At 43.3% G+C, this 65,310-nt stretch overlaps 1 protein-coding gene across 1 annotated transcript; it reads right to left on the bottom strand.

Moving 5' to 3' along the window:
• Positions 1-18,084: 18,084 nt before the first annotated feature.
• On the bottom strand, positions 18,085-64,867 carry GRK7 (G protein-coupled receptor kinase 7). The gene is made up of 4 exons (XM_033150368.1): positions 63,756-64,867; positions 62,655-63,092; positions 28,223-28,494; positions 18,085-19,406 (listed from the first exon to the last, which is right to left on the bottom strand). The coding sequence occupies exons 1-4, from the start codon at positions 64,356-64,358 to the stop codon at positions 19,085-19,087; spliced, it is 1,635 nt and encodes a 544-aa protein (XP_033006259.1). The 5' UTR covers positions 64,359-64,867; the 3' UTR covers positions 18,085-19,084.
• Between the last annotated feature and the right edge of the window lie 443 nt (positions 64,868-65,310).

The following is a 65,310-nucleotide window of genomic DNA, read 5'->3' as shown; positions in this document are numbered from 1 at the left end:
CTGCTGGAGGGACGGGGCGGCGGAAAGGAAAGGGCTTGGGCGCGCGGGAGGCGGGCGGGTGCGCGAGCGGGGCGGGGGGAGGACGGCTGGTCAGGACGCGCCCGCGCGCTCATAGCGGCCCACGAGTACCCGCCTCCTGCATGACAGGGATGCGGAGTCTCAAGCACGCCATCCTCCCGTTTAATATTCTTTCCCCATGCCTCGCGCAAGGGTCTTCCCGCCGAAAGAGCAGCCTCATGCGGTCAACGGGAGATCCAGGGGACAAGAGACAAATGTTCAATTTTTCACACTTTGAGGGACAACTCCCGTCCCGTGACCATATATGGCATGAAATGTTGCAATACGCATGTTGGAAGAAGTATGGTTTAAGATGCGCACTTCATCTGTGCCTCCAAGCTCTTGATGTTGCGAAATGTTGTAGCCTAGAAAACGGTAGGTAAAGAAACGCATGGGCTTCCTCCCAGCTCCTTCATGCAGAACTGTACAGGATGTTTGCCTGAGGTCTGAATTACATGTTGGCAACTAGAGCTGTAGACGGAGGCCCTGGGCGTTTAACACCCACAGTACATGCAAATATATATTCAAGACTTTTAAACTCTTCCTGGTGTGAAGATCTGAAATTCTGCCTCTTAAGCAAAACCGATAGAAGATGAAAGTGAACAATCCTAAAATGAAATATAAAATTAAAAAATCCTTCCAGTAGCACCTTCGAGACCAACTAAGTTTGTTCTTGGTATGAGCTTTCGTGTGCATGCATGCACACGAAAGCTCATACCAAGAACAAACTTAGTTGGTCTCGAAGGTGCTACTGGAAGGATTTTTTAATTTTTTTATTTTATATTTTGTTTTGACTATGGAAGACCAACACGGCTACCTACCTGTAACTGAATCCTAAAATGGAAACGGTGGTGTACTATCCAACCTGGGGCGGACTTTGGTAATATGGCCCTCAATATTTCTTATTTTCACAATAATTCAGACCCACTGAAGAGGCAATTGTATCAGTTGTTGGCAAATAACTAGTTTGCAGTTCTGAAAGAACTGAAAAATAAACGTGTTATATCAATGAACCAGTATTCCCATCCAAATATTAAACTGACACTAAACTGAAAAGTCTATATTTTCCTGTTCTCTTTCACTTTAATTTCTTTCCTCCTAGACCCTTAACTGCCTTGCCTCTTGACCTCTCACTCATTATAAGTGTCTATTACAGGTGGGTAGCCGTGTTGGTCTGCCATAGTCGAAACAAAATAGAAAATTCTTTCCAGTAGCATCTTAGAGACCAACTGAGTTTGTTCTTGGTATGAGCTTTCGTGTGCATGCACACTTCTTCAGATACCATTCTTCAGATATCATTCTAAGTGTGTCTTCCTTCTTCAGGTTCTAATCCCTGCCTTGGAATGTTCCTGTCGATCACGAGCAACTCCTCATCAATGACATAAGGAAAGTATTGCTGGCTCAGGCCAGAGGTCCATGTAGCCTGGCTTCCTGTTCTCACTGTGGCTAACTGGATGCCTATGGGAACTCCATAAACAGGACTTGAGTGCAATTCAGAACATACAGTACTGCCTCAGACAATGGAGACAGAACATAGCCATCATGGCTAGCAGCCATTAATTTGTTTATACCTTTCTTAAAGCCACCCAAGTTGATGGGCATCACTACATCTTGTGTGAGAGAATTCTATGGCTTATCTATGTGCTATGTGAAGAAGTACGTCATTATTTTCTGTCCTGAATCTTCCAACATTCAGCTTCACTGCCTAGCCCCCAAACCTAGTCTTACAAGTGAGGGACTTTCTTCAATCTTATATAAGCTATATTAAGTCCACGGCTTACTCAAAATGTTGTGACCTTTCCTCATAGTAGAGTTGCTTCATCCTCTTTTTCACTTTGATTGCCCCTTTTCTGTACACTTTCCAGCAATAAAAGGGCTTGTGGGTATTGCACACCCCTCCCCACTTCTTGCAGTCAACCCCATTGATTTTCCACCAGCTTCCTGAAGGCTCTCTTACCAGAACTTTTTGTTCCTTGGCTGTGTATTTGACTTCAGCACCTTTCTCTCGCAAACGATTTATGAATAACAGTGCAGGTGGAGATTGTGTATGATCACTTGCTATTTGTCATAGCTGGGTGGGTAGCAGTAGTCCTACATGAAGAAGTTGTTTTAGGTTTACTTCCAATTATAAGCAGGATACAAACTGGGACTTTCACAGCAGAACAAATAAATTTCCCAATGTTACCTATGGGGCACTCATTGGTTCTAGGTGTTAACAGAATAAAAGAGGAGGACCAGGCTTGCAAGCAAAGTGTCTCTGTGGGAAAGGCCATGAGGAAATACAAGAACCTCTGGAGGACCACAGGTTCCTCATCCCTAGGATGCAGAGATTATAGCAGGCTTCCTCAAACTCAGCCCTCCAGATGTTTTTGGCCTACAACTCCCATGATCCCTAGCTAGCAGGACCAGTGGTCAGGGATGATGGGAATTGTAGTCTCAAAACATCTGGAGGCCCGAGTTTGAGGAAGCCTGGATTATAGTCTTGCACTGGTTTAGAAAGGGTGAGGGGCAAGCATTCTGCAGACTCAAACATACTGTCAATATAGATAGCAAGCTTCCATTAATTCACCACTGTCCATAGGACAGTCTCCTCCAAATCACATGCCTCACTGTAGCCATGTTTAATGGGGGGAGAGGCACCTCAGAGGGGTTTGGCAGACCTCTTTCTGCGGTGCCTCTCCCCCTCCATTAAACTTTGCCACGGCTGCATTTAAAGGAGCGTGAACATGCTTCAGAAAGTGCTTTGCCAACCTCCCTCCATTAAACAGCTCACCTGGGCAACTTGCACCTCTTGCTTATTTGCCTGCCTGCCGTTTTGTCATCATGCTGGAGTTGGCATGGCCACACAAACCATTGGCCACATAAACTGAAGCATGATGGCAGCCTTAGATTTTTGTGAATATAGGAAAATTGATAACTCTACCTCCTTCTGTGAAGCCTTCCCAGTATGCCCATATTACACAGAGAACTGTGTGTGTCACAAGACCCAGAGTGCTGCTGTGACTGAGTTTGGATCGGCAAGAGAATGAAGATTAAAGTGGAAGTGCTGAATGGTGGGAACCTGAGCTAGAGGAAGGAAAAGCTCCCTCTTCTGCCCCAACCTCTGCCTCTTTGGAAGGAGGGCTTTCCTGCAAAGCAGAGAGCCCCAGTGGAGACTGGGGAGGGACAAGAGGCAGCAGTGACTGAATAGGAATGTGAACCAGGTACTTTCTTTGCAGATTGGACTGAACCCACTCACCCTAACAGCACACATTTGTAATCCTGACATCCCCGCTAGTTTGAGTAAGTTTGGCAAGTGATTTCGCTAGATAGTAGGTTGGGAAGTGAGTGAGTGCCATTCCTCATCTTTAAAAGCTTGGCAGGCAGGGCATGGAGAGTTGACACCATTGTCATCTATTTATGAACTTCTTGCCTTGTTCCTGAACTTCTGAATCATGTCCCCTGAGCTCTTATGTCTGCTGCCAAGTCTGTTCCATTACTTGCCTAAATAAATGTCTCTTTCTTGCTCCCAAGTATGAGCCTTTGGCTGTGTGTATTGGGTAGAAGCAAGACAACGTGGGCAAATTACGGTTAAGGTTTTTGCATGCTAATAGGTAACAGTGTTAATTGTTATATGTCATCTCTGCATGCAGACACTCAGAGCTGTTTTCTTCCGACAACTCGTTTTGCTGTCACTGGTACATGACACAGAGCAAAATGGTGTCTTCCGTTGCAGATGCAGGTCTTGCTGTCATGATGCAACTGTCCAACTTTCATTGGCTATAGGAACATAGCACATGTTAAAGTTGTAGCCTTTGGAGGACTGATGGAGCTTCCTGGACAGCCTCATGTAATACTGCCACCAAGCAAAGGATCATTAAAACTACTATGTGTATGCCCTCTTGCCATGCAGATTTATATGTGCATGCAATTATCTACAAGGTTTTGTCAGCACTGTAGAGAAGATTGCAGATTGAGCCTGGTCTAGATGGCAATCTGATACAAGCAAGAGATTCCTATACTAGCAGCCTTCATTTGAAAGTCTCATGATAAGGAGCCACTCTGAGAAAATGTTATGTTTGAAAGAGACAGAGAGAGAAAGGGAAATATCAGGGGGGAAATGCACCACAATTAAATTGGTTCTAGTACAACTGTAACAAAATAAATCTTAATTGTATGAGTGGCAATTATTAAAAATAATACAGGAGCTGAAATCCTGCTGAGAAAGAAGACCTTTGTTTATAGAGTTGGAGAGGACACATATGACATTTTCAAACTAAAGGTGCCTGAAAGCATGTACTCAGATCTATATTTATGTCCCTAAATAGCCTGATGACTTACCTTAAAATAATAGCTGTCTTACTGAAATGTCTATACTGTACTGTTCTGGGAATTAAAAATATTAATAGCTTCTTCCCTCTTTCTTTCTTCACAGTCCTCTAAACACACAAATACACACACACCCTAATTATTTTCCATGGCTTTTAGACTACTTCGTACCAGAGTCTCAGGGCTTTGCCTCAGGTCAACATCAAAATTTTAGCTGAGACCAAGAAACCACATTTTTCTATACTCATATATGAAAACACAAACATTGAATACAAGATCAAGAAAAATTATGGCCTAATATAATTATATCAAATCCCCAAAATGGAGTTAAATCAAACTTAGCATTTATCTTTGCTCCAACATTAAAAAACTGTAAAAGTAGCAAATAGCATTTTTTTAAAAAAAAAAACATGATGCAAAACAATTATTGTGTTGGTCAACTGATAGAATTGCGTTTTACTGCAGCTAAAGACAGAGACTGGCTGCAATTCTGTACCCACTGTCCCACGAATAAGCCCTATGGAGGACTTTTTTTGCAGACATGTTTAGGATCACACTGTTAACATACTAGTGGAGAAAAAGGATTCAGAGACACACAGATCCTATGCTGTGCAAGAGGACACTCACTGCCAGAGGTTAAAGAACAAGTTAAAAATAGAAGCAGAATTCTCCCTCCCTCATCTCTTGGCAAGCAGCTCTTCCTGCAAAATCCCATCCCTCTTTTCTGAGAAAGGATGGGCGTTTTTCACAAGTAGCACGGGTGGCACTTTTTATTCTAGAAGGTATCGCTGCTGGATCTTGCTATCACACATTAAAACACGTGTGTGTGCGTGTTTAATGCATTAACTTTTTAGCCTATGTAGCTTTATATATTTCAGATGCAGGGAATGCAAAAATTAATTTGAGCATCATCACCCATCAACATGGCTTTAAGCATCTTTGCTCGTTTAACTGTATCCATTGCACACTTATATGAATGGTCCTTTGCAGAGCCTTGCAGCCCTCTGATCCCCTTTCCTGCTCCTTCTCTTCTCTCTTCACATTCTCCAAACATGCATACCAAGTAAAGCATAGGAGCTGCACACACCATGTACCTTTAAAGCACATTTGAAGCACATTTCCCCCCCTCAAATAATTCTGGGCCCTGTAGGTTGCTGGGAATTATACTTCTGAGAGGGATAAACTACAGCTCTCAGAATTCATTGAACGGAAAATGTGCTTCAGATTTTCTTTAAAGGTGTAGGGTGTTTGCAGCTTCAGCAAAACACAGGTGTTGCAACAAGAATGTGTTATCACATTCCAATGGCTTCTTACTGTAAGGCAGAAGTTTAAACAGACAGAGGGTGTATGTTAATGTTGTGGTTTTTAAAATTCTATGTGAGCCACCCAGAGGTCACATGTTATTAGGGGGCCATAGAAATATAGAAAAATAAAACACTGTTGAAATGAGGTTAGAGGTGGACTCAAGTATTTTGCTGGTTAGTCATTGGGACATGGGTGGCGCTGTGGTCTAAACCACCGAGCCTAGGGCTTGCCGAACAGAAGGTTGGCGGTTCGAATCCTTGCGACGGGGTGAGCTCCCATTGCTCGGTCTCTGCTCCTGCCAACCTAGCAGTTCGAAAGCACATCAAAGTGCAAGTAGATAAATAGGTACTGCTCCAGCTGGAAGGTAAACGGCGTTTCCGTGCGCTGCTCTGGTTCGCCAGAAGCAGCTTAGTCATGCTGGCCACATGACCTGGAAGCTGTCTGCGGACAAACGCCGGCTCCCTTGGCCAGTAAAGCGAGATGAGCGCCGCAACCCCAGAGTCGTCCGCGACTGGACTTAACGGTCAGGGGTCCTTTTACCTTTACATTGTAATTATGCTGCCACAGGCTGATCCTAATCTATTTTCAAATGCTGTTTTCCAATCACCATTGACATTTTGAATCATTTAATCCTAATAAAGGACTGTTTTACTCTTCCTGTGTAGTAATAGCATGCAACACACATTTAGATTGCCATGTGTGGATAATACACTTTTATGAAATTCACATAGATGGAACTGGAAAGGGAAGCAGAAAAATGTAAAGCAACATGGGCACAAACCAGAAGGATTAGCTCTATAATAAGTGTGGCGAAAGTGAAAAATTGTGAAAAATTGCTTTCTGCTTCGCTGTAAGAAACAGCAGACACATGCTTCTGCAAACTATCAAAAATGATAAAAGGCTTCCCGCTATAAAGCAAGGATGAAAATGTCTGTGTCACTGTGAAAGCAAAGTGATTGCAATGGTCTGGCTGGCTGCCACTGAATCAGATGAGTAGTGCACAGCAAAATGGAATCATTGTATAAATTCCCATAAATACTCCCTACCCACTCAGGCAAGATTCTTTTCTGGCATCAGGACAATGGCGAGAGAGCCCTGTAACTGAGAGGGGGGGGGGGGAATGGCTTTGATAGTAAGTCAAATGTGGCAACTATTCTGCTCTAAACCTCTTGCCCCGTCTGTGTTTGCAATTATAGGATGTTGCAGGTCAATGGAAGGCCCGAACTCTGCAGGGCTGTTGTTAAGACAATTAATTCTGTCAAGTAGTTTGCAAGTTTAAATGGTTATATAAACAAACAACAAAGAGCAGGAGGAGAAGACAGTAGATATATTTCTGAAATTATGTAGCCTATTTAGCCCTCCCCATCATTTGGACTGTTTTGAATATAAGTAATAAATGAGGTGCCATATTCGAAAGCCAGTGTGGTACTTGACAAGAAACTGATAAAATTCAGTCTGAAACATGTATAATGCAAACTTTTGCTGTGCTGCTGTGTTTTTGCAGCACGATCGAGTGGCACTCTAAACGAATGCTCGTGAGTCAGAGGGGACCTATAAATAGACCCTGCGTGCATGCAAGCACCCCTAACAAGGGTTTAATTGGTGAAAGGTAGCTTTTATGTAGTAGAGTCAGAAGGAAGATTGCTGTACTGTACTGAATACCGGTAAGCCACTGGCATAAGTTGTCCTCTCTCAGATTTATTCATTTAACTGTGAGATGTGTGTCGTTCGCTGGTTTGAAAGGTCTTGCTCTTCGGATCCTTAAACCTAAACACTGCAAGCCCGCGCCTGTGAAAACTGTTTAACCATATATATTTAATTAATTTTTTAAAATGTGTAATAATGGAATTAAACACTGCAGTGTGGACATTGAATGCTTGAGTTTTTCCAAGTCAGCTCACTGCAGCTCAGCTGCCCCAGATGCTGCTCATCGAGAGAATATTTGCTTATGCTGAAAAATTTAGCTGATCTGTGCATGCTGCAGGGGCATCAGAGGTTCCAACAGATGATGCCTTTTCATAAATCTAGACAAGGGATGGGAAAAGGCAAAAGATGAGTAGGAGGAGAGGTGGCATATGGAAACATAGGAAGTTGCCTTTAGGCAGAACATAGGTTCATCCAGCTCAGTATTACCTACACTCATGGGCAGCAACTTTCCAGTGTTTTAGGCAGGGGTCTTTTCCAGCCCTACCTATAGATGCTGGATATTGAACCTGGGGCCATCTGCATGCAAGGCAGGCGCTCTAGTGCTAGGCTACAGCCCTTCCCCAATACAACAAGACATTATCTGCAGGGGTGGAGGAAGCCTCTTGGCCGCCTGGGGCAGCAAACGCCACGCGGAGGCAACCCCCTGGGGGCGGGGTGTCCTGATGCGTGCGTCCTGATGTTAAGACACACATCGGACGGACTGAGCATGCTTGGAAATGCCGCACATGCACAGTCCATCCAGGCCGGTGCTGCTGCTCCTGCGGCGGCCAAGTGAGCCGCTGAGGAAGCGGCAGGTCGTGGGGCTGCCCCGTCCATGCTGCTCTTGTTATATAAATTAAGCTGCTCTTGTTGCTCTTGTTGCTTTTATCCAACCCTGTATTGGTTTCCTTATATTGTCAAAGGAACGTCATTTTGCAGCCTCAGGGTAATTGCTGAAAGGTCCTGTTTTGTACACACAAGCACCAGCGGTGCCAATCTACCTAATAAACATGCTAGGGCAAGTCAGAAAAGGAGATGCACATATGGAATCATAACTTAACAAGCACCTTCAAACTCAAAGTACTCAAAGAGAATGCATATTTGACCTCCCAAACTAAAAAAATCTTCATAAACAATACTGTACTGGTGTTTTGCAAATTGGTTCCCGGTAACAGTTTGCCCTGTGGTAACTCTAATGGCTGCTTTGCTGCCACAGACTTATTCAATCTTCATCTTTTATTAATTTGCTAAATGGTTTGTTCAGAATACAGGCTAAGAAGCAAGAACATTTGGAGTATGCAAAAAGCCCTTTACACTGTAGCCAAACAAGCATAATGGGATTGTGCAATGCCCAGTTTGAGACTGGGACAGACTGGTCAGATTTTGCTAGCTGTTGCGTTTGTTCATCAGTTAGGAATATTGTCCTTATTCCTTTCAAAAACGGTAAGAGGGTGTTTGCAGCCAAATTGACAAATCCAGTCTCACCTAACCTTTCCTTGGTACAACCGTACGAGTATGGGGAAAAAGCAGTGGGAAATGTTATAAAACTTGTCAGCAGTTAATCAGGGTGATGTCATTTACTTATAAATCTAAAATGGGTAGAAAAAGAGCTCTGTGGGAATTCCTCTGTTGAAATAATCCCTTCCTAATGGGGAAGGGTACAATCCTAAACTGGAGTACGTTTTATTCCACAGAGGCCAGATTTACCGTATTTATTTTAAAACTTGTTTTAGATTTCCACCCCACTCAATGTTCTTGAAGACATTTTGAGACAATTACGCCATTTTTTATGAGTTTGCCTGACTGTGCCCGACTCCTGAGTGTGGCACAAAAGGAAGTAATGTATGGATGAGTCCCTCGTTAACTTAAGCTTTTCATTTACTTTACAGAAACAGGAAATGCAAAAGGATGATTTGAGCATCATTTGTGAAAGAAAGAGAAGTTCTGGTTTGATTGGGGGAAATTGTATGGGGAAAATAATATCCCTCCCATATTATTAACTGTCCTGTGGTGACAACCACCACCTAAATTTTATTTTCATAGACTGTTCCCCATTAGTCAATGGCTTATCCAGGTAATTATAGTTTTATGATAATGCACATTTTGGCTGTGATCCTGCAAATACACTCATGCATGAAGCCAATTATGAGAGATTTACAGGGCCCTGTCAGTGATAAAGCGATATTCCCACAACATTCTTCAGTAGACCAAGGCATGAAATGCCTCTCTATTTTTTAACTGAAAACGAATAGCAATATTCATTATACTCTGTTACATAACCTAAGTACATCTAAACGTTTTTTTCTGGGTTAAGTAAAGAAAAATAGGAATTATCTGAATGCTTTTTACAGTCACAATAATATTTCCTTTCTACTATTGTTAAATTTGTCGTTGTTCCTTTCAAATAATGGGATACTTACTATTTTTAACCTTACAGGAAGATCTTGAGACTAACAGATAATTAGAAACCATTTATGCCAAACCATGAATGGATTTTCTGACATCCCAAGGCACAATAAACTTTGAAGGTTTCCAAAGTGTTACTTGATATATAGCTATACTGGGCCATGATAGTTGCCTTTGTGAGTTATAGGTTTAATATTGCGTGTCAAGACCCCAAGGCCTCCCCCCTATGTTGAATAATACACCAGGACTGTATTTTAGGTTAAATGGGCAAATTTAGGCCACAACTTTACTGGTTACACAATGTGAGTGGTACTGGCTTAGGCACTGGAATTGAACTGACTATATCTGACTCCTGCCCGCCATGCAGCAAGTCTGTTAAGGGTCAACCACCAATAGGGGGAGCCCTGCTGATGCACATCAACTAGAGCTTTCCTAGGGTCCCTGATGGGTTCGTGGCATGGCCCTAGCCCTACCCGGGCTTTGGACAACATCCCTTTAACAGAATACCCTTTTACATGGAGGGGTAGGTGATGGCCACACATCCCCTCCCCCAAGGAGATCCCTCGGCTGCGCAGCAGCTTAAATCAGCCAAGCCAGGCCCCCCGGCCACCTGGATTGGCTGGCCGGAGTCCATGACGCAGCCGAGGGATCTCCAATGATGCGGGGGCTAAGCTCAGCCCCCACTGCGTGTGAGAGGCCACACGGTCTGTCCACAACCCCACCCCACAGGGAAGTGGACTGGACATTTCTATGCATGCTTGTTCCTTGAACTCAGCAGTATTTCCTTCTCAGTCAACATGTATGGGCTTAGGCTGCATGTGGAACTGTTTGGTCTGATTCACACATGCAAGTACAGAACTTGATCTCTCTTGGGGTTACTCCGTACTTGTTTGAGACTCAGATGAATGTGTGAACACTCTCATTGAAAAATACTGAACTTTGGGTGATATTAAAGTTATACCCATGATAGTTAATTTTGGGTTCTCAGTAAGTACTTGTGCTACAGGTAGAAGGTAAAGGTAAAAGACTCATTGGTGGTTAAGTCCAGTCAAAGGCAAATATGGGTTGCAGCGCTCATCTCGCTTCAGGCTGAGGGAGTCAGCATTTGTCCACAACTGAGTCATGTGGTCAGCATGACTAAACCGCTTCTGGCACAACAGGACACCGTGTCAGAAGCCAGAGTGCACAGAAACACCATTTGCCTTCCCGCCACAGCGGTACCCATTTATCTACTTGCACTGGTGTGCTTTCGGACTGCTAGGTTGGCAGAAGCTGAAACAGAGCAACGGGAGCCACACCCCTCCAGTTCTACATATTGAAGCTCACCAGTCTTGCAGTTAAAACTTACTTCAACATCGGTGATGTGACAGCATCCTTCACTGTATCCGTGGAGAACATGAAAGCTTAGTGATGCCAGCCAATTCAATCCAATCCATGCAACACACAGCTCTGTCCTCAGTATCTCACCCATAGGAGTGAATTCCTAGGGGCCGAGGTTCCTTTGCCCCCCTCCACAATAAAATATTTGGGGGGTCTGCACCCCCAAGTTGATGAGCATTGCCATTCAAATGGTGTGTGTGCACCGTGTCATGTGACTGATTATGTCAGGTGGGGCTTACCTGCCCCGCCTCCAATATTTTATTCAAGTTGGCACCCCTAATCTCACCTTACACTCTGCACCTGAGGCCTGCTTGCTGCCTGTCCAAACAAGCAAGTGGTTGTAGGGTAGCCAAATGCAAAATAGTATGCAGCTCTGTTACCTTTTCACCATTGTGCAAAGGGGGGAATTTCAGCAGGCACAGCTTTTCATGTAAATGTCTTCTCACATTTGGGATTATTCCAAACTGACAGTATACCCTCCAACATTTCTCCAATGAAAATAGGGACATCCTATTCCATGCCCTCCAACATTTCTCCAATGAAAATAGTGACATCCTAAGGAAAAGCAGTGCATTCTGGGATCAGATCAGAAACCAGGATAGCTCCTCTAAATCTGGGAATGTCCCTGGAATATAAGGACACTTGGAGGGTCTGTGACAGTCCCCTATCACCAGCCTCATGAGAACTACTCTTTCCTTCCTTTTATGAGTCAGGTTCCTTGCTTGCCATGAGTGGGTTGTCTTCTTTTCTCCAAGCAAAAGCTGCCAGTTTTGCCTTCTGTTGTGACCCAACGTCTGTTTGGAGTGGTGATAAACGTACCAATCCTACGGTCCATGAGCCATTATGAGCTGAAGAGAAACATGGCCACCATCGGTCATGTGAATCAGCCTTCATCAGTCATAGTTGCCTAAGCTGGTTTGATGGAGCAGGAACATTCTTGTTTGTTTTGCCAGCACGGTCTCCTTCTAAAACTCGTGCAACACTTAATTGCGTTTCATTGCCCTATGGAGGGAGAAGAAAGCAAATAATATATAAGTTCAGACCTGCTTCCCTACATACAACACTTGTTTTGATAGGTGCTGATTTGGATTTCGTTTTGGAAGATAGCATATTACAGGGCTTAAGACATCACAGTGAATCAAAAGTCCCAGTTATTAACATTACTCATCAGGGTGTGTGTGTGTGTGTCCCCCATCTTCATATATTGTTGCAACATATAGGTGAAGGGGAACAGGGAAATGAGGCACGACAACTTGCTAATTGGGTGGTTCTTTGTAAACCCCATCTTTTTCTGACCACATGCTTCTTCAGAATCTCAGACATACACCTCTCTATATTGGTCAAGGTAGCACATTACGTAGCGCGGACACCCTTCTGTTCTAGGTTGCGTGTTATTATTTGACTATTATATATTTTAAAATATCCTAAAGCAATTTTACTGCAGAGCGTTTTGTCGCAGACTCGGTTTGGGACATAGCAGGATTTGACAGTGGCCGTGGATAAAGTGCTTAGCTGCATTGTTGCTCCACGCAAATGGTCTTCTCTCTATCGCATGGGAGCACACAGTGTGAGGCGGCGCATTCATATGTAGAATAAATATGCCAGCTGTTTCGGGTTGCCAATTGCTAGTGTGCTAACTTGTGTACATGGTAGGGTGTGTGTGGAATGTTTATAAGAGCCATAGGTCAGGGGGAAGGGCTGGTGCTCAGTGGTACAGCACAAAGTTTGCGTACAAAATGTCTCAGGTTCAGTCCCTAGCATTTCCAGGTAGAACTGGAAATGACTCCTCTCTGAAACCCCGGAGACCCACTGCGACAATACTGAGCTTAATAGATCAGTGCTCTGATTCAGTATAAACAGCTTCCTAGACTTGCTTGTTGTCCTTAGGCTGCAATCCTATGCACACTTGCCTGGAAGTAAGCTCCATTGAATGCGGAACTTACTTCTGAGTATATATGCGCAGAGGTTTCCTCTTCAAGTACTTTGTTTCTTGTTTTTCATTGCCAGCATCTTGATGATCCGATGCTCTCCTCTATCCTATCCACCCACTTTCTACAATTAGTTACCTCTCAGGTGTTCAAATTCTCCTTTCGCATTTTGTGCTGTTGTTGTTATCATCATAGAATCACAGAATGGTAGAGTTGGAAGGGACCATGAGGGTCATCTAGTCCAACTCTTTGCAAGGCAGGCATTTCAAGTAAAGCATCCCTGTCAGGTAGCTAAACAACCTCTGCTGTAAAAGAAAAGAAAAGAAATATCTAATGAAGGAGAGTCCACCACTTACTTTGGGAGTCTGTTCCACTGTCAAACAGCTCTTACTTGCTGTTCTTCCTGATGCTGAGTTGGAATCTCCTTTCTTGTAACTTGAATCCATTGGTTTGAGTCCTACCCTCCAGAGAGGGAGAAAATTAGCTCGTTCCATTGATAGCCCTCTGGTCCATGAATTTGCCTAATCCTCTTTTTAAACCGCCTAATATGGTGGCCATCATTGCCTGCTGTGGGAGGGGGTTCCACAGTTTCACTCTGCATTGTGTGAAGAAGGACCTTCCATCATTGGTCTTGTTGTTGTTGTTTATTACCCGTACCAGGGCAGGTTGCAGTTTAAAATTCAGTATTTTTTAAAAGTGTTTATTACAGCCACAGGAATAGTCTGCGGTGTAGCCATTATGTGCATTTACTGGATAATATGACTGATGTTAAAAATTTAAAAGCCATGAGAGTTCCCACTTTTAAAGGAATCAGCATTTATCAAAGCAATTTAGTGCTGGACTACTGAGCACACAAGCTGTGTAACTAAAAAAACAAAACAAAAGAAGAAGAAAACAGAAATAAGAGCAATGAAAGAAAACTCCTGTATTGCTTAACATTATTGCTTAATCTGGTTTAACTAGGCTTACCACACACATGGTGTGTGTAAATTCAAGAGCTGGCAAGCAAGAACTCCAACCATGCCGTTGATTTCGCTCGTTCCAGGGAATCCAGGTCAGGTGACACATTTAGTACATCCATCTAGTGTGTTTTTACACAGCTCAAGCAGGGGGCGGGGGGCGGACAATGGAACCATCCATTTCGGTCCTTGCTGTTTTAAACAACTAGCCTACTATTGTTAACTGGGTTACAAGTTATGACAAGTAACCAGAGTCATCCCTCTGTTATTCTTTGCAAAAACACCAATCCATTGCAGTAGCCTTAATCCAGCCTGCAGTGTGTGAGCAAAATATACACCGGATCGGGCAGATCTTGACATTGTGTTCACAGTGTTAAGAAATTAGGTCACAGGGGTTAAAATATAGGAGTTTTATGAGGAAGAGGAAGGACGAGGGTGTGATGAATGTAAAACATTTTGTTCTTGGCATAACATATAAAGCACAAACAATGCAGCATTACGTAAGGTGCTAAAATAATCTTCGTTTCTTTTACTGCAGCATTAGGGGTAGTTCACTGAATCAGAAAATATAATCTACAAAAGCAGGATCATTCTAGGCAGGTTGAGTAAACACAGCAGAATAAAGTCCCTAAGTACAATGGTTGGTACCCAACTAAGGCATAGTCAGCATAAGTTCAGTGAGTTCAATGGGTTTACTCTGAATATGTCTTACATAAGTTTCTCAAACCAGTGGGAAAGGGAGGAAAGAGGAAACATGGAACATCAATGATTTTTCACATCCTATTGGTAACAGCATGCCTTATTTGTAATTGGCCTATAAACAGCAAAGGAGCAAGGTTTCCCAAACCAGTTGCAACCTTATTGGGGCTTGCCTCCTAGAAAGTTGGACAGGGATCTCTTGCTATTAAAGGCAGCAGTTTTCAAGCTGGAAATGAAGCATTACATAGAAAAGGAATGTGCAAACCAGAGGGAGAAGAACTGAGTGTCTAAGCTGGCCAGAGGGCAAACTCCACATGTACTGGCTGGGAAACATTTCACTGAGAGACCAGAGGCCATTGATGACTGGGAGTGGCCGCCGAGACCATATAACACCAGTTCCGAAAGACCTACATTGGCTCCCAGTACGTTTCCGAGCACAATTCAAAGTGTTGGTGCTGACCTTTAAAGCCCTAAATGGCCTTGGCCCAGTATACCTGAAGGAGCGTCTCCACACCCATCGTTCAGCCTGGACACTGAGGTCGAGCTCTGAGGGCTTTCTGGCGGTTCCCTCACTGAGAGATGTGAGGTTACAGGGAACCTGGTAGAGGGCCTTCTCGGTAGTGGCACCTGCCCTGTGGAACGCCCTCCCATCAGATGTCAAGGAAATAAACAACTACCCGAGTTTTAGAAGACACCTGAAGGCAGCCCTGTTTAGGGAAGTTTTTAATGTTTGATGTTTTATAGTGTTTTTTAATATTCCGTTGGGAGCCGCCCAGAGTGGCTGGGGAAACCCAGCCAGATGGGCGGAGTATAAATAATAAATTGTTGTTGTTGTTGAAGTGATGAGAGGAGCAACAAGGAACACTATTGTGGTGTAATGTTCTGCACCCCCTCCGCTGAAGTCTTTAGGTGCAAATATGTGTAAAAGAAACCATGTTTCTTAAAGACATGACAGTCTTTGCCGCATCCTGATTCCCAATGGAAACACAATCCCGGAGCCCCCTGGAATCTTCCTAGATTCGGGGTGATGCACAACCTTTGTTAACACTACTGTTTCATCACTTGACAAATCCATAAGGTATCATCAGAGAGTTTCCTTTGAAGCTGGTGGCTTCCCTCCACTCCAACCCCAGGTCTTGCATAGTTGTTGTTGGCCTTAAAAATAAACATAGTTGAACAAAACACTAAGAAATTCCTCCACCCAGGAGTCAGTTATTAAACATTTGGCAAGACTGCTGCCTTAGTTTACCTCATGGTAACCATGTTATTTTGCTACAGAGCAGCCTTCCCCAATCTGGTGCCTTCCCGCAGCTGAAGAGTTTTAAATTAACTCCTGTTTTGATACCCGTAGGGATTCTTTACTGTCAGTTGATGCTTTAGGTGTAAAGAGATGGCACTAATTTCACAAACATTGGGAAGGGAATATTTCAAGGAATAATTCCCATTTACTTCTCATAGTCTCTCACCTTTTGCCATTTGTGAAAATTAATTGTGCAAGAAGAAAATTAAGCAATTTAATTTTATTTCATGAAAGGAATAATGGTGGGCTAATGTGAATTAATTATATCCCCTGTTATCATTCAGAGTTTCACTACGGATATGCAAATCCCTGCAATTTTGTTATCCAAAAACTAAAAATTGAAATAGTTCAAAAGTATTACAAGGAAAATTGTTTCGCTGGAATTTGTACTTTTGTAACGGCATTGTTCTGATGCGAGAAAGAAACTTTAAATGAAGACAATCTTCGTTAATTTATGTTGCCCAGTTTAGTTCATCAGAATCTACTAAAATGAAGACCGCATTAGAAAAAAAAAGAACATTGGTTTAATTCTAATTTGAATGTTCATCTTCTTCCAGAGGATATTTGCTTATGCCTGTATGCTGGAAAGAGAGCTGTTTAGAATATTTAATTTACTTGAGTCCTGCTGGTTTGACATGAATCTGCATACTGTCTAACTCAGACATCCAATTGTCAGTCCATAAAAAATAATAATTGTGGATTACCACAGAAGCTGCTTGCTTTAAAGGGCACTGGTTAGATGAACTTGTTTTCTTAGATGCAGCTACTCATAAACATGCTCAGTTGGGATTTCATCACCACAATAATCCTCAAAGAGTGATTTCATTTGTTCACTAACTTTGATGCAGCAGGGGAGACTCAGGACTTTCAGCTCCATTTTTATATGTAAATAACTCTTTCTGTATGCATTAAATAAGAAGCTTAACCAATAATTTTAGTTCACCAGAATTAGTTTAGAATCCTGATCTTAAATCTGATTTCCTACAACAGCAATTAATGTTTCAGACGTACTGTCTGCTTCTCCAGGAACACAGTCAAATGATGCATTTTTGCTGTTTAGTCCATCCACAAACCTAACCTGCAAGGATTTCCAGTAACTGGGTGGGCTCTCCCACTGCTTTCCACATTTCACCAAACTCCATTTTCAGCTCTGGCCTCCCCTGTATCTTCTAAGTTAGTATTTTATTTTATTTTTAAATTGGATCTGGAACCTGAATCGCTTTTCCAAGCCCAGAATAAGCCCTGACACTTCTGCAAAAGACAAGCATAGCTGCTCACACACAGGGACAGCGCTTGAGGTGAAATGGCCAGTGCCACCCTGCCACTGCCTCCACCAGGGAAGCAGTGCCAGCATTGGTGCAAATTTCCAGCAAGATCTTGCTGAAATCTCATGAGATTCCGTGTGCTCCGTGGGATCTCACTTGAGGCAACAGCTTCACCCTGCCTCATGGGAGATGGTTCTGAGATTAATTTAAGATTACAACTGAACCGAAAATAGAACATTGCAGTATACAGGGCAAAACACAGAATTTGTCACATCTTAATAAGCAGGTCTCTTGTGGTTTTAGCTTAGGCCTGAATTCTGATTCTGTACCCTTCTAATTCTAGCAGCCACAAATGGGAGGATGTCTGAAATAAGTCTGGGCTAATTTTTAAATTTTTAAAAATGTTTTCCCTTCAGTTAAAGGAATGTACAGAAACAAAAGATCTTTTTGGCTCAGGCTTCTGTCTGTTTTCCTTGAATCACTCCATCTGTAGTAGGGCTTTTTTCTCAAGTATCAATATTATTGAGGATAAGATGTGCAGATTGCAAAACAAAAAAGCTGAAACGGTAGGGAATAAACAGAGGAGACACAGCTCTTTGTAAATTAACTCAGTTTTATACAAAACTTTGGAGCACAACAATATCTAATTACTGGATGAAATTCAGAATGCGATCAGAATTGGAGTCGCACTGCTGGGTGGCAACCACATAGATAAACTGACTGGGAGGCAGGCTTAGGTTCAAGATTGTAAATGGCATAATTTTTTTAAAAAAAATTTTTTACCTGTGAGTAATTTGGTGCCATCTGTTTTGAGATTTTCTCCAATCATAAACCTCCCCAAGTGTTCAATTGCATGTTCGGTTTTAAATTTATCCATTTCTGCAGGGCCACAGAAATAATTTCACCTGAGAATTCAGGGTGGGACCATAACTTGCATAAATGAACTTCTGCTGTTGAAGAACGCCCCCCCAATAAGTAGACATTTTTATCTAAGATTTGCCAGCCTAAGTTAACCAGCCTCAGAACACCCTCACACACAAAAAAGAAATGTCAAAGTGAGAGATTTACAAAGCTTTGTAAAAGAACCAGAAGTAGTACACATTTAAACTAGACACGTTATATACATTAGTTTCCAACATTAAAAGCACTTGTAAAAACAATTAACCATTTCTTTTAATCCCATTGCTTGCTGAATAAACATTCCTATTGCATTTATATTGTTCTCTCTTTAAAGACCAGTTACAAACTGGTGTGATTCATTTTGTAGTTTAATTTAAACTACAGCTTTCATCAGAGTGAAAAGATACTATCAGGAAATCTGATAGGAAGTTGCAATCAGTAGCAAAAATATGTTGACTATTGTTTTAATACTTAATAAATGGAGAAGCATAGCCTATATACATTTTTATTGAGTTTCCTACTTAACTGCAATCAGTTTAGACACACTGTGTCACTCCAGTGAGAAGTCTTTTTCGTAAATAACTTAGATGTATCACTACTGAAACCTAACAAAGCAGAAGCAGTCTCAAGGGAGGAAAATATATATCCAAATGATTTTGTGTATTTTGTGTATTTTATCCAGAAATCACCATGAGTTGTTGAGTCATCATGCTATCTTAAAATAATCCTCATTCTTCATTGAAAATTTCCAATTAAATACCAAAATGGAAGAGAACAGTTTATTCAGCTTGCCTTTATGACGACAATGAGTTCTTGCTACACACCTTAGAGTCTTTGAAATAATGGAAGGTTCAATGGTGCATTCCCACCCTTATATTTCTGGTGCAATATTTATAACAACAAACAAACTCCAGATTTCGAGTCAGCAACTAATCTGTGGGGATTGTTCAGGTCTTCAAACAGTCCTGTTTCAATGACTTCTTCTTGCCAAGGTATTGGGATAGCACCTGTTGCAAATTTCTTGAAGAATTTCTTGTCTTTGTCATCAAACTCTATCCCCCGGACTTCAGAGAAGTCGGCAATGTCTGCAACATCTTTGGCATAGACAACGCTGGGATCTGGCACAAAGGGGGGATCTATAAGGCCTGCCTCCAGCCTGTGGAAGTTTATTGATTTGAAGAAAGCATGCTTCCTGGGATCATCATCATCACTCCTGAAATAAGACAAGAGAATTTCAAGGTTAAACTCAAACATGCACAGATCTTAGGTATATTCAACTGCAAAATCAGAGAGAAGTGATCAAAAATAAATTAGTTTGATGTATTCTTAGCTCAAGGTACAAAAGGGTTTTCTATTTCACGGACCAAGTTTTAATTAGGCGGAAAAGCAAATTTGAAGAATATCTACATGTACTTGGAAGTAGGTCCCTTCAAACCATCATGCTTTGGAAACGTAAGCATCAACATCAGTCTTAACACTAGACTTTAGATATGCTGCACTATTTAAACTAGACAAAAAATTCATCTAATAACAATTAATAAAGATTCTGGTAAGCAGCCCTTGGAACATGTTCATGTATTATAGAGATTTTTACCTAATTCTTCAGACACTTTCATGTGTGGCTTACAATAATAAAGGAATCAGAAGGTAATTTAAAATGTGTTAAATATGCCCTAAAAGCATCAGAATCGAAAAGCAGCTCTAACGCAAACTCGTTGAGTACCCAAATGGTGTGTATGTTTGTGCATTTAAATGGAATTTCTTCTGTCCTCTACCTTTTCTCCAAGAAGCATAGAAGGACAGTCTGCACAGGATGCCCAGGTGGTCCCTTTGAGAAGACCTCAACAGTCTTAAATACAAAAATGCATTGGACATTGTTCGGCCATTTTCTGATTACTGAAAATGTCTAATTAAACTTTGCTAAAAAGCAGGACTGTCCATCACCTGGAGAGCTTAGTCAATGACAAATGGATATTACACTATAGTGTTTAAAGCCTTTTTGTGATTACGGAACTGCAAGGCTACAATTATTATTGTATCATAATAATATAAAGCAATAAGAATGTACGAGAAGAATATACAGTTCTTAGTGAGAGCTGGACCATAAAGAAGACTGATCGCCGAAGAGTTGATGCTTTTGAATTATAGTGCTGGAGGAGACTCTGGAGAGTCCCATGGACTGCAAAAATATCAAACTTATCCATCCTTAAAGAAATCAGCCTTGAGTGCTCACTGGAAGGGCAGATCCTGAAGTTGAGGCTCCAGTACTTTGGCCACCTCATGAGAAGAGAAGACCTCCTGGGAAAGACCCTGATGTTGGGAAAGATGGAGGGCACAAGGAGAAGGGGACAACAGAGGATGAGATGGTTGGACAGTGTTCTCGAAGCGACTGGCATGAGTTTGGCCAAACTGCGGGAGGCAGTGGAGGATAGGGGTGCCTGGTGTGCTCTGGTCCATGGGGTCATGAAGAGTTGGCCATGACTGAACGACTGAATGACTGAACAACATCATCAACAACAAATTACTCTTTCCCCCCTGAATTATTATTCGTAATAATAGAATTTTGTAAACCACTTTCAGTTCCGTTCCGTTCTTACGATCAAGCAGTATATAAATTGTATTAGAATTGTTTGGGGGGGGGGGGGAACTGAGAATCATGATCTAACATTTCCCTCATCTGTCCAGCTCCAATTTTTGAAATCTGAGCCCAGAAAACTGATGTTTCCACTTTTGCCCTTCAGGGCTGCCTCATTAAAACGTTGTTAACGTGAGTTGCTAGAGTTGTCATTCTTCAGGATTCAGCTGCTTCCCAGGGTTTCTACACATCACATTTCTGAGTGTGGAGTGGAAGCATTGTTTATCTGGTATGCAAGCATATACCTGCATGCATGTTAATGCTAAGGCACCATTAGGTGCATAGCATGCCATATTCCACACAAGAGATACCATTCTTGTTGTTTTTAGTCGATAGCTGATATGCTGCATTGACAATGCAGCATATAACAGAGCAGGGCTTTCAGCAATGCAAAGATGCAGCGGGGTCTTGGGTGGTGATTTTCAGTTAGAAAACTGGGGTGCTATAAACATGCCTCCGTTTTATTCTGTGAAATATTGGTGGGCATGCATAGAATCTCAGAGATGTGTGACCCACAGGCAAGGAATAAAATGTGGTACCTGAAAAATGACTACTGCCAGCTTAGGAGGAACACATCAGGCTCCACCCCACTCCAGCTCCTACTTGCAGCTGAGTTGAATGCCTGCAGGCTGTGGTAGGGAATAACATTTAAACAAATTCAAGAGCTATCACCCCCTGCTTACAAAGTGGCATTTTAGCACCACCTCCAGGCTGAAATACATGCATGTACAGTACAAAAGTAAACGGAGGCCATAGGGACCTTATAGGAGTAAAGAGTAGGGGATCCATAGATTTTCCAGGATTGGGTATCTGATGGATCTCCCTTTCCCCCTTCCAGATAAAGACTGCTTGAGAATTTGCAGACAGATTTACCTAAACAGGGCTCATTCTCTATATATCACTTGCTCTTTCATGAGATCCAGCTCTGTATCTTTTTGTTTCTTAGTAAATAAACACAACACAACTCCAATTTGTCCTGAACAGAAGCCATTGAATTTGATGTGATAATTTGATGTTATAATTTACCAAATTCATAAACAGACTTATTTATACCTTTACGTTTCTGAGCACAATTCAAAGTGTTGGTGCTGACCTTTAAAGCCTTAAACGGCCTCGGTCCAGTATACCTGAAGGAGCGTCTCCACCCCCATTGTTCTGCCCGGACACTGAAGTCCAGCTCTGAGGGCCTTCTGGCGGCTCCCTCACTGCAAGAAGTGAAGTTACAGGGAACCAGGCAGAGGGCCTTATTGGTAGTGGCACCCACCCTGTGGAACACCCTCCCACCAGATGTCAAAGGAAAAAACAACTACCAGACTTTTAGGAGACATCTGAAGGCAGCCCTGTTTAGGGAAGCTTTTAATATTGTATTTTGGTGTTGTGTTGGAAGCCGCCCAGAGTGGCTGGGGAGGCCCAGCCAGATGGGTGGGGTATAAATAAATTATTATTATTATTATTATTATTATTATTATTATTATTATTATTATTTTCAGGAAACCTGCACACTGGCAAACAATTTAAAAGAATTCTCAAAATATTCCTGTCACTTGTTGCTTTACAGGATGGGACAAGTATCTGGTCCTAGCCTTTGAGGCCATTGCTTGAAAATTTATTGCTGGTTTTAATTTTAGTTGCTTATTATTACGTTGCTTTTATTGTTCTTTAGTCGTTGCATTGTGCTACTTTGTCATACTCTTGTATGGTATATGGCTCTGTAAATTAATTTTGAAGAGCGCTATATAAACATTGCAAGGCAAATAAATTTGTGGATGAGCGATTTCCTGTGATCATCATTTATCTTTCCCATCTGGGAGACGGACTTGCCTGAAGGGTTTTGTGTTTATTTTTGTTCGCACATGGCAAAGAGTACAAAATATAATTATACAAATCTCCTAGGAGATGAAATAGTTAATCTCTTCTGACCCTAGCTCTTTTGATGCTGGCTCTTGATCACAAACAACAGAACATTTTTAAATGGTCAGGTGTGCTTATTAAAGCTGCCTATGAGAAGCTTTAACTTACGCAACAGGTATTTAAATAGATAACCCAAGGTCTCAGTGACCTTAGAATCTTTAGCTAATCTTTGCAATAAGGATGAGCTGTTCTGCAACAATATCTCCAGTTTAATGGGCATAGAAGGCTTTCTGCTACTTCCAGTATACAGTGGGAAGCTTCTCTCTCCCACCCCATCTTAGTATTTCAAATTACTTCACGTATTATGACAACATCTTTGGTCCTTTCGAACCCTGTAAGATCATGGATTTCGATATACTGTATGTGTTTCCGCTACTGGCACTAACAACAATGCATAAAACAAGATTAGAGGTCTATGCCTTGAATTTCTATCTTTCCCCCCCTTACTTTCGTTCCAGTGCTTCTCTGTGAATTATCTTATTATATTGCTTTTGCTTTTGAGAGACTTAGGATAACAAATATATTGCTGGATGGTGGGTAGGGGACTGGTGGGGGGGGCAGGGAATGGAATCCTCTTCGTACTCATGCAGAAAATACCACCACTAGCAAGGAATGCTAAAGCAGCATATTTCGGAATATCAACAGCAGCGTGAAAAACATCTGCACAAATAACGGTTACGAGGCGGTTCTCCGATTCCCTCGGAGGTTAATACAACATTTAGCAAGCTGCAGCAGGATCATACAGGATCAGGAACACGGATGTGGTAAAAAAGAAAAGATTCCTTTGCCCTTCTGCAGACTTCACGAGTAACTGGAAGAACATTACCACATGTAAAAAGTAGGGTGGGGTTGAATGACAGGTTATAAAACACAGGCAGAAATGTGCAGACTATGAAACTTGTTTTCTTAAGGTAAGTTGTTCCTTTTGCTTTGGGACATCCTTCCTTGGAGGGTGTGTTTGGCCTCCTGATGGCTATGCCGAACCTCCACTGTCGCTGAATACTGCTTGCTGGAAACTGCAGGAGGGGAGAGAGCTGTTGTGATCAGGTCCCACTTGCAGGTTTCCCCACAGGCATAAAGTTGGCCACTGTTAGAACAGGTTGCCGGACTAGATGGGCCACTGGTATGATTCAGGAGGTTCTTTCTTAGGTTGTTTTTGACATCTTTAGGTTGATAAAAAAAAATTAAACACTATGACACCTGCTTGTGGTCTCTGGCTGGCCACAGTGAGAACAGGATGCTGAACTTGATGGGCCCTTGGCCTGATCCAGCAGGACTCTCCTTATGTTCATAATGACAAAGAACACCTTTTCCTGTAAGGCTATATATGAGTTTGTTATTCCAGTACCCTGGTTTTGTGCAAAACTCTTATGGTTTTTATGGTCTCATTACTGTTCATGGCTGTCCTTGACATAATTTGCTGCAGTTCATATTTATTTCGTCTGATGGTCTGTGTTTTCTATTCTTAACCCTTTCTCTCCTGCTTATAGGGGCCTTTTGTCCAAAAAGGAGCACAAAACCTTATTTTACCTCACTTTTGTTCTGTTTGACCTTGCCTCTGGGTTTCATTCAGATAGCATGGTTCATTGTCAACAGAGAATTAGTCATGAATCAAAGAATTGTAAAGTTGGAAGGGGCCCCAACATTAGATTATGATAAGTCTTACATGTCTCTTCTTCAAGCAGGATTTTTCAAAGAAGAAGAAGAAGAAGAAGAAGAAGAAGAAGAAGAAGAAGAAGAAGAGGAGTTTGGATTTGATATCCTGCTTTTCACTACCCGAAGGAGTCTCAAAGTGGCTAATATTCTCCTTTCCCTTCCTCCCCCACAACAAACACTCTGTGAGGTGAGTGGGGCTGAGAGACTTCAAAGAAGTGTGACTAGCCCAAGGTCACCCAGCAGCTGCATGGAGTGGAGACACGAACCCGGTTCCCCAGATTACGAGTCTACCGCTCTTAACCACTACACCACACTATATATTTATATAACGCTGCAACAACTGGATGGCACCACTTTGGTTGTCCCTGGACAAGGGACCTATGATTAGGTCGACAATTGGCTGAAGTGACTTAAGCATTTAGAACGTGTGCTTGTATATATCCTGACGTCTACTGTATGCAGCCCCAAAATAACAAAAACTTGAAAGCTTGCTTTTTCTTTAAGTGACAGAACTGGAGCGAGGGAAGTTGCCTAACACTTTTTACATCTTGAATTGTGTCACACAGAACTAGAAACAGTTGAATTTACTCATACTGTGAAGGGAAGAATCACATCCTCCGGACACATTAGAATTCCCCACTGAAACAGTACAGGGTCATCCAAACGAGACGATACCTCAGCGCACAAGGTTGTACGCTTTGGCCTTCTGACAAAAGGAAATGATTCTATGAGTTCAAGAGTTCCATGAGTTCAAGAAGCCATGCATCCGTTGCTCCAAGACCTTTGGAAAAACCAAATCACTTAAAAAAAAACACCATGCCACCCCCTCCCACTTCAAGTTGTATATTCCTATGTGATATTCTGCAGGATTCTGCCTGCGCTCTTAAACTCTCCTGCAGAAACAACATAGTAATACATATTATTTGTAATATTGTATATGTTTGCCCTTGAGCAAATAGCCAGTTTTAGGCTCACTGAAAATCCTGACTGCTGACTAGAACAACACATAGATCAGGGGCTGTAAATGTAGCACATGCTCCCCTCTTCACTAAAATGAGAACAAGGATTTGGGGAGGGTGAAGCATTTGCCGTAGCCAGTAGAATAGGATGTGGTGTGTTCATGGTTGTGAAGTGTGTGTTGCACCCATTCTAGTCTTTCCAGGTTGTCATTGTGTCCATGGGCCCCAAAACAGTGCGGACATCTGATGTAGATCCACATTAATTAAAATTTATCCCACTGATGTTTTCAACTCTAAACTCTTTCCCTTCCTTCAAATCTTCCATGAAACCCACCTTTCTATGTGGTGTTTGGTTTACCCTCTTAATACTTATTCCCAGCTATAACCAAGGTTTAAGTACATACGACTTTGGCCAAATTCTTCCTTCCATTCTCTTAGCTATCCCACTTTCACTCTCTCTCTCTCTCTCTCTCTCTCTCTCTCTCTCTCTCTCCCCCCCCCCACCAGATTGGAAACAGAACTGCATGTGCTGCTAACGCAACTCTGAAAAGTGGCACATACACAAATGGCACATTGGAATACTTTAGTTTCTCAAGGCACATTGTGGGGTGAATTAAGGATTGTGCATTATATTTTACAGAGAGGAGCCTATCAGCCCAAGCACAATCCTTGCTGTTGTGCCCTTAGCTGGGGAATCACTTGGAAAGGAAGTGCTATTGTGTTTTTAAATGTGTCACTGTGCTATGGTCTGCTTTGATGTATTGTTCTAAATGTTGTTAGCAACTTTTCTGATATTTCTTTTGCACAGCTGTGGAAATATGAACCTTTCTCCAAAAAGGGGTAAAGGTATAGGTTTTGGGGGACCCCCTTAAACATTAACAAATGGTAGGATTTTGCTTAAGGTAAAAAGGTAAAGGACACCTGGACTGTTAAGTCCAGTCGAATTCGACTATGGGGTGCAGCGCTCATCTCGCTTTCAGGCTAAGGGAGCCGGCGTTTGTCCACAGAAATCTTTCCGAGTCATGTGGCCAGCAGGACTGAACCAATGGGACAATGGAGCAATGGGACACTGTGACAGAAGACAGAGCGCATGGAAACGTCATTTACCTTCCCGCCGCAGCAGTACCTATTTATGTACTTGCACTGGTATGCTTTTGAACTGCTAGATGGACAGAAGCTGGGATAGAGCAACGGGAACTCACCCCATTGCAGGGATTCGATCTGCCAACCTTCTGATCAGCAAGCCCAAGAGGCTCAGTAAACCCTAAACGTTAATAAATGGTAGCATTTTGATTATTTGGGATACGAAGGGGAAATACAAGTGCAGAGGAATTTCTGGGCTAACCTACGCAAGAAGACCTGGCCCAGCTAAGGTCATTAAGAAACAAATACAGGGACATTGGGGGGCATTGACAATGCAAGAGAACTTCCCTGCCATGAGGTGTGAACAGAGACAGGAGATTTGGAAAGGTGCCAAGGTAACTGGGTGTGATGTCACAAGAAGAGTTCGGCAGCTGAAAAAATGGGCAGAGCAATCTTGGCTGGCTGGTTGAAGGCAGGCTGGGAGAGGTGTCTTGAACTCCAATGCTGCCCTGCTGTGGGGAACAAGACCCTCTTGAGATGACCATGCTGTAGGAACTGGACTTCCTCCATCTAAATCCAGGTGTAAATATGTGAACAAATCATATTTCTTAAAGGCACAACAGCCTCTGCCACATCTTCAATTCTACAAAGGAGTACAGACACTGGTTGAGGGCCAAGCCCCCTGGAATCCTGTGCACGGCTCAGCACGGACTGGGGTGGCCTGTAATAATATTATTGATGAGGGCAGATTAAGGATTGTGCACTGTATTTTACATAGGCTGTATTTTACAACCAAAGTACAGCCCTTATTGTTGTGTCATTATTGGACATCACCTGCGCAGAAGCAGCAGTATACGTGTTTTGCTATATCACGGCAGACTGAATTGGTACATGACTTTCATGCAGTAATCACAGTGGACAATATGATCCTTCAAGACACATGCATGTGTACAGGGTACATTCTTCAGTTGTTGCTTTAGTAGATCTAACTCCTCCTGCTATTGTTTTTGTTTTACCTGCCCAAGATCCACTGGGATAGGCACAAGGGAACAAAGGAAAAAGACAGAATCAGGAAACTGTATTTCAATGCACTGGCCATGAATTGGAATTTCATTAAAAAAGCAAAGCAGCTCTAAGAACGCATTCCATACTATGCCTTCGGAGGAAAACAATTATGGAAAGTATTTTTTTTCTCCTTGTTCTTTCAAAGTCACCTGGCCACACCCACACCATAGATTTAAAGCGCATTTAGCAGTCATGGTTTCCCACAAAGAATTCTCGGGACCTTAGTTTACTCCTCACAGAGCTATAATTCCCCAGCACCCTTAATAAATTACAGTGTGCCTTAAATGTGCTTGAAATGTATGTGACTACAACCATCAGAGAAGAACTTCAGACTTGAGATAATATCCCTGCCCAGTTAAAGCTGAGTGTTTTCCTTTCAGTCCACTTATGGTTACTAAATTCCAGGTGTTGTTAAACTCCAATAGGATAGCCACCCTTAAGTTAACGAAACATTTAAAGCATTTTGATACATGAAGTCAGTTTTCCTGTGTCTGCTCTGCTGTAAGAGAACACAAAACTTACAAAGGGTAAAATGTACATCCAATTTATGATAGCTCCCTTCTGCTTTCTGGCCAACATTAACAATGAGACACATTTGGAGCTTTCCAGCGTAAACAGTCTTAGAAAACTCTATAGAACCTATGAACCTCATTTCCCTAAAACGAATTGATGGCATTACTCCTTAACTTCTTTTTTCAATCACGGTAAATAGAATCCTACCTGCTTCCCAAACGATCAGCTGGTTTCTTTGCCAAGAACGCTTTACAGATATCTTTTGTTGGCTCATCAAAGTTAGCGTGCTCAAACTTCACCTCATCTTCTATAGTTCTTCTTTTAACTTCACTTTTATCGACTTTCTCTTTGAAATCCTTGAATGGAGTTCGACCAGCAACCATCTCATAAATACTACATCCCATAGCAAACCAGTCCACTGAGTAGGTGTAATTCTCTTCATTTAGGATTTCAGGAGCCATGTATCCATTAGTTCCAGCCTGTGACAATAAAAAGACAGCTCTGGTAATCCTAAAAAAAGCAAGGTTTTTGAGGGGGGTGGAGATTCTTTTGATTAATCATGTACAATTGCATTTTCAGCTGCAATTACTAGTAATGAAAACAATCATCTCTTGACACAGATGTATATCATAGTTACAGCCAATTTATTTGCATGCCATGTTTTCCACAAATGCATCTATTCTGAAAGCAATTCACATAAAAAGCCTAAATTACAGGAATGCAATAATGATACATAATGAAAAGTATAATAATTGCAATAGAACACAGAAAAAAGGCAACAATTAACAGTTCATTTAACACACATCCAAATAAGGGAGCATAAAGCTCACCAATGGGTTAAGTAAAAATACACAATATATTCACACTCAAAAGTAGTCTTCAAATATATAAAGGGCTGCCACATAGAGGATGGAGCGAGCTTGTTTTCTGCTGCTCTGGAGGGTAAGGTTAAAAAAAAAAAAGGTAAAGGACCCCTTGACAGTTAAGTCCAATCAAAGGCGACTATGGGGTGTGGCACTCATCTTGATACAGGCTGAGGGAGCTGGTATTTGTCCACAGACAGCTTTCCTGGTCATGTGGCCAGCATGACTGAACCGCTTCTGGCCAAAGCCATTTCCCATTCCCTGGGAGATGACATTGCGGGTTGGGAGCAAGCCCTCCCCCATGCGCATGGGGCAGTATAGCCCCTGCACCATTGGGGAGTCCTCGGCAGCATCATTCCTTGGCTGTCCAATCTAGACGGTCCGGGGGTGTGGCACGGGCTATTAAAACTGGCCACGGCCGAGGACTCACCACTTTTCTTCCTGTTTGCTCAGTTCTCCCTCCCTCCCTAAGGTTAGGCTCTTTATCTCTTGACCTTGCTATGGACCACGGTTGTTTGCCTGTTTTTCAACAGGGGCCTGGTAGGAATTTTTCCTACTTGGCAAATTGGCACCAGCTATTTGGTTTTTCGCCTGACCTCGTAGCAAATCGTCACAACTTTGTAAGGTTTGACGGTTAGGCATTGGAGTATTAGGCTGAAGGTGAGGGGAGGTAGTGGCCATCACCTACCCCTCCTAATTCAAGGGTATTCCGTTAAAGGAATCCGAGGGGCGTGGTCTCTGTCTGATGCCCCAGACAGGGGGTTAGGGCCATAGCACAACCCCTAGCGGTGACCCTGGGGAAGTTCCTAGTTGATGTGCATCAGCAGGGCTCCCCCTACTGGTGGTTAACCCTTCCAAGACTTCCTGCAGACGGTCAGGAGTCAGATATAGTCGTGTGGTTTCCGATGCCTAAGCCATTACCACTCACATTCTGTAACCAATAAAGTTGTGGCCTTTCTTGCCCATTAACTTTAAATACTGTTTCATGTGTCTTTATTCCAACTTCCTGGGAGGGTTTGGTACCTTGCCACGCAACAGGACACCATGTTGGAAGCTAGAGCATGTGGAAATGCCAATTGCCTTCCTGCCACAGCGGTAGCTATTTATCTACTTGCACTGGTGTGCTTTCGAACTGCTAGGTTGGCGGAAGCAGGGACAGAGCAACAAGAGCTCACTCCGTCGTGTGGATTCAAACTGTCAACCTTCTGATCAGCAAGCCCAAGAGGCTCAGTGGTTTTTAGACCACAACACCACCCGCATCCCAGAGGGTAGGACCCAAACCAATGACTTCAAGTTACAAAAAAAAGAGATTCCAACTGACTAAACCGAGAAGCACTTTCTGACAGTAAGAGCTGTTTGACAATAGAACAGACTCCTTTGGAAGGTTGTGGGCTCTCCTTCTTTGGAGGTTTTTAACCAGAGGTTGGGTAGCCATCTCTCATGCATGGTCTAGTTGACATTCCTGCAATGCAGGGGGTTGGACTAGATGATCTGCGGGGTCCCTTCCAACTCTACAATTCTGTTATTTGGAGAAGTGAAGCTACAGGGAATCAGGCAGAGGGCCTTCTTGGTAGTGGCACCCACTCTATGGAATGCCCTCCCATCAGATGTCAAAGAAATAAACAACTATCTGACTTTTAGAAGACATCTGAAGGCAGCCTTGTTTAGGGAAGTTTTTAATGTTTGATATTTTATTGCTTTTTTATTCTGTTGGGAGCCGCCCAGAGTGGGTGGGGTATAAATATATTATTATTATTATTATTATTATTATTACCCCAAAGCTGGTGATATATGTAGCAGAGCAATGTCCCCTTTTTAATTGGCAAATTAATTTGAAAAAATAGGGCTTGTATTGTTGTATGTTCTAAATTATTTTACTTTTTAAAAAAATCAATTCCCGTTTTTGGATAGCTTTTACTTTTTTAAAAACATTATTAGTGAATCTGCAAAAACTTGGGAGATACTGCAGAAATTTGTTCAATTAAAATGCACCTATAAGACATTTCCCAAACAGTTATGAAGCTCAATGGCAGACCTTTCAAGGCATTAATAGCCTATCCTACCCCACAGTGTAGCTGAGACAATAAAAGGAATATAGGAATAGGAAACCATTGGAACAAGCAAATAATAATTATGTGGAACAGAAGCACAGAATACTTTAAGATTTGTCTTGGCACACACAGGGTCTTGGTATAATGTATAAGTGGCACTTATTCATAGCAGCTTGGGTTGTGCTGGAAATTCCATTGAAACAAACTGCAGAAGCCTTAGGATAGTTTAATGGATGCAAACATGTTTAATTCTTCAGTACCATTTGTGATCTACACTAGTTTATAACGTTAAAATGTAACACCAGAGGACGCTGCAGAGTAGCAAGTCACCGACAAAGGGAAATTGCCATTGAGCCTTACAAAACATTCAATTGAATAACATTTAGCAGATCAGTGGAGATCCAGCCTTGGAGAATACCGTATTTTTTTGCCCCATAGGACGCACCGGACCATAGGGCGCACCTCATTTTTAGAGGAGGAAACAAGGGGAAAAAATATTTTTCTGGTTTTCCTCCTCTAAAAGCCCTGTTTTTCATTTCTTTTCTTTTTTTCCGAGGATCAGCTAAAAGTTTTGCAGCTGTTTTTGCAAAGGCAAAAGGCCTTTTTTTAGGATCAGCTAAAAGTTTTGCAGCTTTTTTTGCAAAGGGAAAAGCCCTGGTTGTTTTTTTTTAGGATCAGCTAAAGGTTTTGCAACTTTTTTGCAAAGGGGGAAAAGCAAAGCTCCTTTTACAAAGGGGGAAAAGCAAAGAGGAACAGCCCCATTTTTATGGGGTTTAACTCACATTTCTGAAAAATCTTAAGGAAAGGGAGCCCTTTCTACAGTTTCCAGACAGATAATCTAATCTGCCAGTCACATGTAGCTGGAGAAACAAACAACCTCCCTCTGCAGCACATTCAACAAAGGAGGGCGGGGCTGAAAGGGAGCCAGAACTCTTATCTCTCTCCTGATCTCTTGCTGATCAGCTGCTGAGCGGGGTCCTTTCAACACTCCCTTTTCTCTTTGTAAAATAAAAAGCACAATCTGCTTTTGGCCCCTGGGCAATTCAGCTCCAGGGACCACCATTCGCTCCATAAGATGCACAGGTATTTCCCCTTACTTTTTAGGAGGAAAAAAGTACGTCTTATGGAGCGAAAAATACGGTAGCTTGATTCCAATACTCCCAATGGAAATACAGATGTGGTCATTTTGCACCAGAATTCACAAAGTTCTAATTCCTCAAGCATTCCTAGCTGGGACTAGGGATGGGGGAGAAATGTGATTCAGTTCAAAGCTGTATATATCAAATCTATCAAAACAATATGAGAACCAAAACACAACCATCGTTCAAAATTTGTACTTATCTGAATTTTTGGATGCAGTTCTCCAACCAACCAGTGTTTACAAGAAATGCACATTTTAGGGGGAAGTATGTATGTATGTATAAAAAAGAAAAACGGGCAAATAGCATATGATACAAAAATGCATACTATGCGGAGTTATTGCTTACAACTATGAGTACATCCAGCTGGGCTGGATGAATCCCAAACCGGAATTAAGATTGCCGGAAAAAAATATCAACAACCTCAGATATGCTGATGATACAACCTTGATGGCAGAAAGTGAGGAGGAATTAAAGAACCTTTTAATGAGGGTGAAAGAGGAGAGCGCAAAATATGGTCTGAAGTTCAACATCAAAAAAACTAAGATCAGGGCCACTGGTCCCATCACCTCCTGGCAAATAGAAGGGGAAGAAATGGAGGCAGTGAGAGATTTCACTTTCTTGGGTTCCATGATCACTGCAGATGGTGACAGCAGTCACAAAATTAGAAGACACCTGCTTCTTGGGAGGAAAGCAATGAGAAACCTAGACAGCATCTTAAAAAGCAGAGACATCACCTTGCCGACAAAGGTCTGTATAGTTAAAGCTATGGTTTTCCCAGTAGTAATGTACGGAAGTGAGAGCTGGACCATCAAGAAGGCTGATCGCTGAAGAATTGATGCCTTTGAATTATGGTGCTGGAGGAGACTCTTGAGAGTCCCATGGACTGCAAGAAGATCAAACCTATCCATTCTTAAAGAAATCAGCCCCGAGTGCTCACTAGAAGGACAGATCCTGAAGTTGAGGCTCCAGTACTTTGGCCACCTCATGAGAAGAGAAGACTCCCTAGAAAAGACCCTGATGTTGGGAAAGATGGAGGGCACCGTCTTCTGGGAACAGGGACTTAGCAACCTGATACGTGCCCTGGTAACCTTAAGCCTGAACTAAGCTTGAACTACTGCAATGTACTCTGTGTGGTGCTGCCTTTTAAAAGTGCTTGGAGACTGCAAACTGGTCCAGAATGCAGTGTAAAGGTAACTATGTGGTGCCAGCTACAGGGGCTATATTACTGCAGTTTTACTGCTTACCATTTAGTTTGTAGGCCCCACAAACAGATTTAAATAGTTTATACCAGGCGTTGGCAAGGTTATCCGGCCATGGGCTGGATCAAACTCATGGAGAGCATCTGTGGGCCGGACATGCGCAGTGCAATGCCGGAAATCGCGTCTGCGCATGTCTGTGATGCCGGAAATCGTGTCGGCGCACGTCCAGACGCCAGAAATTGCACCTGTGCAGACGCGATTTTTGGCATCTGGACACGTGCTGACACGATTTTTGGGGTCTGGAACATGCAAGACGCGATTTCCGGTGCCACTCGGCAAGTCCCCGCACCATGCTGCGCTAGTTTAGTGCGGCATGTAGGGGGCTTGCCGAGCGGGCCGCTCGGTTGGCGGGCGGCTCGTGGGCCAGTAAAACAGCCTTCGTGCGCCGCATCCAGCCCACAGGCCGGAGGTTTCCAACCTCTGATTTATACCATGGGTACGGTAGGCAAACTAAGGCCCGGGGGCCAGATCTGACCCAATCACCTTTTAAATCTTGCCCGCGTATGGTCTGGGAATCAGAATGTTTTTACATGAGTATAATGTGTCCTTTTATTTAAAATGCATCTCAGGGTTATTTGTGGGGCATCGGAATTCATTCATTCCCCCCCTAAAAAAATATAGTCCAGCCCCCCACAAGGTCTGAGGGACAGTGGACCGGCCCCGTGCTGAACAAGTTTGCTGACCCCTAGTTTAGACCTTGCATATCTGGGCACTGTTCCCTCCTGACCTTTGAGATCATTGGTGGGAGGGGCTTGTCTTAGGTGTCATTATTATCAGAAGCTTGGTTGGTAGCTGCTAAATCTAGGACTTCATCCCCAGTGATACCCTGCATAACAATTTTTCTTCTTGTGAAGGTACATCTGTCCAGCTACTTGCAGTTTTAGGGTTGGCCACACCAGAGTATAATGTGAGCTGCCCTGAGATCTACGGGTGTAGGGCAGTATACAAATTTAATAAATAAATAAAACCAATAAAGCTGAATGAAACTGAAGTTGTTTGTGTTCACATTATGTTGGTACCATCTACCTGACATGCACTGCAAAGAACTGTAATAACATGCCCTCTTCCCTCTGAATTCAGGTTCCCCTTGATCTGGGGATAATCTGATTAGTTGTTGAAAATAAGCTGAGCCCACTCCCCACTACACTTGGCCTAAGTACGCCCCTTGCTACTCCCTCATTCTCCCAAATATTCATTTCTTTTCTGGTGGTTACTTCTGATGGCTCCCCACACTCCACACCAGTTGTAAGCACTGTCTTGCAACTGTTGTATCAATATCTATCACTCTCAGATTTCTGCAAAAAAATAAAGACCACACACGCACAGCATTTTAAAACATACTTTTATAATGCTACAAGCTCTTCTTTTGATTTTTTTCAATCACTCTTTCAGATTTAGGGGGGGGGAGGGGGAAACTGCACAGTTGCAGTGTTAACAGTGGCATAGCTAGCCGCTTGGGTGCCGGGTGCGGCCCACACGTCCTGCAGCCAGGGGCGGGGTGAGCTGCCCTTGGGGGCGGGTCACGCTGCTTGGAGCCTCTCCGCTGCCTCCCCCTCAGCTGTTGGGTGGCTGAGTGAGAGGCAGAGGGCAGACGCAAGTCCCACGCTGCCATTTTAGGCAGTGCGGAGGCAGCAGGGGCCGAAGTTACCACGTCACTCCCAGGAGAGACGTGTGGCTTGGACACACTGCAGGCCCCACGGTAAGTCCTGGCCACCACGGTGTGGCGCCCAGTGCCAGCTGCGTTTCGTTACGTTTGTTAACTGAACTAAAAAGTTTCGTTAGCCTTATTATTATTATTATTATTATTATTATTATTATTATTATTATTATCATCATCATCATCTCATATTTTTGTCATTTTGTCACCCCCCTCAGCGATGACACTCGGGACGGACCGCACCCCCCGCATCCCCTTCCTCTGCCACTGAGTGTTAAAAGATCATTTCCCCTTTCTTTTATTGAACCTCACACTTCCAAATCTAGGAGCAGTGCTCTCTCTCTCACTTTCTCTCTTTCCTTTGGTGCTCTTACGAAAGGTTTCATTCATGATTTGTATGAAGGCTAAGGTTTTTCAAATATGTTCTTTTCTGGATTTCCGGAAATGTATTAGCGTGGAAAAACTCAACAACAAAACTGAGCACAGACACACAACTGTGGCTAGCTGTTATGAATGCCCAGTTATGAGTCTAATGGAAGGGATGAGTTTAACTAAATGGCAGGTGGGATAAAATGAACACAGTGTGGAATGTGCCAAAAGAAGGGAAAGCCTACAAGTGTGATCTGTAAGCAGCATATTTGCAGCTGAAACAAAGGCTGAAGCAAATGCGCACCTGAGTGCATTAGGAAGACAAATGAGAAAACAAAATAAAAAATTCTTTCCACTAGCACCTTAGAGACCAACTAAGTTTGTTCTTGGTATGAGCTTTCGTGTGCATGCACACTTCTTCAGATACACTGAAACAGAAGTCACCAGATCCTTAAATATAGTGAGGGAGTGGGGAGGGGTATTACTCAGAAGGGTGGTGGGAATGGGTGATCAGCTGATAGGTGTGGAAAACCTGTTGACGACTCTTAACGGCTATAATTAGTCTTGCAGGGAAAGGCAAGGGGTGAGATGAGAAAACAGTGGATTCTCAACAATACATTGCTCTCATATGGGCATGCCCATAGAAAGGAATGGGGGGGGGGGGTTCCCTTCCATTACACAACACTTTTATAGCTTATTCCAGCACACATGGGTCTATCAACGAATGCTCAACTGGGGCTGCTCCTCTTTGCTTCTGGTAGCTACAGTTGTGCCTTTCTATTGTTCTCGGTGGTTTCAGCTGATGGATTTTAAATGTAATTTTAAATACAGTTTTATTGCATTTTAATCTGATTATTTTATTAGTGTAATTCACTCTTGGAGCCAGCTAGCTGGAAAGCAATGAAAATAGAATGAATTAATGATTGAATACAATATTTTGAGGAAAACCAGCCATTACTGTTTTAAAACACATAGAAGCAGATTTTACTCTCCACGCTTATAACAAGTTTCCATTCTTTAAATAGAAGTCATCTTATAATTGTTTGTTTGTTTTATTCTTAGTTGGGAGAGGGGTCAACCAGTCAGCTGGCAATGTGTTCCACTTTACAGAGGACTATCTAAAGGGGACATCTATATGAAGGATTGCCTAGTCTAAGTCCAGTTTAAAGAATACAGGCATAAAAAGGGAGAGAAGGGGCATTGAAGTTGCCAATCAGACTGAGTAGGCCCAAGGGTCAGTCTTCCACCAGTATAGAGAGATTTATTGTATTTCAATTGAAATGATAGCAATAATGTCTAAATGTGCATCTGTACATATAAATATAAAAGGGACAACAGAGGACGAGATAGTTGACCAGTGTTCTTGAAGCTACTAACATGAGTTTGACCAAACTGCAGGAGGCAGTGGATGATAGGAGTGCCTGGCGTGCTCTGGTCCATGGGGTCACGAAGAGTCGGACACGACTAAACGACAACATATAAATTAGCATATGCAAATATTTGTGGTGTAGCCAACTAGGTTCTGTGCAGAATAGACCCATGAAATTAATGACCATACGTTCAGTCATGCCCATTATTTTTTATGGGCCTACTTTGAGTAGGACTAACATTGGATGCAACCCTTTGTCCCCCTCCTCTTCCGCCCCAATGCATTTGTTTTCTATCTGTGATGCATAAATGACCACTCTGACCACCAGTGCTCCTGGTGAGTCACTGTCTTCACCCTGGCTACAGAACTGAGATTAGGAAATGGGCTATGACGCGAAGATCTCCAAAGAGGATATGTGATGAAAATAAAGGCCAGAAGAAGGAAGAAGATGCAGCGAATGGAGGAGAGGAAAACAGAAATGGGAAAAGGTGACTCAGGGAGGGGAGTGGGAATCTCGTGCAGAGCCCAAAGAAGGAAATGCTGTGTGCTGATGGTAAGAAGAGGCAGTCAGGCAAGAGTAGTAGCAAGACAAAAAATGGAGATCATAGGTGCAGCTCAGTACAATACACTGATTGAACTAACCCTTCAATTCTCCATATGCGCATCAAACCAAACCCAGAAGTGACCAAAAAAGTAAAAATAGAATAAAATGCAAGGAACAGGGCGGGGCATAGGTGGGGCAGGGGCACTCTTAACAAACTAGTTTCCAGGATTGCTTGGGGGGAAAGCATATGTTTTAAATGTATTTTAAAATGTATGGCATGTTCACTGCCCTAGTTCAGCGGTTTCACACTGGAGTTTCTCTGGCAATCTTTGCTGACCTGACATTCACCATTCATCAATAAAAGATCTTCAAACAGAGGCTCCGACATGTCTCATAGGAAACAATTTACTGGTTTCTAAGCACAGATTAAGTTTTTTTCGGCTAGATTAAGCAGCAGAGTAACTTTTGGAAGTTCAAGGTTATTATAGATTTCCACAGTTTTGGGGACCAAGCTTCTTTTGTGAAAGGGCTTTCAAAGTGTTATGTATTGGGTTTAACACGTTATGATTCTAACCAATCGCAGAGCGTAGGTGGACGAAAGTTCCAATGGCAAGGTCTATCAACTGTCAACTGCCAACTGGCAGTTCGGGTTGGCTTTCAGAGTGTGTTCTTGTTTTAATATGGAGTGAGCTGTGGAATAAACGAAGTTACATTGGGCTTCTGACTTTTCCTGAATATTTAATACTGGCGACGAAGGTGGGATACTGGCCCTCCCGGATTTGAGGCCTGAGTTGGCACTGCAGCACCGCCCTGCCACTCATAGTGAGTGTGACATCCAGTCACACTGGACTCTGCGGAGAACTCCGGTAGTGAAGAAGGGCCAGCAGCGCCTTCGCAATCAACCAGCACAACACAAGCGACAGCTCAAGGTACGAAAATGGCCGCTGGGCAGACTAGGCCACCACCAGACTTCGACTTGAGTCACCCCGAGCAATGGCCACAATGGCTCCGCCGAATAAAGAGCTATGTTCGGCTTCAAGGGTTTACTAAGGAAATTGATAAAGTAGATGTACTTCTCACTGTGCTGGGAAGTTCCGCCATCACTCTACTGGAAGGTCTGATGGCACCCAGGGACATAGAGGCCTGCACTTTCGATGAGCTGACACAGGCTATGACAAGACACCTCGCACCTCAGCCAACTAAGAACCACTGCCGCTACGACTTGGCGCACAGAGTGCAACAAGCGCAAGAGTCAGCGAGGGAATACATCACCGCGCTCCGGGCAATTGCGATGTATTGCCAATTCACTGACATCGAGGAACGACTTCTCGAAAGATTTATCACTGGTATGCGAGACAGCCGTCTCCGCCGCAAGCTGCTGGCAAAAGATGACATCACAATGATGGAAGCAATAAATATGGCCACATCCTTTGAGAAGGATAACGCCCATGAGGCGGCCTACAGCCTACATGCCGAAGTGAGAACTCACCGCATACAGCGAGACCGGTCATCTTCAGTAGATTCCCACAATGGGGATGTCCACCGAGCTTCGGACAGATCCGACCGACACCACAGCTCCCAAGCTACAAGCACTTTGTCGAACCAGCGATCATCTGACGCACCTCAAGGGACCTGCGCCAGCTGCGGAGAAAACCACGAGCGGCGGACATGCAGGTTTCGGAATGCCACATGTCGCCGCTGTGGGAAAACTGGGCACATTGGTCGAGTCTGCCGCTCCAAGACCTTCGGAGCACGACCCAAGCAACGTGTCCATGAGGCCTACATAGAGGAGGAGTTACAGTCCACCTCTTCAGCCAGGGTACTGCAACTTCCGTCCCCGGGGCCCAATAAGCTTAGGGTGCGACTCAAGATAGAGGGATCCCCGTGTACTATGGAATTGGATACCGGCTCATCCTACTCCATAATATCTGCTAAGACTCTGAAAGAGCTTTGTCCTGACGGCGGTCCTCCTCTCCGCCCGGCCCCCATAGTTCTGCGGGACTTCCAGAGGAAAAGAATACAGCTAAAGGGTATGGGCACCTTCAAGGTCCAGTTTAAGAAGTACACCAAGAATTTGAACCTCATCATAACTAAAGGCCCATTCACTAGCCTTCTAGGCCTAGCATGGTTCGGGCTTAAGCATTTCAGGGCTTAATCAGATTTCCCCAGGGGCAGAATTTGAATCAATCTGCCACGAGTTTCCATCAGTCTTCGATGGAACCCTGGGCCTGTACAACGGACCCCCGATTTCCCTACGGCTGAACCCCACAGTGCAACCCATCCGGGTCAAGGCCCGTAGAGTCCCATTTGCGCTGAAACCCAGGATCGATGAGGAGCTTGATCGCTTAGTCGCACAAGGGGTCTTAGAGCCGGTAGATTCGGGAACCTGGGAAACCCCAATTGTCACACCGGTTAAGCCAGACGGCTCAGTTCGTATTTGTGGTGATTACAAATGCACCCTGAACAGGGCCTTACAGGACCACGCATACCCGGTTCCAGTAGTGAACCACGTGTTAGCGACCCTGGCTGGGGCCAAGATTTTTGGGAAGTTAGATTTAGCGCAAGCTTATCAGCAGCTGCCCGTTGATGAGGCCACCGCAGACGCCCAGACAATCGTGACTCACAGGGGTGCTTTCAGGGTCAAACGCCTACAGTTTGGAGTTTGCGTGGCCCCAGGGTTATTTCAGAGCCTAATGGATCGTCTCCTTAAAGGCATTCCCGGAGTCACACCGTTTTTCGATGATGTGCTGATTGCCGCATCATCAAAAGAGGACTTTACCGCCAGATTACGGACAGTGCTCCAACGCTTCCAGGCAGCAGGACTTAAAGTAAAGCAGAAAAAGTGCCTGTTGGGAGTTAGCAGTGTGGATTTCCTGGGGTTCCGGGTTGACGCGGACGGCCTGCATCCAGCAGAGGACAAAGTGCGCGCCATTTGCGATGCCCCAGACCCAAAGAACAAGGCAGAGTTACAAGCCTTCTTGGGACTTCTTAATTTTTATCATGCATTCCTGCCACACAAGGCAGCCGTAGCTGAGCCTTTGCACAGGCTCCTGGACAAAAAAGCACCATGGGTCTGGGGCCCTCGACAGGCCAAGGCTTTCCGAGGGGTCAAAGACTTGCTTGTGTCCAACTCAGTGTTGGCACACTTCGACGAAAAGCTTCCGGTGGTGTTGGCTTGCGATGCTTCCCCTTATGGAGTGGGCGCAGTACTGGGCCACCAGCTCCCAGATGGGAGGGAAGTTCCAGTAGCTTACTTCTCCCAAACTCTCACGTCGGCAGAGCGCAACTACTCCCAGATAGACAAGGAGGGTTTGGCAATAGTTAAAGGAGTCAAAAAGTTTCATGACTTCCTTTATGGTCGGCCTTTCACAATCATTACAGACCATAAGCCACTCCTGGGACTCTTTGCGCCCGACCGCCAGACACCCCAGATGCTTTCGCCACGAGTATTGCGCTGGTCCATTTTCCTGGCCGGGTACCAATACTCACTACAGCACCGACCTGGGAAAGCCATGGGTCATGCAGACGCGCTCAGCCGCTTGCCACTGCCGGAGAGCGGCCCTGACCCTGCTCCTGCCCACCAGATCCTGCGGCTGGAAGACTTACCTGACCAGCCCCTGCATGTGAAGGACATTGCCGCCGCAACCGCGAAGGACAGACTATTGGCCCGTGTCTCGGACTGGGTGGGGAGGGGGTGGCCCGGGAAGCCGGGTCCAGAATTTTCATGTTACACAGCCCGCAAAGATGAGCTGTCTACTCACCGAGGATGCGTGTTATGGGGTAGCCGTGTTATAGTCCCCACCCCGTTAAGAAAAAAAGTCTTAGAAGGGCTGCATGTGTCTCACCCGGGAATTGTCCGGATGAAGGCATTGGCCCGTAGCTATGTGTGGTGGCCAGGCATAGATGCGGAGATAGAGGGTTGGGTGAAACGTTGCGAGCCCTGCCAGGTCTCCCGGCCGGATCCACCCAAGGCTCCAGTACAGTCCTGGGAGTCCACACAGTCCCCATGGTCCCGGGTGCACGTGGACTTCGCGGGGCCTTTTCAGGGCCAACTCTTCCTAATAGTGGTCGACTCTCAGTCCAAGTGGCTAGAGGTGGTGCCGACCTCAACCGTGTCCACGAGAGCAACTATAAACGCGCTTAGGAAGCTATTTGCAACACATGGCTTGCCAGACACACTGGTGAGTGATAATGGGACTGCTTTTACTTCGGCGGAATTCAAAGAATTTGTAACAAAGAATGGAATCCGCCACATTCGTTCCGCTCCTTTTCACCCAGCCACTAATGGCCAAGCTGAACGCATGGTCCGTACTACCAAAGACGCACTTAGGCGCATAGTGCATGGTGACTGGACTCTCCGGTTAGCGGAGTTCTTATTAGCCCAACACACCACTCCAAGCGCAGTGACCGGCCGGAGCCCAGCGGAGTTGCTTATGGGAAGGAGGCTCACTACCCTCCTTGATCGTATGCACCCCGACCGGGCTCTTGAGCAACGGCCATCGACTGTGGTGCGGGGGGCTCCTAGAGGGTTCTTCCCGGGGGACACTGTGTACGTCCGGAACTATGGGCCTGGACAGGGTTGGGTCCCAGGTACCATTGCCCGCTGTACAGGTCCGGTCTCCTATGAGGTAGGGTTGGAGGGGGGTCTGGTTTGGAAGAGACACCTTGACCAGATCAGAACCAGGACACCTCCGAACAGGGAACTTCAAGCGGAATCAGAGTACAGAGAAATGGGTACTTTGGGAGAATCTGTGCCCAGGCCAGGGTTGGAACCAGATGGGTTGCCGGTGACCGAGTTACCCCAGCAAGGTGACTTCAGGCCGGAGTCCTCAATGGTGCCATTGGCCATGACCCCTTCAGAGCTGGCCTCCCCACTTAGACCGCAGGTACCTCCTGGGTCACCCATTCAGGCACAGGAACCACGACGGTCCCAGCGGGAGCGGAAAAGGCCAGCACACTTGGATGACTATGTTTGTTCCTTTTGTTAGGAAGTTGGGGGGAGGAGTGTTATGTATTGGGTTTAACACGTTATGATTCTAACCAATCACAGAGCGTAGGTGGACGAAAGTTCCAATGGCAAGGTCTATCAACTGCCAACTGCCAACTGGCAGTTCGGGTTGGCTTTCAGAGTGTGTTCTTGTTTTAATATGGAGTGAGCTGTGGAATAAACGAAGTTACATTGGGCTTCTGACTTTTCCTGAATATTTAATACAAAGGAAATTTGGATTCAAAGTGAAAATTTCCATTTCAGTTTTGAACTCGGACATTCTTTTTTAATTTTTAAGCTGTTTATATTCAAAATGATTCAAGCTGGAAAAGCTAAGAAAATCAATATTCTGCACATCTTAAAGTTTGCCTTTTTGGAGAAATGGATGCTGGTTACACTTAAATAAAGGATCAAAACAATCTCTTATCACAATCCCAAGTCATTTTATGGAATTTAAGTCTTTTTGATTTCAGTAGTATATGATTTCTAATTTCTGTATTAAGGATTATGGCCCAATGAGAAAACTTAATGCTAACACTGGATTTTTATATTCGTTTCAGCCTACTTTAGCAACAAAGGTGAAAATGGTCTGTTTGCTATGGACTTTCTTCCATAATTTTTTTTAAAAAAATGAGTCAAATTCTGGTGGCCATGTTTTAAAATATATATTTATATGTATTATTTTATGAATAAGCATCATGCATTATCACAATATATATGTAACCGTTTGATGAACTTAACCCAAACCACTTTCACTCCTATAATATATTAACCCTCGGTGCAGCAAAACTGTAAGTAAGGCACATATTTGTAATAAATTTTTAGGGAGGCTCCGAACTACAAAATGTATGATGCAATTACGGTAAACCACGAGCAAAACAAACACACATGCACAAAAACATCTGGAGCGTTCAGTTAAAGTAAACAACTAAATTACAGCAAACGAATTGACATGTGAGTGTAGCACACCACATTTCAGATTCAATTGAAATCTGCTACTCCAGAGAGGGAATGGGACTGAAAAAGTGAATTCCTCCAGTCGGCTTGTGCATGCCCCCATCCGTTGTATACTAGCTTCATTACAAACAGCCTGGCTTGTAGTAAGTCAGAGTTCCACTTGACAATTTGACACAGGGAATTCTGGCTTAATGCTAGTTAACAAACCAGGAAAATAAGCTGCGATGTTTGGACGTAATGGGGGAAGCCCTGGTCTAATATAAACCAGGATCATCACACTGAAGCTGGTGCAGAATCGCAGGAGGGGAGGACCGACGAGGTTTGTGATGGTTTACAGAACCAGGAACGATTGTCTGAACAGTGCCATTGTTTTTACCTTCAATGGGCTGTGGCTGTAAGCCAAAAAAAACTTCTAAAAGGAAACAAGTCTCACTGAACACAATGGGACTAACTTCTTGAGTGGACACGCAGTGTATATCATAATCTTATTGCCTGGATATTAGCGTACCATTCCACAGCAGGAGTTGAATTTCAATGGCCATACCAGAGACAGAACTGCCAACCCTTTCTCTCAAAATAGCAGGCGCTTATGAAGTCAGAGATAACACCTAGGGGTCACATTTGCAGGTTGAGGCAGTACATTTTTAACTGCATAAGTCTCATTAGTGTTAATGAGATTCCGATGGCTAAAAGACAGTGTATTAAGAACGTAGCCACTGGTTTCCAAAGCAAGAGTAAGCCAGTTAAGTTGCTCCCTTCTAGGTCAAAAGAGAAAAGAAAAAAGGTCAAAAGAAAAAGAAAAAAGAAAAAAAGTTAGGGCAGCAAAGGAAGCAAAAGTATTGGGGAAACAGAGGAAGAGTGAATGGGATCTGAAGAATTGAGGGAGTGTGGCAGGTGGAATGAAAGCATTCCCACAGAGGCCAATGGGTTAGCTTCTTTCCTCCGCAGAAGGGTCTTATTTCAAACTTTGCGCATCTCTAACTAAAAAGTAACAGGTGATGAAAAAGGCCCGGGATACTGGGACGTGGGTGGCGCTGTGGTCTAAACCACAGAGCCTAGGGCTTGCCGATCAGAAGGTTGGTGGTTCGAATCCCCGTGACGGGATGAGCTCCCGTTGCTCGGTCCCTGCTCCTGCCAACCTAGCAGTTCGAAAGCATGTCAAAGTGCAAGTAGATAAATTGGTACCGCTCCAGCGGGAAGGTAAACGGCGTTTCCGTGCGCTGCTCTGGTTTGCCAGAAGCGGCTTAGTAATGCTGGCCACATGACCCGGAAGCTGTACGCCAGCTCCCTCGACCAATAAATTGAAATGAGCGCCGCAACCCCAGAGTCGTCCGTGACTGGACCTAATGGTCAGGGGTCCCTTTACCTTTACCTTTACCTTTACCTTTACCTTTACCAGAAAGTCAATGCCAGTCAAAGTAGGCAATAATGGGCTGGCTGGTCAAATCAGGCAGTTTAATATGCTCGTGGTCATTTGGGTGTCAAGCAGGCCCCTTTGGGAGGGAGATAGAGGTGTAAATTCAATGAGTAAAGTTAAATAAATAATTGGCCCTATGTTGAAAAGTGATAGGACCGGTTATCTATTTATTTACTGAATTTACACCCCTTTCTTCCTCCCAAAGGAGCCTGCACAAGCATTTAAACTTCACTCCACTAAATTAAATAGGCAACTATCAAACACAGATATCAGCTCAACATACCTCACAGGGTTGTTTGTGAGGATACAGTGGAGATGGGGATAACTCTGTATGCCACCTTATGTTCCTTGGAAGAAAGTTGGGCTATAAATGCAAATGATGATGATGATGTAGATCAGGGGTAAGCAAACTTTTTCAGCAGGGGTCTGGTCCACTGTCCCTCAGACCTTGTGGGGGGGCCAGACTATATTTTTTTTGGGGGGGGGGGAGAATGAATTCCTATGCCCCACAAATAATCCAGAGATGGATTTTAAATAAAAGCACACATTCTACTCATGTAAAAACACGCTGATTCCTGGACCGTGTACGGGCCGGATTTAGAAGGCGATTGGGCCAGATCTGGCCCCCGGGCCTTAGTTTGCCTAGCCATGATGTAGATAGATTAAAAATAAATAAATCAGGTTTCTTGCCCCATAAACCTGGGGTGGTGAATGTGTAATTCTCCATATTTTTGTCAGACTCCAGCTCTCATCAGCCCTAGACAGCCTGGCTAATGTTTCAGAGATGACAGGATGAAGACCAGCACCTTCTAGAAGACCACAGGATAGCTAGTCCTGCTATAAACTGAGGAAGGCAAGTATAGTTCTCCACACCTGGTGGAGACTGCATTTGTTGAAACACCATACCATTTCAGAGCTCTTAAACAGACAGAAGCCCTGCTGTAGCTTCAACATGCCCCCAACTTGTGTTGTTACCTTGAGGAGGCCATGTGAGAATTGCCCAAGTACTCATACTATTTGTCCCACAGTGACTTCTCTTCCTACTGGGCAGGAAAACTCCACTTTCCCCAATCTGTCCATATAAACCTCTTTCACGTTTGTTGCTTTTTAAAAAAGGATCTGACTACAAGTTACACAACACAACTGCTAATTGCATTGTTAATGTATGTTAAGAAAACAACAACTCCATACTAGGCATGGGAGCTGAGTGGGTGGGGAATTGCCCGCAGGAATGCAGAGCATGGAACGATATAATTAGTCTTCCTTTCCCAGCTGTGAGATCGTTAAACCACACACCCCAACAAGTTAGTATTAGGGGGAAATATTCTATTGGTGCCAATGAGATCCTTTGCCCCTAATGCTAATTGCTGCACCGTGGTGGTGGTGGGGAATAAATGTTCAGGAATGCTGCATTCCTGAAGACAATTCAACCAGCCCACTTGCACATGTTTAAAAAATCCTTATGTGATTGCTAATGACATGAATATAATGAGTGGCTAGGCCTAACAAGATTGTAGCCATTTGCTGAAAATTCAGCAGCATTTCAGTGCACATTTCTCCTAGTATGTGTGAGGATGCTATCACTTTAAGGGGGACTTGCTTAAGTGACTCAGATGAGACTGGAAGGGACCTCTAAGCAGGAGACTGATTCAGCAATAGAGAAGCTATGGCTTCCTTTAATGTTGTTGTTCAGTCGTTCAGTCGTGTCCGACTCTTCGTCCCTAATTTGTTCATAGAAACACGGATGGGGAAAATTGGCGGCCAATTAGATATTCAACAGTCCTACCCTGCAACAAACTATTGCAGCATGGAAAGCTTCTGTTTAGGGTAGGATTCCAATCACTCTGTTCTATTCCATCTTTCCCATCTTTACTGTAAATTTAAAGCAGTATTATACCATTTTTAATGGCCATAGCTTCCCCCAAAGAATTCTGGGAGCTGTAGTTTTTAAAGGGTGTTAAGCATTATTAGGAGCTACAATTATCAGAGTAGCTTAACAATCAATCCCTCTTCCCAGGGAACTCTGAAAATTGTAGCTCTGTGGAGGGAATAGGACAGGCTTCCTCAACCTCGGCCCTCCAGATGTTTTTGACCTACAACTTCCATGATCCCTAGCTAGCAGGACCAGTGGTCAGGAATGATGGGAACTGTAGTCTCAAAACATCTGGAGGGCCGAGGCTGAGGAAGCCTGGAATAGAAGGTCTCCTAATAAGACTTGAGGAAGGATCATGGTTCAGGCGAGGTGCTTTGCATGCAGAACTCAGATTCAGTCCTCAGTCCTGAACTCAGGTTCAGTCCTCAGCATCTCCAGGTAGGGCTGAGAGAGAAGCCTGTCTGAAACCCTGGTGATCCACTGTCAGTTGGTGCAGACAGTACTGAGATAGATGGAACAGTGGCATGACTTCATATACAGGAACATTCCTATGTTCTGTCTCTGGCAACATGGAAAAACAGCTTTTGAATGTGAACCAGAAAGTGACCTAGCCGGGTGATCAGATGGTTCATTCTACCCTTTGTATATCTATCCTTCTCTGGCTTCCTGTTCAACTACAGCAGGGGTGGCCAACTCCCAAAAGACTGTGATCTACTCCCAGAGTTAAAAACTGGCAGTGATCTACCCCCTGTTTTGGGGGGTTCAGGTCAAATTTGTTGAGGTTTTTTTGGGAGGAGGAAAGCCCAGGTTTTTTAGGGGTACAGGGCAAAAATGTTGAGATTTTCTTAGGGGAGGCAAACTTGTTGAGCTTCTTTGGGGGAGTCAGTGATCTACCAGTGATCTACCGCAGACGTCCAGTAATCTACTGGTAGATCATGATCTACCTGTTGGACGTGCCTGAACTACACCACCTAGTTAACTATCACACCCCCACTCAGGGATCATCCACACTTCTGCTTGACCCCATACCACTTTCCTTCTATTGATCTTGTTTTAGAGTTTCTGCCTCATCTAGGGGTGGTGGTGGTGTTGCTGTTGTTGTTGTTTTGCACTTGCGCATATTTCAGGTTTTTCCGAGTCTGCTGGTACTTCTCTCAAGTGTGTGGAGCATAAGAAGACCCAAACCAGTATTAGTATATAGTTCAATACTTTACGTATAATTAACAAGCAGCTGGGATCACACCCATGTTTGTATATTATACTCAGGGCTCCCCACCCCCAGCCAGAAATCACTGGAACTTGGTTCTGGCACCTCTCAGGGAATAAAAAAATCTTGAACAAAGGGTCCCAGCACCTCTTTTTCTAGAAAAATAGCACTGATTACATTACTTCCAACACTCTTTTATCTAATACTTGCTGTTATGGTATCAGCAGAAAAACGGGAGGGCATGGATATAGCAAGGACTACTAGGGGCACATAAAGTATCTCTTTCCACTTGGCACTTGGAGAGAAGGGTTATCCATAAGGTTTTGCCCCCATCGTAGCGTTAGCCCCAAGTGTAGTGATAATTGGAAATAGAAATGAAGGCTGCTAATCATTAAGGGAGAAAAGGCCATAGTTAAGGTGAGAGTTATATCTTCTATCCCAGGTCACCCCTTCATCTGGGTTGGGAGAAGACTGGGAGAAGACATTGGCTATTTCATTACTGACTGTCTCCTGACCATTCATATATCATGAAGGTGCCAGTGGGAAGGAACACATAAGGGATCTGATAATGTACCAAGCAGAAGCTTACTTTATCCACATCTCCAATACCACATGATCTGCAAAATAAAATACACCCAGTAATATTCCCTCCTGCATCAAAATAATGCAGAAACGTAGCATGAATTGAGGACTATCTTAAGTCTTCTTCCCCTCTTCATTTACATTTCCTCCCCGTTATCTGGAGGGGGGGGCATCCACATAGTCATGTAGGAAGTGTTTATGGAGCCAAGTACATGAGCTAGCAAACACATTAAACAAAACAAAAAAAACAAAAACCACATTCTCTTACAGCTTGCTGGGAGAGTTTCATTGCTTTGCAGCTCATTTAGCAGTATTTACAGGGAAAATAAACTATTTGCATAGACAAACAAGTTTAATTAAGTGTGTGTGCACGCACATGCACCTTAGAGGGGCATTTTAATTGTTTGAGAAAGGTCAGGTGTGAAACTCCACCAATTCTTTCTGGGTTAAATAGTGGCTCAGATATGGAGGGAAACATATTACAGTACGTATACTGTGAACCACATGGCTTCCAAACATTAGTGGCCTGTTCCTTTGGTGGCCCCAGTGTCTGGGTACTAGGGGGCAGGTCTTGCTATAACCCAGATAGCAGTCTATTTGCCCCTAGTAAAGTGGGATCCACTGAGAAGTCAGCTCCTAACCCTGATCTCTGCTTCCATTTCTTGGCCATGCTAAAGGAGTTGGACTTGGAAACTAGGAACTAGCATCTGAATAAACAATCTTATATACATAACCAGAGGCACACAACACTGACTTGATTATACTTTCACCTGACCTTTCAAATGTTACAAAAGCATGTTGATTCCTTGCTGATGCCCTATAGATTTGCAAAATATATTTGCATAATGTAACCCTGGCAACATCTATCATCTGTTGCAAGAGGCAGTAGAAGATTTTGTTTAATAAAGTAGCTTGATTTTGTTTAATAAACATTGCCTCTCTTTTAAAAAGTGGCTCCATTTTTTTTATAACATGCCCCAAAGCCATGCTCTGCTGCTTGCATTTAGTAGCACTAAAGAAGTTCAAGCAAACTGAAGTGGGTTTTTTTATTTTTTAGAAAGACAAGGCATCCAGACCTGAAAATTGTTTTATGCACTGAAGAGAGAGAGAGAAAATGTCCAGCTGAGTGCATTGTATTGCTCTTGTCCTGGCAGAAGCACTGTGGTATTTAAGCTAAGAGAACTGGGGTGGAGTGGGATAGTCACAATGCAACCCTCCCTATGGGGTCTGTCGGCATAAGGAAAGTGTGATTAAGATATGTCTACCTTTTCCCACAGCTCTTTACAAAACAAACCCAATGAGTCTTGTAAACCAAACAGAGATGCAAATCTGTGTGTCCATCCTTTATTTGCCATGGCACAAGAACTGTTGAACAGGGGGGAAAAACAAGCTGAATTTAGCCCTATCAGCTGTTTTGTTGAGCTCACTCCTTCCTCCCTTCACGGGGTGCCGCTGACTGCTTTGTTCTCCATTCCAGCTGTTCCATTCCCCCCCTTCAGTAGTGGCCTTAACAGACCTTGGAGGAATGTAACATGGGACCACAGGAAGCTGTCCAATGTGTTTGGTTTTCTTTCCCTCTGCTTATCACTTACTTTGCCATGGGATGCCTAAGAGAGCAGCAGAATCTTAGTCTGCTTTTTGCCTTTCATTTCAATTGCAATTTGGTAATAATATGTTTGGCTTTTGTCCAACAATATAAGGACAGACAATTTCCTGGCATCTTGTCACTGGAAAAAAATTTCCCATCACAATTAGAATCTGCCACAATTAAATAAATAATACCAGGGGGGGAGCCTTCTAGATGTTCATTGCTTCCTCTCTTGTAAAACAAAACAAGTTATAGTTCTATTGTTTGTGTGTTTACATGTTCATCGTTTTCGTAGAGACTTCTCATCATGAGGTGAGACGCCTCTGTTAAAAAAGAAGGTGCAAAGACGGACCATGGTCATACTAAATACAGTTTAACGCAAGGAGGGTGTGACTCCTTCCTTCTCACTTATGGAAGCTCTAGATATCAGGAGAGACTTTGAACAGTTATTTGCAAAAAATATTTCACACTGTCTGTATCTGTAAGGGCTCCAGAAGCACCATCTCGTGAAAAGGTTTACTGAGAAATAACACAGGATAACAGGCCAGTTCTGATACTGTGTAGACACCAACACTGCTATCACACTACAGATTAGGGATGGGCAAAGATGCTGAGTGCTCAAAAATGTTTGTGGGGAGTGAACAAAGCGATCAGGGTATTGCAAAACCTCCCAGACATTTTGTAGCACTCACAAACATCTGCTTGTTTCACTTCCCTTTCCAAGCAGGGATGGGTGGGGTGGGGGAGCCAGGCTTAGTCCCCCACTGCAGAGCACATCCAGTGGGCAGGCTTCTGTCCTACCTTTCTGGTGAAGTGCAAGAAACTGTTCTGAACAGAACTGTCTTTTTTAAATGTCTCCATCACAAGCAAAAGAGTTCAAACTTTTCCTGGCTTCCTTTTTTGAAACTTCTTTTTTTGAGATGGGAGGGCATGCATTTTTTAACCACCCTTTTTTGGGAAAACCCCACACCTTCCACACTGAGACTCACTTTTGTTTCTCACAGAGATTGTCATCTGAAGTGCTTTTCCACTTTTTTCCACTTGTGTGCTGGGTGTGACACCCACCACCCACCCACCCCGGACAGAGGTATCTTGGTTAATGCTATCCAGATTAGACTATTGAAATGTGTTGTACAACAGGATTACTAAGAAATTTCAATTGGTTAGAAATGCAACAGCTATGCTGCCGACTGACACAAGTTAACCCTAACATCTCTCACCAGCTTTAAAATAGCCTTACTGTTTTTCTGTGATGCAATTCAAGGTACAATTCAAACCCGAGGATGAGGGACATTTTTCAGCCACAGGGCCACATTTTGTTCTGGTGGGTGGAGCCAGAGGTAAAGGTAAAGGGACCCCTGACCATTAGGTCCAGTTGTGTCCAACTCTGGGGTTGCGGCGTTCATCTCGCATTACTGGCTGAGGGAGCCAGCGTACAGCTTCCGGGTCATGTGGCCAGCATGACTAAGCCGCTTCTGGTGAACCAGAGCAGTGCACGGAAACGCCATTTACCTTCCCGCCAGAGCAGTACCTATTTATCTACTTGCACTTTGACTTGCTTTTGAACTGCTAGGTGGGCAGGAGCTGGGACCGAGCAACAGGAGCTCACCCCGTTGCAGGGATTTGAACCACCGACCTTCTGATCAGCAAGCCCTAGGCTCTGTGGTTTAACCCACAGCACCACCAGCGTCCCTTAGAGGTAAGAGTGTGCAAAGCAATAAATGTGATTTTTACATGAGGCTAGTTTCTTGACACTCACACTCACACACCCCTCTATATACTCCACCCAGGCAAAAAGCAGCAGCAGCAGCAGCACCCAATGATACATTCCAAGCAAGCAAAAATGCCCAAGGAGGCTGCAAGGCAATGTTGGTGAACAGTGTGGCCTGATGAAGTTATAGAATCATAGAACTGTGGAGTTGGAAGGGATCCCAAGGGTCTTCTAGTCCAGTCCCCTATAATGCATGAATCTCAGCTAAAGCATTCAGTCCGGAGGGCCAGACAGAAGGTCCACATTTGGCCCCTGAGTCTGAGCATCCCCATGCCTGTTTTAAAGACATATGGCTTCATATGTTCATTGATATAAGAAGAGTCCTGCTGGATCAGACCAAAGATCTATCTAGTCAAGCAACTGATGCCCACAGTAACCAACTCAATGCCTGTGGGGACATCATGAAGCAGGACATGAAGGTAAGAGTCCTTTCCCACTGTCATTTCCCCAGGAACTTATGTTCTGGGGCATGGGTGCCTCTGATCCTGGAAGCAGTATATAGTCAATATGTTCAGTTATTAGCAGGCTAGTTTTCCATGAATTTATCAAGCCCCTTTTAAAGCGGACTATGCTAGTGGCCATCACCTTATTGTGGTAGTGCAGTGGTGTAGCATGGTTTGCTGGTGTTCAGGGCACACATTCGCACACCAGGGGCCAGAGGATGAACGGAGCCTGTCGTCCCAGCCCAGCCATTACCACCAATGCTGCTGGAGTGACATCAACCCCAAGCTGTTTTTCAAGGCTGATACAATCGCAGCCTCGCAAAGCATCTCAAGGGCTGGCAGGGCAGCGTGAGCAGCAGCACCCCCCCCCCAAAAAAATGTGCCCTGGCAGCACCCCCCTACTATGCCCCAGTGGTAGTGAATGCTATATTTTAAACAATTCACTGCATGAATTCCTTCCTTTTGTCTGCTTCGAATCTCCCACTCTTTAGTTTCGTTGGATGACTTCAACAACAAGAACAATCACTCTGGAGGCATGATAACTATCAGGTATCCTCCTTGTTCACATTTCCTACCTTCTTAACTAAGGTACAATTTAAAATGGGCTATTGTGAGAACAAAAATGTTGCATGAAAAGAGATTGTGCAACTACAGATACTATGTGGTTAGCTTGTGAATAGCTCCATTAAGCTGATCAGAATTATATAAATATGAATACATACAGCTGTTATTAAGTTATTATCAACTAGTCACAATTATTTTCCCTCAGGTGCTAGTCTGTTGACAGGGCTTGCGCTGTCTTCCTTTGTTTTTGTCATTTCCAGTAAATTTGAGACAGCTTCATTTTGTAGCCAACATACAACAGCCTGTGCCTATGCATCCAGGAACCAGCCAATCAATGTTTGCTAGTACAAAAGCAATCCAATGCTATATTGCTTCTCATCTGAATTCATTTGTTGACTCAGCAGAGATTTCTCATTCATTTGTTTTGCAAATATCCAATTTTGCAATGGTGCAAAGGGAAAGGTGGATTTAAAACACAGCCATTGGGGTTTATTTGTTTTTCTGTGGGCAGGTGGTGGTCTAAGTCTATCGACTGACTAAAAATGAATAATGCATTTTGGTTTTGTGTCCTGGAAGTGCAGAAGGAACAGGATTCCAAAGATTAATGGGCCACTAGGCTCTTCATTTGGGCATGATCAGGGTAGAGAAAAATCTGAAGCATAGCATAACCCTGTAACTAATTAGGCTAGTTTTAAAGATAAATTTATATCAAGGAAATTTAAGGGCCACAACAATGTGAGGAAACACTAGACACTCCCACATAGGCAAAAATGCTTTAACTTCTGCTTTTCTGGCCTGTGTTTCATTGGTCTGACCAGGGGCATTGTTGGGGCGGGGTGTTGCTCAAGGGGCAAGACCTGGATCTTCTGTTCTTTCTTCTCCCTGCGCATATACTGGAGAGATATATATGAATGGCTTAGAGAACTGCAAAGCATAGTCCTGATAAGAACCCAGCTACCTCCCATCTTAATTTCCTACAGGAATTTATACATATAATTTATACATATAAATATGTCCACTTTATGCAAATTTGTGTCATGGGGTTGTGTCCTTTAAGTACACAGCCTCACAACCAGATGGCTCTCTCAGCTACTGTTTTTAGAAATTAGAGGAGACCATGATTTGACTAAATTTGCAAAGAGTCAACAAGTGTGCTTTCTGGATTTCAAGGGGTCTCATATCTCCCCACCACCACCAATCGTTTGTGGACTGGGAAAAGGGCTTCTGGGACCATTTTCCTTCTCTGTCTGATAGAGCAATAATTTCTTCTAGTGTGAGCAGTCCCCCCCCCCCCCAATCTCAGTATCATGCTGCAAAAACCATTTGGCCAGAGATAACTGCAGCAGAAAATACATTGGTGGGCACATCATCACAAATGACACTCTCTTTTAATACTTTCCAAAAATTGCAGCTGTCTCCAGAGTTTTCTCTCCCTCTCATTTCTGAATTGTTTGAACACATGCTTTCTTTGCAAAACACAAAACAACTCCGACTAAACACAAAAACCTTGGGGGGGGGGGAAATACATACTCAAGGAACCTAACTTCCAAAGCCACTCATATGTAAGGGTGGGCTACTCTGTCAGTTTCTAATTTTTGCAGTCTTCAGTTCAGTTCTCCACATTTCCACATCAGCTTTGTTTTTGTTTTTTAAAAGTCCTCATGAAAATTAATCAGCATTTAAGTGCACATTTCTCCTAATATACACATTTGTATATGCAGTTTTACCTAATGTGCATATTTATGCAAGGCAATTTTACCTGAATTAATGCATTTCGTATGTTATTTTCTCGTACATGTATGCAGTGTTAACCTAGTCTATGCACTTTTGTACATATACTTGACTGGAAAACTATATCGCAAAATCTGGAGAAGTGTGAATTTCAAAAGATTGCTTTATTTCAAGTCTGCATATTGTGCTAGAAGTGTAAACTAGATAGGTACGTTCACATTTAAACTCCGCCCCCCCCATCCCTGCTCAAATACGTGTGGTTAAGATATTGGACAACAATCAGAAATCAGTACCAAATCTCTTCTGTTCTGTTGTATAAGTGTGCACACACCACCCAGATTTCCAGATACTCCACATTCCAAAAAGCTGTCCCTGGAGTCTCGACTCAGATTGAAATAACATGCTATGTGGGCATCTTCCCTAGAGAGGAAGGAGCTTCCCCCCTGCTGGACAATACAAGAGATACAGATAAGGTGATCTCCACATGCAAGCACAAACCTGGAGGAACATTCTCATTACAATGCTCTTCTGTGCGCCACTGGATACAGATTGGAATGTGTATTTCCATCTGGGATTATATGTTGCTGCAAGAGGTTGGTTGTGTGTAGCCATAGCTGGTCTGGGGCCAGAGATTACAGAATTCTTCCATACCGTCTTTGGCTGTGTTTACACTCCTCTTTACTAGCTGTGTTTTCAGTGATGGGTTTTTTTTAAAATCTGTGCTTAAGTGACTTTACCCAAAATGCATATGTATCCTGTACTTCCTTATAAAATGCTACTGTCTGATGTGTTATTTCTCGAACCAGCTTCACACCAGTTGGAGTTCTTAAACCAAGACACCTGCTTCTTGGGAGGAAAGCAATGACAAACCTAGACAGCATCTTAAAAAGCAAAGACATCACCTTGCTGACAAAGGTCTGTATAGTTAAAGCTATGGTTTTCCCAGTAGTAATGTACAGAAGTGAGAGCTGGACCATAAAGAAGGCTGATCGCCGAAGAATTGATGCTTTTGAATTATGGTGCTGGAGGAGACTCTTGAGAGTCCCATGGACTGCAAGCAGATCAAACCTATCCATTCTCAAAGAAATCAGCCCTGAGTGCTCACTAGAAGGACAGATCCTGAAGTTGAGGCTCCAGTACTTTGGCCACCTCATGAGAAGAGAAGACTCCCTAGAAAAGACCCTGATGTTGGGAAAGATGGAGGGCACAAGGAGAAGGGGATGACAGAGGATGAGATAGTTGGACAGTGTTCTCGAAGCTACTAACATGAGTTTGGCCAAACTGCGAGAGGCAGTGAAGGATAGGCATGCCTGGCGTGCTCTGGTCCATGGGGTCACGAAGAGTCAGACATGACTGAACGACTGAACAACAACAAATTCATCCCTAGCCAAGGTGTGAGCATCTTTACAATGGGTAAAACATACCTGTCCTGTCAATGCTCCCTGGTGTGTACACAAACATAAATAAATCTGACACTAATGAAGCTGTGCTGATGTGAACTGTTAGAGGGGAAAGAACTGTGAAATGCACCAGGGGTGGGAACAACATCTTTGTGCTCTAAGGCAGAAATGTGAATATACCCTTAGCGTAGCATAGCACTTTAGCTTGCTTCCTTTATTGTTCCAGTACCAAAGTTCTCTCTTGATGCTAATTTTGCTTACAGTACGGTCCTAATACAAGTCACTCATTGAATCCTTAAAATAAATCCACAGCAGTGGTTTTTTTTTAAACATATAAAAGAAAGGTGTACTTCTGGATCTGGTGAAAAGGTCGCTAAAAATTATGCACTCCATTAAAAGAACTTAGCACTGATGCCTTGGCTGCCAATTGTGCTTTCAATGTGATTTCTAGGTTTAAAAGGACCAAGGAATAACTTTTTGCAGAATTTTAACCAAAGGGCATGTGATACGCTAATGAAAAAAAAAATCCTCCTGAGGTAGAACTGATAAACTTGAAATTGCAGATTCAGGACCTGTAGCTAGCCCTTCATTGCCCTCTTGAAATTAGAAAGCAATTCCTAAAACATCAAAACAGCTCTTCTGATGCTATCCTAAGAAATGGAATCACACAGGAAAACAAGGGGTTTTTTTTGGGGGGGGATAGGGGCATTTTGTACATGAGTTTAAGCAAAGCATGCTTTTGTCCTATTCAAATATTATGATGCCCTGTCTTCAAAACATATAAGATGACGCTCTGTACAAGTTACACTGACACCTGTGCTTAGATTCCTAAGTGTTTTGACATTGCACATTCCCAACATGGCACCCCATGTCCTACTATGGCACCCACTCACCCACTGGTGTTTGGCCTATTGCTTGGGAAGCAGTTACATGCAAAAAAATATTTTTTTCATCTTGCCTGCTTCCTCAAAAACTCTGGACCTGCAAAGATCTAATTTAACCAGCTGTATAGTTTTATTGATTTTTCCAACAGCCTGGTTGTATTTTAATTGTATTTTGGTTTTTGTATAGTGTTTTGCTTGAGCTGCCCGTTTAGCAGGCGGCATATAAACATTTAAACAAATAAATAAAAGTCATCTGTGAAATGGATGCTTTGTGGTGCCCAGAAAAGTTTCCTAGATTTCCAAATGTTGCCCTGAAAAAGTTAAAGATCCATGATATAGCCTGATATAGCAAGAACCCAATGTTGTCGTACGTTATATATATACCCACATATAGAATTCACCTTTTACAATTTACAGCTTGATCCTTTGAAAAGAACATTTGGGGTGAAATGCTTGTGCTGTTTTATTGATTGATTGATTGATTGATTGATTGTATCTATAGGGTGCCTTTCTGCTAAGGCATCCAATGCAATTATAGTTACCAAATATTCATATAAGGATTGCAGCATTTATTTTGGTACATATCTTTTTAAGATAACCCAGGAGGGGAAGAGGGAGGAGCCACAGAGCATGCATCATTTTCTCCAGCTGCATTCCACCTGCCTTAAAAATCATAGGAACATAGGTAGCTGCCTTATACTGACCCAAATGATTAGTCCACCTAGTTCAGCATTGTCAACTGTGACTGGCAGCCGCTCTCCAGGGTTTCAGACAAGGGTTTCCCCCATTCCTACTTGGAGATGCAGGGCACTGAACTTGGGACCTTCTGCATGCAAAACAGATGCTCTACTACTGAGGTGGCCCTTCCCCTGTCAGCAGAATGTCTGCTGACATTAATGTCATAATCCAGCAATGAGTTTACTGAGAGCGCAACCAATGGCTGTAAAGGCAAACCCACTAACATTAGTGAATATATTGCAAGACTTCTGACTATGAGCATCATGCATATCTTAATGTTAGTGAAATTAAAAACCATAGGTAAGGACTAGAATCTGACTTTATATGTAGAGGATAATAATCTTTGGATAATGGCACATACCCAAAGCTCTTCTACCATTGAACATTGTAGCAAACAAGCAAGCTTTTGGGGAAGCTTTCTCACTAACCACTCTTCCTAAAGTGGAAGTGGGATGAACATCTTTTCACGGAAACATGAACGACATAGTAAGTCCCTACCTTTCCCCCCTTTCCCAAAAGGGTGGGGGAAGGGAAGGTAAAGGAGGCAATTTAAGTCTGTATACACAACATACATTTAAAGCACATGACTTACCCCAAAGAATCCTGGGAAGTGTAGTTGGTTAGAGGGCTGGAAAATGAAGCTATGTTAGGGGTAAGCTACAGTACCCAAGATTCTTACTAGAATAAAGCAAGGACTAGGATTTATTTAATAGGAAGAGGAAGAAGAGCAGGAAGCAAGAGGAACAACTCAGAGAATTGTTCCATTTAAGACAAATCTAAACAAAACCAAAAAAATTGGGGGAGGATTGAACTCCAATAAAATAGTTACCTATGGGTGAGCAACTTGCTTTCGGCAACATGATTTTGAACTAGAATGCAGCTGTAGCCTCATTGGCTGTGGAGCTGCTGGTGGTTATTGTTGTTTGAGGGAAGAAGACTATCATTCTTCTTCACTATCTTCTCTGAGTATTAATTTTTATTCCTTCTGTGGTCTGCTCAGTCTTTGCTTTCACAAATCTTCAACTCTTTCCTGCTCCCCCCACCCTGAACATCCTTAAAATAAAATAAAATAAAAAACTCGTATCAGAATCTTTACAGAAAAACCTCCTAAGGCACTTTTGTAGGAGCCGAAAAAAGGGTTGCATACCCTCCAACATGTCCCGGAGGAAAACAAGGATGCATGTATTTCAGGGCTACCATCTCGCATGAGAGCACAGTGCCCGAAAACAGGATGCCCCGATTAAATCAGGACAGTTGAGGGGTATGGAGTTGCACAGCAGGCATAACATCTCTCTGTTCTCCAGTTTATAGGGTTACACTATTTATATAGCAGCACAGTTAATTCAACACTAACGAATGGTTACTGTCATCTAGAATGTGATGTGTCCTTTATTACAAAGAACAGCCCTCTATTTGAAGCTGTCTTCTATTTGCAGAGCTGGTCCAAGTCCAGTTTTAATGAACTGTAAGAAAGCAGAGCAAAGCCTTGCATGCTCATCAAGTTAGCATCTGGAGATGTACTACCGGTATATTTCTATAGTAAATTGTAGTATTTGCGTCCATGCATATAAAGTAGCATGTTTACATTTTATGCACACCTGTGTCCTCCTTTTTATGGGGCGGATGATGTATACATGGCCACCCTACATATTTAAGTTAAGCCAATTTAGAGTCCTTATGCTGGTCTACAGTAATTATATATGACATTTCCCCTTACTCCTTGACCTCAACTGAACAGTTCCTGCAGCTCATAGCATGAAGGATGACCCTTTATCAAAAGGCAATCCAGCAGTGGCCCATTTTGTTAGATACAGGTGAAATACAAATTGTGCACACACTCCAGTTGCATCTGTTTAATAGACACAATACCTGTTTTCCTCACTAAGAGCAGCACATTGATATTCATACAGTTTGTATCATAATACATCAATAGATTTGACTTCACATTAATAGGTTTTTTTGGCTGGCATTAAAACTGCCTATCTTAGGCATAATACTGCCTTCCTTAGGAATCAGATTTCTCAAATTTGCTAACATGTTCTGACTTCCAAAAGTGGCCTGATCCAGCATGCTCTTCTTATGGTCTTATGAATGTGAATACTTGAATTCTGTCATACATGACAACGTTTCTGTGGAGGAAGCTCACTCTTGTGAAATGCAACTTCGTAAACTGTTTGCTCTTGTCACACTATAATGGACTCATTTCCCTTCTGTCAAATGCTGACAGGCATGATAGGCTGACCAGAGTAAGGGAGGGGATGTGGCCTCTGGCAGGGAGATGGGATGAAACATTAAATCTGACCATGACCGGGTCACTCCACTGCTGAGACTGGGCATCATTAATTTATTTATTTCTAGATTTATATCCCACCTCTTCTCACCTGAGTCACCTTCAAAGGTAGCCCCATGTAGAGCACATTGCAGTAGTATTCTCTCTCTCTCTCTCTCTCTCTCTCTCTCTCTCTCTCTCTCTCTCTCTCTCTCTCACACACACACACACACACACACACACCATTACTAGTGGAAGCTCATCCACTTGGGTCTCCAGCTGTTTTTGGACTACAATTCCTATCAACCCTGACCACTGGTCCTGTTAGCTAGGAATGATGGGAGTTGTAGTCCAAAAACAGCAGGAGACCTAAGTTTGGGAAACCCTGCATTAGACTAGAGCAAACAGAAAACGGCCCCCACCAACCTCAGTCTATCCTTAACAAGCCCCACCTGCCGACCTATGTACAACCAATCCAGGGGGTGGCACTGCCTGTCATCTACCTCCCCCTTAGTCTCAAGTGTTGCAACGTTGTAGTAGAACTTAGCAGGTAGAAGATGGAGACAAAACTAGAATGTGCCTGTCTGGCTCCACCTACTGTTGGTCTTCCTGTCTTCTGCCCTACCAGTGTCAACGGGTACCACCTCCCCACTCAGATACCATAAAAAGAACTTAACTACGCTTTACAACCCAACTAGAAACACTCAGCCACTGCATTCCTACTTTTGAGTACACCATAGTCTTATTACACCAGTAACTCACAGATAATGTATTGCAAGCCTTGAGCATTTTATCCTAAAATAGCAAATTAAAACTCTCCTTGAGAGTCCATCTTCTGCACACAAGCCATATTAAGCTGATCTTCTGACTATTCTGTTTTAATAAGGGTTCCATCCCCCAAACTTTCATAATAACACAGGGCTAGTATTTTGAGAGTTCTCTTTTTATCTCTCATCAGTTACTTTTCCTGCAGGAAATACAGCTTTTTATTGAATTGAACCACATTCTTGCTTAAGCTTATGCATCACACCTATCAACCAGTACCAGAAAGAGACATGCTTTAGACCTGGAGCACACTCTTCCTTTTGTGTACTCACAAACCATGGACCTGCAAATTCAAAAGGGCCTATTTCTTTCTGGGAAGTTATATACAGAAGTATGAGTAGGACTTACTCTAGGTCAGGTTTCCTCAACCTCTGCCCTCCAGATGTTTTTGGCCTACAACTCCCATGATCCCTGGCTAGCAGGACCAGTGGTCAGGGATGCTGGGAATTGTAGTCTCAAAACATCTGGATGGCCAAGGTTGAGGAAGCCTGCTCTAGGGTGTTTTCATGACAAATGAGCTAACACTTTTAATGATAGACATTTGGCTGTGAAAGACAGTCACATCACACACAGCTCTGTTATAGCATACAAGCTTCCATTTCATGAAGCAGTTGGTGAAAGATCCAACACCACTAAAATCTATTTAAATAAGGAAATGAGGGCAGTATTCATGAATCCCAAATTAAAACATTCAAACAATATATAGGTCTATACAGTATAAAGCATACTGACATTCCTGTTAGCGGATCTTTTATTTGGGAAGTTTAAAAAAAAAATGTGAAATGCTCTCAAATTCTGACAACAGATACTTTCAACATAACCCTATAAACTAGATTAGACCTTTTTTGTGTTAAATTGAATAGTTATCCTTATTTGCCATAGGAGCCAACTCCTAGGGGCTGTGGGGGGCTTTGGCCCTCACAATAAAATATTTGAGGGAGCTGTCCGTCCCCCCCCCCAAGTTGATAGGCATTCCAATCCAAATGGTGTGTGTGCACTGCGTAATGTGATTGATTATGCAGAGTGGGGCTTACTTGGGCCCCCACAATATTTTATTTAAGTTGGCACCCCTCTTATTTGCTCATATATAAGATGATGGTTGCACAATAAATTACAATAAGAAAGGTGTACAGGGCAATGTAAATACGGTAAATATATTTGCCGCACAGTTTAGGTTTACATGCTATATACAAACCAGGAAAAGAATTCCAGCAGGCTATTTTTTGCTGCTGTCGTTCTAATGTGCGTTACATTATTAGGGCTACCTGCAGTGATTATGAACTGATCCTTATTTAACCTGTCTTAACAGCGGTTACACAAGAAACGTAAATTGGATAACAAATACAGCACATTACGTACCATATTTACATTACCCACTATTTATTGTATAATTCCCACTTAAACCTTGAGCGCTTTGTATCAGAATCAGTTCATAACCCTCACAGGTAGTGGTGCCATTAAAGCGATATACTAATGGCCAATGGTGCTCTTCTTTTTGTTTGCAAATATACAATTGAATGTGACATGTTACCAAACTCCCCACCACTGGTAGGGGTTTTCGTACAATTTGAACCAGAATGAGTATGTGGTAAGTTGGCTGTGGATTGTTCCGCTGCAATAAGCATAATATGGAAAAACTGAGATGAGATCATCCTTTACAATATGGGTGAACAATAAGAGGGAATCTCCACTGAAACAAACAATAGATGCTCTTGTGCCATTCCCATTCATTTCAATGGGGCTTGCACAGAAAACCTTTCCACTGGATTGTGTCTCCTTATCAGGCAGAATTGGCACTCATTACATTAAGGCTTTCACTCCCCAACAATTTTTGGAACTCTTCATAGGCTGACACGTAAACAGAAACATCTGACTTGCAAAATGCCTCAAAACCTAACAGCATTTTTTGGGGGGGGGGTAAGGTATAATTTCTTTTTGAGCAGGCGTGCCAGTCAAATTGCTCCACTGTGCATCCAAATAGTTAATAAAGTAAATCCTCTTTCCACCTGTCACTTAGAATGAAATGACCACATAAGATATTTAGTGAAGAACAAATCCCAAAGGAATTAAAGCAGGGGCTCAGTGCATTGGAAATAGAACAAGCTCTCCCAACTAGGCAAGCAGCCCTGCACGGTGAACTCTCACTTACCCTCTGGTTTATGGACTTGCCTTCCTTGACTTCCACCGCCAAGCCAAGATCAGACAATCGGCAGTGGCCATTATCATCCAGGAGGACATTTTCAGGCTTCATGTCCCTGTAGACAATTTTGATGGAGTGAAGGTGCAGCATCCCACAGGTGATCTGAGCCGAGTAGAAGATGACCCTATCCATTTCCAAGCCTCTTTCGCCCACATTGTAAATGTGATATTTAAGATCCCCACCATTCATCAGGCTCATGACAAGACACAGGGCGGCTTTGCTCTGATAGGCATAGGACAGTGTGACAATGAAACGGCTGTTGACTTTCTCAAGGATCTCCTTCTCTAACAGAGCCATCTTTTCGCCACCTTTTTTCTTTAGTCGTTTTTTGTCCAGTTTCTTGCAGGCATACATCTTGCCAGTATTTCTCACCTGAATGGCACAAACCTAAAGCAGCAAGTTTAATGAAAAAAAGGGAAAGTCTTAAGTAAGCGATGCAGACTCAGAACTGGAGAGACTATATGCCCCTTATTGCTGTTTCCATCACAATATCCATTGGTTTCAGTTTTAATTTGATTTATTTATTTATTTATTTTTTAAAAAAACCTTACTTAGATTATATACTGTATTGGTGGAGACTATTATGCCATTTATGGGTTCTCTACTATGCTTTGCAGATTATTTGAAAGCAATGAATGGAGCAGCAGCAGCAGCCATAAGTGTTTCCATTGGGAAACCTATTTCATCTCATGTCTTATTTGCATAATTTATGTTCTTAACACTTACTGTGCATTGCCCAGAGAACTTTTTATTGGACAGTATAAAAATAGTGTAAATTAAACAAGCAAGCAAACCACATGTAAGACATTTTGAGGAACAAGGAGGAAGGGATATAGTTGTGAAAAATAAATGAACCCCTGCCTAATGCTGCTGAGTACATGTTAGTGCAGAGATTATCAGAGAAAAGGCTGAATATGGGCTTACGCCACAAGAGATCTTGCGTATGCAGAGGACTAGCAAGTTGCCCAGTGCTTGTTGCCTGCTAAAGGCCATTCATTGCATGGCCTAGGCCCATCTGCTTGCCCAGGAGATAAAAGAATAGCTCCTTACCTCTCCAAAGCCTCCTTTGCCTAGTACTCGGAATTCGTCAAATAGCTTCTCGTTTATAGGTTGGCGCTCAAAGCCTTTCCATTGCACAAACTTATCAAAGAATGGGCTAGTCTGGAAGTCATCAAAGGGTTTCCCCTTGAGATAGGCATTTGTCTCTTCCCTGGCTGATAACGTGACTTTTTCAAGATCATCCTTGCCAGCTGCCTGGCACTTGTTTGACAAATCTGCACTGAGAAATTTCAGATAGCTGTTGCTGCAATTCTTCAAGTACATGTTGACTATGCCTTCTAGGTAGCTGTCCTTGATGTGCTCCTCTGCCAGCTCCCAAGCAACCACTTCGTCCAAAAACTCTCTGGCTGTCAGGTAGTCAGGCACCGTTTCCAAGAATTCCCGGAAAAAATTCTTGCCAATGGGCTGCTGCTCACAAATGAGCTCGTAATCCATAGTCATAGACTTTTTGATCTCCGCACATTCCTCAATCTTGGGCAGAGCTAGGTTCCGGCGTCTTTTTTGCATCTCCTTGGCATCCACATCTCCGCTTTTCCTGGCCTCAAGGTATGCTGTGTTGGCGATCAAGTTATCCAGTCCCCCCATGTCACACATCTTGGCGATGTACTAGGGTGGCAGAGCCTCACTGGGGCAAGAACACTGGCTTGCCTTGGGGTGGCTGCCTTGGTATGGCTTTCCCTGCGCCACTGCTTGAGTGTAAGTGCAGGCTACAAACACATGTTAGGGAGACCGACTACTTTAGCATTAAATACCTCTCAAGGATTTTCACTAAGTACCTTTAGGTGTATGTACCATTTGTGGAAAGTGGCTGGTAAGAGGTTTCTCTCTAAGGAGCTTTGGGTTTGCTATCTATAGCTAAATGGATGACAGCCCAGGAGAACCTCATCACGGCTGCCACAACTATCTGGCGTACATTTCTCAACTCAGCTCCTACTCTTCCTCACACAGGCCTGAGACCACTCTGACCTCAGTTTCAACCCCATGTCCATAGAGAACACATGGCATCATGCCCTTTCACAGAGCTGATATGTTTTCCTGCCCACCATCCCAGGCACCTTTGATTCTCAGGTATGCCAAAGCATGTCCACCATGTCTGCACGCTCTGAAGCTGGCTTTTTAAAAGGTATTTTGAGATTTTCTGTTTTTTTGCAGTGCTTCAAAAGAAAACATTCAGCAAAAACAACAACTCTCTTCGGAAACACGTAATTATTTGAAGTGGCAAGCTGAGAAGGAAGTATCAAGGGGTTTAGTCGGATTTCTTTTAAAATGCACCATTCAGTCCTAGAGTGAAAACCTACCTCAACATACAGATAGATGCCATCCAGGGAAATAACAGTATTGTGAGCTGCACTTCTATACTGCACAAAATCTTTGTTGTTGTCATGGCACAGCTCCCTCTGAAGGAACCCAAATCGGCTTAGACAAAAAGCAAGTGAAGAATAATTGGTGCTCTAAAAATAAGGATGATGCCATGTACAATCAGAACGAGAGAGTCTGTTTCCTTCGCAACATAGCAGAAGTTAATTCTCATTCCCAAAATATAACT

This window comes from Lacerta agilis, chromosome 5 (genome assembly GCF_009819535.1).
Source record: "Lacerta agilis isolate rLacAgi1 chromosome 5, rLacAgi1.pri, whole genome shotgun sequence".
In the NCBI taxonomy this organism is placed as follows: Eukaryota; Metazoa; Chordata; class Lepidosauria; order Squamata; family Lacertidae; genus Lacerta; species Lacerta agilis.
Note: the sequence above shows the minus strand (reverse complement) of the source record. Positions and strands in the feature narration are given on the sequence as shown.

What these genes read in the sequence shown, in the direction of transcription:
- GRK7 (XM_033150368.1), bottom strand. Translation starts at nt 64,358, where the DNA reads ATGTGTGACATGGGGGGACTGGATAACTTGATCGCCAACACAGCATAC. An exon ending in GCAAGTCCATAAACCAGAGG is followed by an intron (nt 28,495 to 62,654) that starts GTAAGTGAGAGT and finishes TTATTGTCACAG; the next exon opens with GCTGGAACTAATGGATACAT. An exon ending in GCTGATCGTTTGGGAAGCAG is followed by an intron (nt 19,407 to 28,222) that starts GTAGGATTCTAT and finishes GTCTTATTTCAG; the next exon opens with GAGTGATGATGATGATCCCA.